Raw genomic sequence first — 72,089 nt, 5'->3', positions numbered from 1 at the left:
ACAAATCACCCCCCCACATTAGTACAGACCCCCCAGGACAAATCACCCCCCCTACATTAGTATAGACCCCCAGGACAAACCACCCCCCCTACATTAGTACAGACCCCCAGGACAAATCACCCCCCCACATTAGTACATAACCCCCGGGACAAACCACCCCCCCTACATTAGTACAGACCCCCAGGACAAATCACCCCCCTACATTAGTACAGACCCCCCAGGACAAACCACCCCCCTACATTAGTATGGACCCCCCAAGACAAATCACCCCCCCTACATTAGTACAGACCCCCAGGACATATCACCCCCCCTTCATTAGTACAGACCCCCCAGGACAAATCACCCCCCCTACATTAGTACAGACCCCCAGGACATATCCCTCATGTGGCGCAGGGCAGTGGGGTTCTCTCTCTGGTGGTGTTCCCTCAGCACTGTCCTCTCCCTCTGGAGTCCTGGGTGCACTTCCCTAAAAGCTTTCCTGGGCTCCTTGCTCTCTCTCTCCCATTCAGCTGAGCATGCTGTGTGGGCTGCAGTTTCTGTGTTACAGTGGGGCTGCCAGTCCTTGGGACTACATGTCCCACAATCCTCTTCTTTGCTCCTTTTTTTTCTTCCCTGGCCGACAGAAAGGCGGGGGAAGAAACATAGTGTGCCACTCACTAGTACAGCAGCGCGTGCGAGAGGGGAAGCGAGCCTGCGGCTGCAGTGGCTTCGCTAGGGTTGGTGTCACCCGGTGCGGTAAAACATGGTATCACCCCCTCCACCAACTATAGTCGCCCCTCAGTACAGACCCCCCTCCACTAAGTATAGACCCCCCTCCGTCAGTGCAGACCCCCCACTAAGTATAAACACCTCCCTCAGTATAGACCCCCCCAGGACAAAACACCCCCCTTTATTATAATAGACCCCCCTCAGGACAAGCCATCCCCTCCATTAGTACAGAACCCCCCAGAACAAACCACCCCCTCCATTAGTACAGACTCCCCCAGGACAAACCACCCCCCTCCATTAGTACAGACCCCCCAGGACAAACCACCCCCCCTACATTAGTACAGACCCCCCTCAGGACAAACCACCCCCTCCATTAGTACACACCCCCCAGAACAAACCACCGCCCTACATTAGTACAGACCCCCCCAGGACAAACCACCCCCCTCCATTAGTACAGACCAACCCAGGACAAACCACCCCCCCTACATTAGTACAGACCCCCCCAGGACAAACCACCCCCCCCTACATTAGTACAGACCCCCCTCAGGACAAACCACCCCTTCCATTAGTACAGACCACCCCTCCTACAATAGTACAGACCCCCCAGAACAAACCACCCCCCTCCATTAGTGCAGACCCCCCAGGACAAACCATCCCCCTCCATTAGTACAGACCCCCATGACAAACCACCTGCCCCCTTCCATTAGTATAGACCCCCCCAGACAAACCACCCCCCTACATTAGTACAGACCCCCAGGCCAAATCACCTCCGCCCCTACATTAGTTTAGACCCCCCGGACAAATCACCCCCCCCTACATTAGTATAGACCACCCAGGACAAACCACCTCCTCTACATTAGTACAGACCCCCCAGGACAAATCACCCCTCTACATTAGTTTAGACCCCCCAAGGACAAATCACCTCCCCTACATTAGTACAGACCCCCCAGGACAAATCACCCCTCCACATTAGTTTAGACCCCCCAGGACAAATCACCCCCTACATTAGTATAGACCCCCCAGGACAAATCACCCCCCTGCATTAGTATAGACCCCCCAGGACAAACCACCCCCCTACATTAGTACAGACCCCCCAGGGCAAATCATCCCCCCTACATTAGCACAGACCCCCATGACAAATCACCCCCCCTACATTAGTACAGACGCCCCAGGACAAATCACCCCCCCTACATTAGTACAGAACCCCATGACAAATCACCCCCCCACATTAGTACAGACCCCCCCAGGACAAATCACCCCCCCACATTAGTATAGACCCCCCAGGACAAACCACCCCCCCCTACATTAGTACAGACCCCCAGGACAAATCACCCCCCCACATTAGTACATAACCCCCGGGACAAACCACCCCCCCTACATTAGTACAGACCCCCAGGACAAATCACCCCCCTTCATTAGTACAGACCCCCCAGGACAAATCACCCCCCCCTACATTAGTACAGACCCCCAGGACATATCACCCCCCTACATTAGTACAGACCCCCCTCCATTAGGCTAATTAAAAACACCCAGGCGGCAGCTGGAGAGGAGAGGACGGTGTGCAGCTGTGCCGCCCGGGTGGATAACAGAGCTCAGGCTTGGGCAGCAGGCGGGACTCGGAGTTACACACAGGAGAAGTGGAACATGTCGGGCTCGGGCCGCCCCGCCCCCCCCCACCGTGACGTCACTGCATGGCCGCGGCTGGTCTCTCTCTGAACACAGAGACAGCTGCTCCAGTCTCTGGCTGTCTCGCTCTCCTCCTCTGACAGGAGGAGGGAGGGAGGATGGTGGGCACAGCAGCGGCAGTGGCGGTGACCGGCGGAGAGAGCCGCCTATGGACAAGGAGAGGAGGAGGGAGAGGAGCACTCTGGCGCTTCAGCGGACAGCGCCCCCACCTCTGTGGCGCCTGGGTGCACTGCACCCCGGCCAGGATCGACCCTGAGCGCGGAGTGCTGGATGAGTTTAGGGCCAGGAATCAGGTGACAGCTGGGTTTGAGTCTCTTCTCTGGTGGGTGACTATAGATAAAGATGTTGACTGGATTAACTATATATACTATAACCAACAACGATTTGTAAAATATACTAGAGATGCTGTGAAGGGCCTAGCAGAACAGTTGGCCACCACATCTCTAATGGCATGGCAGAACCGAATGGCCTTAGATATGGTCCTAGTTGAAAGAGGAGGGGTATGCAAAATGCTTGGTAGCATGTGTTGCACCTTTATCTCTAACAATACAGCTCCTGGAGGGACCGCGACCAGAGCCTTGGAAGGACTGACTGCTCTATTGAATGAATTAGCGGAAAACTCAGGTATTAATGATCCATTTACAAACTGGCTTGAAGGATGGTTCAGTAAGTGGACTGGATTTATCTCATCATGTTTGATCTCAATTGCTGTGGCTTTGGCTGTTTTGGTCACTTGCGGATGCTGCTGCATTCCCTGTATTCGAGGACTTTCACAAAAACCAATTGAAACCGTAGTCTCAAGAACGATGTATCAAGCCCTTCCTACCTCTGAGGAGACCTACGTGGACATTGAAGCTTAACTTAATGACATACAGAACGAAAGTGTATAACACAGGGACTATCATCGAAATGTGTTGAGATAAAATAGTCACACAAGAGGAGGGAATGTTAGAAAAGAGACTTTTCTTAAGATGACTTCTGAGCACATTGTTGTATTAACTTGCTATATCGTTTGCTTTAACTAACTCCATAGTAAGTTGTAGGATGATTAGGCTTAACCATATATGGTAGAACAAGACTGTACAGGAAACGCTAATTAGCCAAATAAAGTACCATTTTGTACCAGGCACGCTATCTGTGTTTCCTCAGCCAATAGAAGCGTTATGGCTATATTATTGTAGATATTAGGAGGGGGAAGTACATCTCTTTGTGTGATTCTTACTGCATCTTTTGGCTTGTAAGCATCATCCTTTTGTGTGACTCATCTGAAATAAATTGTCTGCTTTTCAATACATCTGGAGTTCGACTGATCACAAGAGAAGAGTAATCCTAACACAGCTGCATAGATGTTAACCTAGACTTAGGGAGTATCTAGCTGGCCCTCCCTTCTCTACTATTTTTTTCCCCTTTTCTTCATTCACTCTTTTCTCAGTTTCCCTTTATTTTTCTTTGGTTGGTAATGTTCATTTAAAAAATCAGGATACTTTTTCCTTGGACAATCTTGCCTTGTACCTTGTTTCTGGTGAACCTCTAACTCTTTAAACCTCACAAGAACCTCCTTCTTAGAACAATGTACAATGTGGAAATTCAGCAATGCTGAACCAACGTCATTCCTGCCCAGCCAATGAAAGCGCCCGGCGTTCAAAGCCTTGAAAACGGATGCTCGAAATGTCAGCGGCCGGGGGGAGCTCCAAAAAGTCACATTTCTGGAGCCAAGGTGGGTATAGTTCCACTTGAAGCTATGCATTTGCATTACCTGTTTGCCAGATTATTCTGAGAATACCAAACATTATTGGGCGTTCGTGGCTTCTAGGGTCATCCATTATTCTTCAGCTAGGGGCGGAATGCCAGACCCAGTCAAGTATGCCTGAATGCTTGACATTCTAGAGGCCTGAGCCTCAGGGGTAACCTTTGCATCTAAAGAGTAAACTTGAGCGTAACAGTCGCAGAACAGGTAATTTTAGAAGAATGAGAGACTGCTTCCCCAGAGGGAGATTGAATGGACATTTTATGGACATGTATCTAAGCATCGCACCAAAAACCCAAAGATTTGTATTTATGATGCGATTTTTGATGTATTTTGCATTTTTATTTTTCTGTTTAAAACACTGTATATAGTTGGTTGCTAGGGAGGGGGCCGGGAAGCCAGCCGCCGCGTCCTTAACAACTGATGAGTCATCAGCTGTCAGCTGGCTTCCCCGCTGAAAGTTGAATGTAAAAAGAAAAAAGCGGCATTGGGGTCCCCCCATAGTCCATACCAGACCCTTATCTGAGCATACTTCCCTGTAGTTCAGGAAAGGGAGGGGATGAGCAAGCGCCCCCCCCCCGAAACATACCAGGCCGCATGCCCTCAACATGGGGGGGTGGGTGCTCTGTGCCCCCCCACCTCAAAGCACCTTGCCCCCATGTTGATGAGGACAAGGGCCTTTTCCCGACAACCCTGGTCAGTGGTTGTCGGGGTCTGCAGGCAAGGGGTTTATCAGAATCTGGAAGCCCCCATTAACAAAGGAACCCCCATACCCATTCACCAAAAAAACTGTAATGTTAATAAAATACAAGAGCCTGGTTTTGACAAGTCCTTTATTAAATAAGACGCCCGGAGCCACCTTCTCCCGGAGGCCGTCGTCTTCTTCTGCTGTGTTCTCCCGCTGAGCTGTCTTTTTCCTCGCCGCCGGTGTCTACTTCATCACTGCTGGTTACCTGCTAGAAAGACAGTTTCAGGACAAGACAGTTTTTTTTATAGCGGGTAACTTGTGGTGATGAAAAAGACAGTGGTGGCGAGGAAGTAGACACCGGCGGCGAGGAAGAAGACAGCTCCGCAGGAGAAGACAGCACAAGAAGAAGACGACTCCGGGAGATGACTGTTCCGAAACAAGCACCCACCCCCCTATGTTGAAGGCATGCGGCCTGGTATGGCTCAGGAAGGGGGGCAGCTTGCTCGTCCCCTCCCATTCCTGACCTACCAAGTGGTATGCTCGGATAAGGGTCTGGTATGGAATTTGGGGGGGGGGGGGGGGCCACACCATTTTTTTTTAAATCGCATGGGTGGGTCCCTCCAAATCCATACTGACCCAAAGGGCCTGGTATGGACCTTGGGGGGGACCCCACGCCGTTCTTTTTCGCAAATTTTTTGGCCATTTTTTTTTTTTTTTTACATCCAGCTTTCAGTGTGGAAGCCCGCTGACAGCTGATGACCCATTGGTTGTTAAGGACATGGCGGCCGGCTTCCCGCCCCCCTCCTTTGGAACCAGCTATATACAGTGTGTTTACAGAGCATTTAAAGAGAAAAAAATACAAAATGCATGAAAACTGCATGCAAAAACATGGGTTTAAAAATGCAAAATGCACAACAAAACGTGCCTGAAAAACGCATTAAGAGCAGCCTGTTAGAAAAGACTACATTTAGCAACTATTCCTTTTCCTCTAGATCACAATACAGATCCAGAAGGTTTAAAATGTATGTTGTGATTGTATAATAAGAGCTATAAACCTGAAACAAATTCTACCTGTCACACGTTGAGTTTGTTGTTTCCCCCAGTACAGAGACCTCAGATACCTCCAGTGGTTACCGCTTATCCGGGCAACTTTACTTGTTTTGCACTCCCAGGGAACCGTAGCGGGGTGGATCTTGAGTCACTACCCGATGACTACTGTGTGGAGAGGATTAACATGGGCAATGGTGACTTGGTTGAACATGACATTCAGAGAGCTAATGTCTGGTGGATGTGTGGGGATAAGAAACTGTGAGCTAGGATACTGGCCAATGCCCGAAGGAATTGCGCTATGGTCCAGCTGGCTATACCCCTGAGGATCCTGTCAGAACACCCGTGGACTAAGTCACCGACGGTATCGGAGGGACACCTCTCCCATAGGGTCATTTGACTCTCGGTTCTACATAGATGAGCACGGGGGGTGCTGGATGAGTTTAGGGCCAGGAATCAGGTGACAGCTGGGTTTGAGTCTCTTCTCTGGTGGGTGACTATAGATAAAGATGTTGACTGGATTAACTATATACAGTATACTATAACCAACAACGATTTGTAAAATATACTAGAGATGCTGTGAAGAGCCTAGCAGAACAGTTGGCCACCACATCTCTAATGGCATGGCCGAACCGAATGGCCTTAGATATGGTCCTAGTTGAAAGAGGAGGGGTATGCAAAATGCTTGGTAGCATGTATTGCACCTTTATCTCTAACAATACAGCTCCTGGAGGGACCGCGACCAGAGTCTTGGAAGGACTGACTGCTCTATCGAATGAATTAGCGGAAAACTCAGGTATTAATGATCCAAAAAATCAGGATACTTTTTCCTTGGACAATCTTGCCTTGTACCTTGTTTCTGGTGAACCTCTAACTCTTTAAACCTCACAAGAACCTCCTTCTTAGAACAATGTACAATGGGGAAATTCAGCAATGCTGAACCGACGTCATTCCTGCCCAATGAAAGCGCCCGGCGTTCAAAGCCTTGAAAATGGCTGCTCGAAATGTCAGCGGCCGGGGGGGAACTCCAGAAAGTCACATTTCTGGAGCCAAGGTGGGTATAGTTCCACTTGAAGCTATGCATTTGCATTACCTGTTTGCCAGATTATTCTGCGAATACCGAACATTATGGGGCGTTCGCGGCTAATTTGAGCGCCGGGGTACGCCCCATAATGCACTGCGAGACTTGAATGGAATAGAAACCCATATGATCCTCTGCCACAGGATGTAATGGTTTACGATGAACAGCAAACACAGCACTAGAACCTTTAAGCCGACCTGGCAGTACTATGCGGTAGGAGTACTTTAGGATACGTCCTCCAACTGAGTCACCAGGCCCCTCTCCAGACCAGCGCTCTGCATGATCCTTCCATGACGGGTCCTCCCCTGGGATCTTCTCAGCTGTCCAGCTTCTTCACATAGGATAGACAGGCCAGGACCATTCCCTTGCCGCTGCGGTAGGCCCCAGACAGGCTTCTGGGCCCACCCACACGCTGCAGCAACGTGGTCCTTCCGATCGGAGGACCACGAGGTAGTACTCCTAGCACATACCTGTCGGCCAGGAGGGCCAGCAGGTGGAACGAAAGACCCTAAACATGGCGTCTGTTCCATAAATACCCTCTCCCAGAATGCAACTCGGAGGACCACCTCCAACGAGTTATCTCCAGGACAAAGGAGCACTCATGCGCTTCAACGTGTTGCTTTTCCAACACCGACCCATGGTGACAACGACACCCACAGGCACAGTGTGAAACTACATGCAACACAGCCAAACTGGAACAGAGGCAAATCTGACTATGTATGAACAGATGACCCACTAAATTTACCTATAAGCGGCAGATTGAAAATCTACCAGCGCTACATTTCTAATTGCCTTTATGGTATTAAAAGAGCTGTCACCAGTCTATCATCATACTGCAGGGGCTGTTTTTCGTATTCATCTAATAATGCTTTCTATCTAATGTCTATCTGTTTCATTCATGCAGATCATCCCTGCAGGTCTTTGCACACTAGATGAGGGCTCTATTTGCCGTACTGGCCAGTTCTATGTGTACTGCAGTACGTGCGATGTGTGACTTTTGACCGATCTTTCTTTTCTTCGCTGTCTGTGACTGTTTTTGTTTTTGCATCTGGATGTCTGGTGCGTGTGCGCGCCTCGCTTGCTACGTTGCCTGGGCGGACGCTCTTATGTGTTCCCCTCGGGTTCGTTGTGCTATTTGCACATGCTCACAAACGCACAAGGCCTCATCTTCTGCCTACATTGCCCATAAGTCTTTGCTGTGATTGCGTCACATGATTTTTATGACACTCAGCTGCTATACCCTTCACCATATAAACAGCCCTCAGACTTAGTTGAGCTCCGAGTGCAGGATTTGTCTGTCTCCTAGGGGCATGCTTTTTACATGAACTGCTGACGTAAGTACTTCACTACCCATATTGAGACACATACTTTTCTCTATCCTATTATTTTGTTCGATAACTTTATATTTATATATTCGATTGTTATATTTATAGACACAGCGACCGGCTGTCAAGCTTAGCTTACTTAGCTACTAGCATTGCTGAAGCTTAATTCAGCACATAAGTCTCATGTATTGCGGACGCCACTCTAACCTTGTTGGCCTCTTCCTGACCAGGAATACAAGCTTTCTCTGCCCCTGCGCACAGACATAGCCAAATAAACTGTTTTTTTAGTAAGTTCTTTTACCCTTACAGAGTATATAACCCTGCCATATTATATTGGAAATGGTTATTTATTGGTTATATTTGTTTTTCTTTAATTCGTACTTTCAAAAACTCATCGCCCATCTAATTCTGGGTATATTTAGAATGTAATCCAAACCAAGGTACCTATCTATTTGTTCGTCCATGTCTTTAATATCTGCAAGTGCTCAACACATGTTCTTTTTAATACAAATCTGTCTTTGTATCAGCTGTGATTTTAATGGCATTGTATCTCATTTCAGATAGAGAGATATTTCTCTTATCTGTTTCGTGTTTGAACCTTGGCCGTGTCCTGAAGAAGCCTAACGGCGAAACGCGCAGACATACAAGGGCTCACTGCACTTAAACACAGATGCATATATATGCGATGATTATTATCTCCTTTTGATTATTCTATGTTATGTAAATTTCAATAAACTTATTCATTGATATTTTTTTTTTTTTTTTTTTTCTCTGCCACATCAGCGAAATTTGATTTAAGAGACATTATTTCAACTTCAAAAATCAAAATCTATCCCATCTCTTTTGTTCACATCATTGTGGCAGTCCTTAATGTTACTTTATTTATTCAGGAGTGACTATTGATTTGAGAAAAAAAAAAAAAAAAAAAAAAACTAAAAGCAACAATTCCTTCAATCGGACAGATTTTCTAAACAATAGTTATACAAATTACCGTGACAATTCTAAACCTTCCCCTCTCTCCCTCCATTCCCTCATCCCCCCCTCCCCCCCAGCGCCCCGTCCACCCCCATCTCCTCCTTCTCCCAAATACACACCACCCAAACTCCTTAGTCTCTTAAACTCTATCTATCCCATTTATACTCCAGCCATAACTTCCATACACTCCTATGTTTTTTTATGCTACCTCTCCTTCTATGCCAGAATTCCTCCTTGATGATCGTATCCTGGACCTCTCTTCTCCATTCTCCTATCGTTGGGGGATCTTTTTTCTGCCACCCCCGTGCTATAATTTTCCTGCCCTGAAACAGGCATCTTATAATTGCAGTCTGGGTGCCTTTCAACATATCGTTCATCTCAAATAGACTCAGAAGGCAAGTTCAAGCCTCCATTGCCAATGAGGATCCAAATATTGTGTTGATTTCCTCCACCAGTTTTTCCCAATATCTATATAACTTGGGGCAACGCCAGAACATGTGTAGCAGGTCCCCTCTCTCATCCCCACAACGCTGACATTTCGCATCCTGCCTCTTCCCAAACCTGAATAGTTTTACTGGTGTATAATAAAGTCTGTAGATCAAATATAAATGAGAAACCCCTTGTGATGGTGAGAGAGATACTCTTGGTCCCAATGCTAGATTGAACTTCCATTGTTCTACCGTTATTGTGCCAACCTCTTCCTCCCATTTAATTCTCCTCCTAGGCTCTACCTCTCCTTCCTGCCCCTCCTTGGTTAAACTCTTATACATTTCTGAGATCAACCCTCTGGATTCCATGCTGTTTACCAATTTCTTTAGCACGGGCATTTCACACCACTCTATCTCCTTGCCCTTAAATTGTGCCTCCAGGGCGTGCCTCAATTGCAAATAGCCAAAAAACAGTCTATTGGGCAGTTCAAACTCTTCCCTTATCTCTTGAAATGATTTCAACCTACCTGCCCTGTACAATTGCATCAAGCGATGGATACCCTTCCTATCCCATTCTTCTATTTTCCCCATCCCTCTAAGCTCCTTTAGATTTTTGTTGTTCCACAGCGGAGAGAACTCAGAGAACCCCACATATCCCAATATCTTTTTTACCGTCTTCCAGCATCTGATCATTAACTGGACTGTGGGACAACTATGTCCAAAGGATTCAGCTTCTACTGCCTCCACCTCTGTATCCTGGCTATTACTACTAGTCCATAAACTATTTCTTCCTGCCCTTTCTTCAGACGGGTTGCTGCCTCTCATAAACTGCATTTGGGCTGCTAAAAAGTAGCACCAGGGGTCCGGTAGTGCCAGGCCCCCCACCTCTCTCGGCCGCCGCAACACCCTCAAACCCATCCTGGCCACTCCATTCTTCCAAATTAATTCCCTGAATAAACTATCCAGCTTCCTAAACCAATGCTTTGGAATCCAGACAGGGGAGTTATGTAAAATAAATAAGATTTGTGGCATCCATATCATTTTGATAAGGTTGCATCTACCGGCGACCGAGAGAGGAAGACCGCCCCACACCCGGCTCTTCTGCTTCAATTTTACCATTAATGGTACTACATTATTTGTTATATACTGCCCTGGATCTCTAGTTATGTTTACCCCCAGGTATCTCATTTGATTCACAATTTTTATCGAGTTCACCTGACTTGGGAGCGGATTTACCAGGGGGTCTATCGGCAATAAGGCTGATTTATCCCAGTTGATCTTTAAACCTGAGAAGTGCCCGAATTCCTTGATTAGTTTCATGGCTGCTAACAGGGAGGTTTGTGTGTCTTTCAGAAATAACAGGATATCATCCGCATACATTGCGATTTTCTCCTCTATACCTCCATTTCTGAAACCCTGGATTTCCTGTGATTTTCTCAGAGCGACTGCCAGGGGCTCCAGTGCGAGGGCGAAGAGCAGGGGCGACAACGGGCACCCCTGTCTCGTCCCCCTCCCCAACCGGAACCACTCGGAGCACTCCCCATTCACCCTGACTCTGGCTTTCGGTTTGTCATATAAAAGCCTCAGCCAATTCACAAAGTTTGGGCCGAATTTAAACTCTGCCAATACCTTCCACAGATAGTGCCACTCAAGGCTATCAAATGCCTTAACCGCATCTAATGATAGGATCGCCTTATTGCCTCCTCTCTCCGTAGGTACTTGTATGTTACCATACATTCTCCTGATATTCATGCTCACCGATCTCTCCGGTATAAAACCGGTTTGATCCGTGTGTATTACTGTAGAGATGATTTTTTTTAACCTGTTTGCTAGGGCTTTGGCCAGAATCTTAACATCCGTGCATAATAGTGAGATTGGTCTATATGAGGCGGGATCTAATGGGTTCTTCCCCTCTTTCAAAAGAATCACAATCGTGGCCTCTGTCATGGACATAGGTAATCTACCTTCCACTACGGCTCCGTTCAGAACTTCTAATAATTTCGGGAGCAGAACCTCCCCATATTTCTTATACAGCTCTGCCGGTAATCCATCAGGTCCTGGCGCTTTTTGATTCGCCATTTCCTTTACCACTCCTTGTAACTCTACCAGTGTCAGCGGGGCTTCCAAGGTATCTCTCTCCTCCCTTGATAGCGGAACTATTCTTAGTTCCTCAAAGAACTCCCACATCTCCCCTTCTACATCTACCTGTGGGGCTTTATACAAACCTTCATAGTATTCTTTGAACACTTTCACCACACCAGGAGTATGTCTTATAATGTTCCCGTCCCCATCCCACACTGCTGGTATGGTAGATGAAGAGCCATTAGCCCTAGCTATTAGTGCCAAGGTTCTGCCCACTAATTCCCCTTCACAAAAAAATTTTTGTTTCTGAAACATTTTACTCTTTTCCTCTTTTTCCAGGGCTAATTTTCTGAATTCCTCCTGACCCTCGACCCAGGCCTCATATCTAGCTGAGGTTGGCTCCTCCCGATATCTATCTTCCACCTCCCTCACCCTTTCCCTGATTCTATGTTCCTTAATTTGTGCTTTCCTTCTAACATAAGAGATTTTCTGAATAAGTACTCCTCTAAGGTAAGCCTTCAGGGCATCCCAGGTTATACCTAACGGGGCAGATCCTTGATTCAAATTTATGAACTCTTTCAAATTGCTAACCAAACCCCCATCGTCCTCGATCACCTCAAGCCAGAAGGGGTTCAGTTTCCACTCCCCCCGACCAACACACCACCCCGTTTTAACTGAGAAAATCACTGGCGAATGGTCTGAGAGCCCCCTAGGTTCATAATCCATCCCATTCATCACTTTCAGAGCTTCTTCATTACAAAGCACCAAATCTATCCTGGATAGAGTGGCATGCGCCCTTGAGTGGCATGAATACTGCCTCCCCCCTGGATGCCACCTCCTCCAAATGTCCACCCACCCCACTTCCTTACAAAATTGGAGGAGCGGACTCCTGGATGCCCCTCCAGGAGGTGACCCTGTCGGGAGTCTGTCCAAACAGTTGTTCATGGTCATATTAAAATCCCCCATCACTATGACTGGCACCCCAGGTTTATCTGCTATAAAACTTATCAATTGATTAAGTACCTCGGTTTTAAATGGTGGAGGTATGTATACACCTGCAAGAATACAGTCCCACCCTTCAATATTGCAATAGAGAAAGACATACCGACCATACTCATCCATTCTACTCTGCCTGCAGGAGAAAACCAATCCGGTATTTATTAATATACTCACTCCCCTCGAATACGATGAATAAGTTGAGTGGTGCTGCTCTTGATAACTCCTATTCCTTAGAGTATCAACTGAGCCTTTATCTAAATGGGTCTCCTGAAGGCAGAGTATCCTAATACCCCTTGTTCTGGCCATAGAGAAGATAGCTTGTTTCTTGCAGACATCTTTCACCCCTCTTACATTCCATGAACACACCCTTATACACTTAAATTTATCTATTTTTGTGCCTACCATTTCTTGTGTCTATAGCTTAACTCAAAATAATTCTTCATTCTCAAAACTGTTGTGGTTACTTTTTGGTAATCTGGTGCCTTTACTTTTTGTGTAACTTCCATACCATCCCATCCATCCCACTCTACCCCCCTACCCCCCTCCCCCCCCCCCATATCCCCATCCACACAACCTCACCCCCAACCCTTCCCAACCCTCCCCCTCCCATCCCCCCCTCCCCCACCTGCCCCAACCTGGGCCCATTCCACCGAGCTTCTAAAGTGACCGTGATTAACCCTTAAACCTGGGTATACCTCCTTCCTCCTTGTGCGTTGCAACCTGAACCCATTTATCAGAGGGGAATTACCCCCAACATGCTTAATTTGTGTACAATTTTTATGACTGCTACCCCCCTACACCCACACCTCTAAAAAATGTATCCCTAGGAGAGGGGTGGAAAAGACAATACGTGAGGGAGAAGGGAGAGGGAGAGAAGAGGGGAGAGAAAAAAAAAAAAGCCAAAATAAATATAAATAAAGAGAACAAATAATCAATCTCCTCTCAAAGTGTACATCTGCCCATCAGACAGATAAAAAAGTGAAAAAATTCCCTAAATTCTAACCCCCTACTCCCCTCCCCTCTCCCTCTGGGGCTCTTCAACTGGCCGTAGCCCTCCCTCATTTTTTTCCAACCATGAAAACACCTCTGCAGGAGTGGTGAAAACTTTCACCTCCCCGTTTACTGTTACCCGTAAACGGGCTGGATACAACAGCGCATAACTGAGTCTGCGCTGCTGCAAACTTCGCTTGCACTCTATGAACTTTGCTCTCTGTCTCTGCAGTTCAGGGGAGAAATCTGGATATAAAGATATTCTTGCACCATTATATATAATATTTTTCATCTCTCTTGCTCTCTGGAGGATCGTAACCTTATCTCTGAAAAACAGCAATTTAATTATAAGGGGCCTTGACTGACCCCCTGAACGTGGGACCCTCGCGGCGACTCTGTGTGCTCGTTCAATGGCGAACATGTTGGAGAGTGCGTCCTTGCCAAACATGTCTCTGAGCCACCCCTCCATTAACTCTACAGGGTTATTGCCCTCACTCTTTTCAGGGAGGCCCAGGACCCTCACATTCTTCCTGCGTGCCCTGTTCTCAAAATCGTCCATTTTCTGAAGGCATGCATTTAGTTGTTCCTTCATCCTCTTAACCTCCTGTCTCAGTGGATTCACATCATCTTCCACCTGGCTGAGTCTCTCCTCTAAGACAGTGGTTCGGGCGCATACCTCCTGCATGTCCCTCTTCAACATGGCCAAGTCAGTTCTGATACCTTTAAGTTGATCTGCTAAATCCGCCAGTGTGATTTTACAAACATTTACTGCTAGGAGAATGTCCTTTAAGGATGGATCCTGCTCTTGTATCTCCTTATCTTTTAGTCCCACATTGCTAGGGCCACTCAGGTCCCTCTCCTTTTCCAGATGAGTCTGTGATGCTGAATCAGTTACTGTGGGCACATGAATTTCAGCTGGACCTTGACTTTTCCTCCCCCCAGGGTTACTACCGTGTGCCCCTTGAGCTTGTGCGCCCCCCACTTGGTTACCTTTTTTTGGTGTACAATTTGGCGTATGGGCGAAGCGCTCAAGCTTTGCGGCAGCACCTTGAGCCACTTTATCCTTGGGGCCTCGCAAATTATGCGCCCCAACTCCCTCCTGTGCTGTGGCCTCTTCTGATCCTTTCTTCCTGGTCATCTTCTCTCCCCTCACCCCTTGGGGCTTCCGAGAGAAAAGGTTATACCTGTTGTTTTAGTCACTGCCAAAAAAAAAAAAAAAAAAAAAAGATTTTTTTCCCTCTCTCAAACGGTATATGAATTTACTGTCTCAAAAACAGAAAAGCCTCCTCCAAAAAGAGCACCACAACCCCTGGGATGGGAGTACTGAGGGCAGTATCACAACGTCCACTCCAGCTTTAAATATGCCCCCTCCTGTACATCATAGCAGGAGCTCACCAAAAGATGTCGCTATGGGGGGGTTCCCCAGGTTTCCACTTTGCAGAAATGACACAGATGGATTTACCTTGAGGTACACAGTGCGGAGTGTACCTGGGTGATTCCTCCTTCCCTCCTTCTCCTTCTCCGGTCTGCTGCTTTGATCAGCAGCTTCCACCTGTCTGCAGACTCGTCCCCTTGTTAGCCAATATGAGCGCCCTGCTAGGGGATACGATACTGTGTGGTGCGGACTCCCGTCTCCGGGACAACCACGGCGGCGTCCGCTCGAACCTTGAGGCGGCTACTTGTCCCTTAAGTCCCCTGCCCTCCGACCGTCCTAGGTAGTGGACAAGCCTGCTATGGCGTCCTAGGCATCCAGCATGGATGACGAGCGGCGGGTGTCGGGAAGCGCAGCTGGGTCCAGGTTCTCAACGCCCTCCCCTTCCCCTCAACCTCCGGTCACGCCCATCCCCCCCCTATTCATTGATATTATTCTTCCTCTCCATTGTTTTCATAGCCTATAAAGTCCACCTTTTTGGTAATACTTAGTATTACCCCTGTTTTTGTCTCCATGTATCAATGCAAAAATTATTTTTTTTAAACGGCCGTTATTTCAGGAGCAGTGATTTTAATAATGCTTAAAGTGAAACAATAAAAATTAAATATTCCTTTAAATATCATGCCTATGGGGTGTCTATAGTATGTCTGTAAAGTAGCGCATCTTTCCCATGTGTATAACAATACTGCAGCAAAATTACATTTCTAAAGGAAAAAATCAAATTTAAAATTGCTCTCAGCTGTACTGTATTGCCAGATCCCGGCAATATACATAAAAAAATCATTGAAAAAAACGGCGTGCCCCCCCCCCCCCCCCCACCAGGCCCTTCAGGGCTGGTATGGATATTACGGGGAACTCCACGCCAACATTTTTTTTTTAAATGGCGTGGGGGTCCCCCCAAAATCTATACCAGGCCCTTCAGGTCTGTTATGGATTTTAAGGGGAACCCTGCGCCAACATAAAAAAAAAATCCATACCAGACCCTTATCCGAGTATGCAACCTGGCAGGCCGCAAGAAAAGGGGGGACGAGAGAGCGCCCCTCTCCTGAACCATAAAGATAAAAACACAGAAAAACTCATATGACATCTGAGGGGGCAGAGTCACCTATTTAGATCACCGGGTGGCCCCGCTCTTGCTTATATAACAGCTGTCAAAGCAAAAAGACGGCAGTCGCGATGACGCCTCCCATCGAGGTGGAGTTTTTGTGTTTTTCTTTCTATTTTTGGGGACCGTCGGCACCGTGATTAAAAATGGATTTACATCGCAGGACACTTTTTTTTCTTTTTAAATAAAGGAATTGTCAAAAACTGTCTCCTGTCATTTTTATCTTTTTGACACTTTTTTTGGTGTATGGGTAGGGGTACAATGTAAGATGCCAATACACTGCAATCTCGCAGTGCATTATGGGAGCGTACCCCGGCGCTCAAATTAGCCCATAATGTTTGGTATTCGCAAAATAATCTGGCAAACAGGTAATGCAAATGCAAAGCTTCAAGTGGAACTATACCCACCTTGGCTCCAGAAATGTGACTTTGTGGAGTTCCCGCCGGCCACTGACATTTCGAGCAGCCGTTTTCAAGGCATTGAACGCCGGCGCTTTCATTGGCTGGGCAGGAATGACGTCGGTTCAGCATTGCTGAATTTCCACATTGTACATTGTTCTAAGAAGGAGGTTCTTGTGAGGTTTAAAGAGTTAGAGGTTCACAAGGTACAAGGCAAGATTGTCCAAGGAAAAAGTATCCTGATTTTAAACTGAGAAAAAAGTGAATGAAGAAAAGGGAAAAAATAGAAGAGAAGGGAGGGCCAGCTAGATACTCCCTAAGTCTAGGTTAACATCTATGCGGCTGTGTTAGGATTACTCTTCTCCTGTGATCAGTCGAACTCCAGATGTATTGAAAAGCAGACAATTTATTTCAGATGAGTCACACAAAAGGACGATGCTTACAAGCCAAAAGATGCAGTAAGAATCACACAAAGAGATGTACATCCCCCCTCCTAATATCTACAATAATATAGCCATAACGCTTCTATTGGCTGAGGAAACACAGATAGCGTGCCTGGTACAAAATGGTACTTTATTTGGCTAATTAGTGTTTCCTGTACAGTCTTGTTCTACCATATATGGTTAAGCCTAATCATCCTACAACTTACTATGGAGTTAGTTAAACAAACTATATAGCAAGTTAATACAACAATGTGCTCAGAAGTCATCTTAAGAAAAGTCTCAGGGTTATTGTTTTTCGAATAGCCCGCTGAAAGCTGGATGTGAAAAAGAAAAACGGCTAAAAAATTTGCAAAAAAAAAAAACGGTGTGGGGTCCCCCCCCAGGTCCATACCAGGCCCTTTGGGTCTAGTATGGATTTGGAGGGACCCCCCATGCCATTTAAAAAAAAATGGTGTGGGGCCCCCCCAAAGTCCATACCAGACCCTTATCTGAGCATACCGCCCAGTAGGTCAGGAATGGGAGGGGACGAGCAAGCTGCCCCCCCTTCCTGAACCATACCAGGCCGCATGCCTTCAACATGGGGGGGTGGGTGCTTGTTTCGGAACAGTCATCTCCCGGAGTCGTCATCTTCTTGTGCTGTCTTCTCCTGCGGAGCTGTCTTCTTCCTCGCCACCGCTGTCTTCTTCATCACCACCAGTTACCCGCTATAAAAAAACTGTCTTGTCCTGAAACTGTCTTTCTAGCAGGTAACCAGCAGTGATGAAGTAGACACCGGCGGCGAGGAAAAAGACAGCTCAGCGGGAGAACACAGCAGAAGAAGATGACGGCTCCGGGAGAAGGTGGCTCCGGGCGTCTTATTTAATAAAGGACGTGTCAAAACCAGGCTCTTGTATTTTATTGACATTACAGTTTTTTTGGTGAATGGGTAGGGGTACGATGTACCCGATACCCATTCACATGGGGTGGCTGGGATATGGGGGTCCCCTTGTTAATGGGGGGCTTCCAGATTCTGATAAACCCCTTGCCTGCAGACCCCGACAACCACCGACCAGGGTTGTCAGGAAAAGGCCCTTGTCCTCATCAACATGGGGGCAAGGTGCTTTGGGGTGGGGGGGCGCAGAGCACCCACCCCCCCATGTTGAGGGCATGTGGCCTGGTATGTTTCGGGGGGGGGCGCTTGCTCATCCCCTCTCTTTCCTGAACTACAGGGCAGCATGCTCAGATAAGGGTCTGGTATGGACTATGGGGGGACCCCATGCCGCTTTTTCCTTTTTACATTCAACTTTCAGTGGGGAAGCCCGCTGACAGCTGTTGACTCATCGGTTGTTAAGGACGTGGCGGCTGACTTCCCGGCCCCCTCCTTAGCAACCAACTATATATACAGTGTTTTAAACACAAAAATAAAAATGCACAACACATCAAAAATCGCATAACAAATAAAAAACTTGTTGTTTTGGTGTGATTCCATCGAAGTCTAAAAAAAAAGAAAAAAGTCCCTGACCCTTTCCAAAAACGCACCAGCCGCAAAACGCATAGCTGTGAATGTGTACCATAGGAAACCATGTTAAATGGACTGTAGTGCATTTATGCAAAACGCACTAAAAAATGCATAGGTGTTAACCTAGGGTAGGGCACAGAGATAGAGATCATATCCATGGCTCCTGTGTCAAATTTCTTGGTCTCCGCCACCTTTACCTTGCTGCGGGGCACTCACTGAGCCTGGTTTTGGCGGTCAAACGAAAATCTCCTGGGTGATGCTGTAGTGGTCGCAGAAGTTTCTGATACTCGCATGTATTACTTTGGGGGGAACTCTACCGATGATGTGAGGGGATGGTCTGGGAGGGACACAAGGCAGTGGTGCGAGGCATACTGATTTAAAAGGGATCTAGAAGCAAGGAAGAACATCAGGCAGACTTTCAGAGGGTCCTGGGCAACCTTCAGCTGGCTGAACTTCGGCATAAGCATCACGGAGACCCCCAGGCAGTAAAACAGTTGACTGAGCTTAGGGACATTTTTTCACGCCTGCTGGACCATAAAGTTAGCAGGTAATGCTGTTATCTTTCTCACAAATATTATAAACACAGTAACAAATGCGGCAGAATGCTGGCCAGAGCTCTTCATAAATGACGTGCTCAGATACATGTCCATAAACGTCAATCTCCCTCTGGGGAAGCAGTCTCTCATTCTTCTAAAATTACCTGTTCTGCGACTGTTACGCTCAAGTTTACTCTTTAGATGCAAAGGTTACCCCTGAGGCTCAGGCCTCTAGATTGTCAAGCATTCAGGCATACTTGACTGGGTCTGGCATTCCGCCCCTAGCTGAAGGACAATGGATGACCCTGGAATCTCTTATCAGCCCAGACGGTTATACTAAGGCATGCTATGTTACTCATACTCATTCTATGTCTCCTCCCCCCGTTACTCGGCCCTATGTGTAGTTACTTTATTTTTATAGCCAAGGGTAGCCAAATTCCCCCAGAAGCCCTGTTGGCACACATTAGGGTGCTCCCGAAAGATGGCAAAGAACCTACCTTAGCGCAGAATTATCGCCCAATATCTCTGCTGAACGCAGACATTAAAATTCTGGCAAAGATACTAGTGAATCGCACCTCATGCCCCAGGTCATACATTCGGATTAAACAGGATTTATTGTAGGAGATGAAGCGCAAGATAACTATCCCAGATCCATTCATCTTATCAACTGGGCCTGTACCCAGGCCCTAGACCTTATCTCACTTTGTCTACAAAAAGCCTTTGACCGCGTAGATTGGTCATTCATTAGGGCAGTGTTGATGACTGGGGTTAAAAAAAGGTGTAAAAATAAAAAGTAAAAAAAAATTAAAGCGCCCCCATCCCTCTGTGCTCGCGCGCAAAAGTGAATGCATAAGCAAGTCCGTGCTCGCGCGCAAAAGTGAATGCATAAGCAAGTCACGCACACATATGTAAACAATATTCGAACCACATATGTGAGGTATCGCGTTAGAGCGGGAACAATAATTCTAGTGCTCTAACCAGGGAACCTGCTAAGCCGTTTAAAGCGTCACCTATGGAGATTTTTAGGTACCATAGTACGAGCGTGCACGATTTTAAAGCATGACATGTTAGGTATCAATTTACTCGATGTAACATCTTCTTTCACATTAAAGAAAAATTGGGGTAACTATTGTGTATTTTTTTTTTTTTTTTAATAATTTAAAAATAAGTGTATTTCTTTAAAAAAAAAAAAATTGTGTTTGCAAAACCGCTGCGCAAATACCGTGGGACATAAATTGCAACGATCACCATTTAATTCCCTAGGTTCTCTGCTAAAAAAAAAAAAAAATGTATAATTTTTGGGGGTTATAAGTAAACTTCTAGCAAAAAATACTGATTTAAACTTGTAACCAAAAAGTGAGAAAAAAAGGCTTCAAGTGGTTAAATGTGTGAAGCAATCAATTTCCTTCCTTTCTCCCTCAGGGCTAGTCAGTGTTAATCCTTCATTGGTCCCATGTATTCTCTCTCCACCCCCTTTTTCACATTTCTGCACCTTTTTCTTCTATTTAAACCCCCAACATGAGAACATCACTCACCTTTGCAGCATTCACTTACACAGGTGTGCATCTGTCCTCCTGAAACTTTCCAAGCAGTAAATCCCAGGTATGATGTCTTCTAATGTTCTACTTCAGGCATTTTCTTATCTGCTGATAGATCCTTTCCACTCTGAGCTACTTTGCCACTAATATGTTTTATTTTAGGTTTCCTTTTACTGCAACTTTATTTGGTTTCTGTTCAGCTGAGTCCATCTCAATTCTTAAGGAATGCTTTTGAGATACAAAAAATGACTTTTAAATCCTGCAAGGTTATTTAAAACACCTGGACATCTTCAAAAATATGGGGATTTGGTCCCACCATATGGTCATGTAGTGCTAAGCCCACTACTGCGTCACAGTACCCCATTATCAGTGGGTCCTACACTATCCATAGAATGAAAGGTCCTGCATGTCAACCATGGGAGACAAACTCCTCTTTATGGGAGAACTATAACGACTCCTCTTATAACACTGGTGGACACTAATAAGAGGTAATGAAAGGGGGGATCTGGTTAGGACCCTTACAATATACAACCAACAGACTTGGGGGACACACCCTAAAACTGCGCTAACATTCAAGATGGTGTTGCTAAAAGACCACAATTACAGCACACACATACAAAAATTGTATGGATAGTGTAGAACCCACTGATAATGGGGTATTGTGACGCAGTAGTGGGTTTAGCACTATATGGTGGGACCAAATCCCCATGTTTTTGAATATGTTCAGGTGTTTGCAGGATTTATGTGTGCGCTGTTGTCTATTTTGTACTGTTTACGGTCTTATAACAGCACCATCTTGAATGTGAATGCATTTTTAGGGTGTGCACACCCCCCCCCCCCCCCCCCCCCCCCAAGTGTGTTGTTTGCTTCATGTACTGTATGTCTATGCTGGAGTGAAAAAAATATATACATTTTTTTTTATGTCCCAGAACAGTCTTTTTTCAACCAGGGTGCTATGAGGTTTCTCCAGGGGTGCCCTGGCAAAATTCCTAAAAGCTTCCCAAAAATTGAATACAAGCCGGCAGGTGGATAAAGCCTTCTGAAAGCCACAGGTTTTCATTGTGCCCCATTACAACCTTCTAGCTGCAGGTGTCCTAACAGCCAATGGCATCAGTTAATAAGAAGCATGCCGGTCGTATATATAGTATCCTTGTTTTATGATTCCCCCCTTTTTTCACTGTCAAAAAAAAAAAAATTAGGACAGTGACACTATAATGTCTATTACAAAGAGAATCTCGAATCGCACGTAATTCAATTAGTCACCATCAACAGTATAACAATAAATCACCTTTGTTTAACCTTGAGAGAAGGTTGCTAGAAGTTACGAGGAATAAGGAAAGGGGAAGAGGTTTCCCGAAACATTGAGATAAGTAGATCGGAGATGTAGATATATTAGGAGCGGAGGAGCTCGGAGTCCGCATAGCACCTGGAGTGAAGGACAGGGGTATGTGTGTGCGACACCCAGGGTCCCCAAGTTCATTAAAACGAAGCACCTCGGTCATTGATGATAACTAGCAATTTTTTTCATGTATCATAATCTTATAGCATTCCTTAACCACTTCAATACCGGGCACTCACCCCCTTTCCTGCCCAAGCCAATTTTTAGCTTTCAGCGCTGTCTAAATGATTGCGCGGTCATGCTACATTGTACCCAAACAAAATTTTTATCATATTGTTCCCACAAATAGAGCTTTCTTTTGGTGGTAATTGATCACCTCTGCTGTTTTTATTTGTTGCTAAACAAATTAAAGACTGAAAATTTTGAGTATTTATTTTTTCCATTTCTGTTATAAAACTTTGTAAATTAGTACATTTTCTCCTTCACTGATGGGCACTGATAAGGTGTTACTGATTGCCATCTCCCTGGTGGTCCAGGGTGGCATACCTTTTGGGGTACCTTTGTGGGCATCCCTGGTGGTCCTGGGCGGGCATCTGCAGCCTCCTTCAGAGGCTCTTTGCCGAGATCGGTGTAGAGGTGTGTCAGACTGACACGCCGAACCACCGCCAGACCATCATTCTGCTATAGGCCGGGCGGGAAGTTGTTAACCCTCCCTTGCCTCTCCAACTTTGGGGTCACATTAGCTTAGTGACGGAGAGAACCTGAGGGAGAGGGGAAACATTGGAATACTAGTCGGTACCAGTGTGCAAAAGTGTATTTGCTTTGGAAGAATAAATCACCTCTAACATTGGGTGTCCTATGTGTGGATGGTGCTGCATTATGTAAACCTATTAGAAATGTTTTTACAGTTTGGAATGGCGTGCCCCAAGACTGTCTATAATTTTGGAGGGTGCCTTGACTGAAAAAAGGTTGAGAAGCGCTGTCCTAGACACAGCAATTCATTTAATTCCATTGGCAAGCTGTACTTCAAGTGGTTCTAAAGCCTAAACCTTTTTTTACCCTAATGCATTCCTTGCATTAAGGTAAAGTGTTTAAGCATCAGTATGTCCCCCACCCTCTTTTACTTGAGCTCTTTATTCTATCCAGCGCTGTCCACATCTTCTCTCCCCTCACTTCAATGTCTCTCTGGCTTTGCTGGGGCCCCATTGTCTCCTGCTGTTGTCGATCAAAGTCAGTGATAAAGGAGCGGGGGGGTGGGGCCCGGTAAATGGACACAGCAGCTGGGCTCGGGAGCGAGTACACACGTGCCCCCATGAGAAGCTTCCAGTGGGGGCACTGGACAAAGGAGGGGCCAGGAAGACAGTGGGGGACCCTGGAAGAGGCAATTGCAGAGCAGGTAAGTATAGAGATGTTTGTTTAAAAAAAAAATATTACTTTTACAAACACTTTAATATATATTAACTAATATTATCCTGCTTTTGTTAAGATATGGCATATCATTCTATTTAATTAGCTTTTACTGTTAGCTAATTGTTGTGACCTTCTGTATGTAAGATACTGTTATCTTAGAATTTGCCATTTACTGTAATACATACGTGTATATGCTCTTTGACATTTATATTCATTTAATTTATTTGCGTTATTTTTATATTTAAGTCCTTTCTTTTGCATTTTAGATGTATGAGTTTTGTATTTGTACTTGTTTTGTAGCTGTGATGAAAGGAGTGTGTATGGCCCCCAGAACACATTGGCTCTATTCTACTATGAATCAATTGTTTGTATTAAATTAACTTGGGCTCCATTCACACCCAAGTGTATTAATTTACTGGTATTTTTTTTTAAGCTTTTTTTTGGCAGCATCTTACAAGCTTTTTTAAAGCGTTTTAGAATTGGATTACAAATGTGTTACACAGCTTCAGGCTCCTTTCACGCTTGTACGACATGACAGTCGGATGACTGGATCTGACTTGAAGTCTGACATGTGTCCGACTTCAATTAACAGGGATCTGACTTTGATCTTGGACAATACCAGGCACTCTTTGGTATGAATCTTTAGGGGGAACTCCACGCACAATGTAAAAAAACTGCATGGGTTCCCCCTCCAAGAGCATACCAGGCTCTTCGGTCTAGTATGGATTTTAAGGGGAACCTGCAAGTCAAAAAACCGGCGTGGGGTTCCCCCCGAAATCCATACCAGACCCTTAGCCGAGCACATAGCCCAGCAGGTCAGGAAAGGGGGGGGGGGGGGACGAGCAAGCCCCCCTCCTGAACCGTACCAGGCCACATATCCTCAACATAGGGGGGTGGGTGCTTTGGGGCAGGGGGGCCCTGTGCCCCTCCAAAGTACCTTGTCCACATATTGAGAGCATGGGTCTCTTCCCAACAACCCTGGCCGTTGGTTGTCGGGGTCTGCAGGCGGGGAGCTTATCAGAATCTGGAAGCCCCCTTTAACAAGGGGGGGCCCCCAGATCCCAGCCGCCACGTGAATGAGTATGGGGTACATTGTACTCCTACCCATTCACTCAAAGTGTCAACATAAAACACAGTACACAGGTTTTTAAAGTAATCCATTAGGCAGCTCTGGGTTTTCTCTTCTGGTGATGTCTTCTGCCTCTGCCGGTTCTCCCCTCTCTGGGTCTTCTCAGCTGATGTTTTCTAGGCCTCTCCAGTTCTTCTCCCTCTGTCTTCTGCCGGTTCTTCTTCCGATGTTGACTTGATGCTCTCTCCCGCTCTAATGCTGGGTGTAAGGTGTGCCACTACTTATATTGGCATGAGGCGGCGTCACTGGGTGACGTCGTCCAGAGGCCTGCCCCTTATGATGTCACTGACCGGGCATGATGGGTGGTGATGTCATAAGGGGTGGGCCTCTGGTGACCCCGCCCCATGCCAACATAATTAGTGGCACACCACGCACCCAGCATTAGAGTGGGAGAGAGTATTGAGTCAACAACAGAACAGAGGGAGAAGACTCTTCTTCTGTATGTATGGACCCTGCACAGTAACACTTCCCTTTGTTGCATGCTGATTGTAATTCTCTTATGTTTTATTTCATTTACATAGTGGACGTGAGATCCTTTTCAGACTGTGACTGCAAATATGTGGGCAACAAATAGGTGAGATTACCATTGACCTGATCACACACGATGTATGGGGTCTATTCTCTGTGCACACTCCATGCAGGATAGGGAGAAGTAGATAACATTGTTGAACAGTAATTCTCAGCCAGAACCAGATTTGGAATATCTAGAGCTCAAGGCTACAAAGATTAACAGGAAATTATCAGATGAAAATATTGCAGTAACTTTACAAGCCTGCATGAATACATTTCTGATAAGTCATATATTATATTCGGCAATAATGTTTCAGAAACACCACCTTTTCTTAAAAAGCCATCCTTGGACTCAAGTCAGTGACTTTGCCTAGGATAAGTTGATGTCGTCAGTGTGCTGCAGGCAGGAGGAAGCATTTCCTCCATCTTCTCTCCTTCAGTAATCAGAATGCAATATTGTAAGTCACAAGGTGAGAGGTAAAGCAATAGGGGCTGATCTGTGTCTAACCTTTGCAAACAGCCTAAACTGCACTGGTAACTGGATTGGTCCAGTTTAGCTGAATAACTAGATATGTAGTGTGTTTGTAATTGATGGTATACTTATTGGTTTTGTAATGTAAGCATACTACAGTGTTTATAATAATCTCAAAAATTTTGTGTGGAGGAGCACCTGGCACCCCAACCGGATGCCTCCTGCCCTCCAAACCCTCCCAGCAGACCAGTAGCTAATACCAGCCTGTTACCCCAAGCATTGTATGCAGACAAGATATTGAAGTAGAACCAAAAGTAGTAGTTTTTTTTTTAACAGAAATAAGGGTTTTTTTTACACTTCATAAATGGGGGCAGTCATCACATGAACAGTGAAAAGACATATTACACATTGGGGTAAATATTCCACAGTGGTTAAGTAATGAGGTAAAGTCCACACAAGACTAATCACATCTTAGGAATCTCCAGGAGGATTAGCAAACAGAAACAATAGGTGACTCAATTAACAAGGGGAATGCACAGATAGGAGGCACACAATGGGAGAAAGACCTTTCACACCTAGACAGGATAGGCAAACATGATTACGCATAACAAGCAGGAGACCCCGGCATCAGGTTGTTTTGAGCCGATTGTAATCTTCTGTATTGAGTTTCTGAGTCTAGGAGGGGGTTGAAGCAGCCAAAGCTGTTTTGGGCTGTTGGTTCTTTACCCCCCCAACAAAACACAGAGGCCCCAAATCTGTATTTGGGTCCTCCAGTTCTCAGTCTGTGTGTCTCAGGGAGACATGGACTTGAATCCAAAGTAAAACTACTCTAAAGGTCCTCCAGGCACACACCTCCCAAAGAATAGAGCCCCCTCAAACGCCAGGGCCCATAGTCAGTAAGTAAAGGGCCACCCTGCAGTCCCCTGTCCCTGTTGGGTCTGTCACATGTTGACAAACTTATTTTGACGAGAAATAGTCTTATTTCCCTTTGGCCAAAAATTGGGGTAATTGCTCTTCAATTCATTAATGCAATTAGAAGCTACCTAGAATAAGAGTGATCCTTTTAAAATAAACATGATTGCTCCCAGTTGCTTTAAAGTTATTCTAAAGGCTGAAGATTTTTTTACCTTTTATGTATTCCATGTATGAAGGTAAGAAAACCTTCAGTATGCAGCTCCCCCCCACTACTTACCTGAGCCTCATCTCGATCAAGTGATGTGCATGAGAGCAGCTGTTCTCCAGGCTCTCTCCCTCCTCGTTAGCTCAGACACAGCAGTGGGAGACATTGGCTCCTGCTGTTAATCGCAGCCATTGATGAGGAAGTGGGGGGAACAGGGCTGAACCCCGCACTGTGTATTATGGACACACAGAGCAGGGCTCGGGAGCGAGCACACACATGTGCCCCCCCATAGCAAGTGGCTTCCTGTGGGGACACTCTGCAGTGGGGAGGAGCCAGGAGCTCCAAAAAGGATTAACCATGTGATCGGCTGTCCAATCACAGCCGGTCACATGTAAACACAGATGCCGGTAATCGGCTCTCCTCGCCTCACACTGACAGTGGTGAGTAGAGCCGATCAGCGGCATCTCCACGCTGGAGGAAATCTAGGCATGTAATCAGGGCGCTGATCATCAGTGCCCCGATTACAATATAGATCCAACAGTGCCACCCATCAGTGCCCATTAGCGATGCCAGTCAGTGTCGGCTATCAGTGCTGCCCATCAGTACCGCCTAGCCGTGCCCATAAGTGTGGCATATTAGTGCGTCATCAGTGACACCTAATCAGTGCCCATAAGTGCCACCTCATCAACGCACATCAGTGAAGCAAAAATATTACTTAGTTACAAAATGTACTGACAGAAACAAAGTAAAAAAAACTTTTTTCAAAATTTTTGGTAATTTTTTTTTTAATTTTTTTTTAGTAAACAATAAACAGCAGTGATTTAATACCACCAAAATAAAGCTGTGTGAAGAAAATGATAAATGTTTGTGTACAGTGTAGCATGACCACGCAATTGTCATTCAAAGTGACAGCGCTGAAATCTGGCAAATGGCCTGGGCAGGAAGGGGGTTAAGTGCCCGGTATTGAAGTGGTTAAATGGTAATCTTTCACCAATTTTTCTTCTATCTAGCCTGAAGAACAACTTGATCAAAAATTCACGCGCTCTAGGTGAGATTGTTATTCCTATTTGAGTGTATGAAAGAAAATGTGATTAGTTACATGAAGAGCTCAATGTTTGATATATAGGTTCTTACTGTACTTGTAAGGATACAAAATAAGCACTTTGTACGATTGTGTTGAGGTTCCTCTCCATTGAGGTTTGTTTCCCTGTACATACAATACACAATAATCCTGAGATCTCTGCAGACCCATCACTTTTGGTTTTTGTTTTGCGTGCTTTGTGTTTATGTAGAGATTTACAAAAAAGCCATGTTTACATTCTTCCCCACACACCCTCCCCCTCCTCCTGTATTCCAATAGGTGGGGTTTTCATCTTTAACCCCTATATTGTGTTTTTGCTTGGGGGTCTATACCTCAACCTGGAAAATATGACATCATTGCCTCTAGATGGAGCTGATGAGCACAGGAAATAAACATAGCAAATTACCATGATTATATATCACACGGTGCAATTTCAGATGCAACTTGAGTTGCACAGAATTGCATGACAAAGACGTTGTTTTCAATGGTGCCCGTTCACCCCAATGCAACTCAGCATGGCGTACTTTGGAAGAGGTTCCTGTACTACATCGGTGTGATTCCAGCACCATTTTGGCCCTTAAGAATATGCAAACATCCAAGTTGCACAACATAATCACACTGAAAATCGGATTGTGAATGTTGCCTTAAAGTGTTGCTAAACCCAGGACTCTGCATTCACTATATCTGGTCCCCCACAGTACACAGAACATGGAAATGCAATTATTTTAGTAAATATAAACTGCTAAATACCTTTTCTTATATAGCAGTCTTGTGACTTCTATCAGGTTAAAGCTTTTCATTCTCCCCTGATTGTCCTATGAGGTTGCAGGACCCCTGACCCTCTGTCTGGACAGTGCTGATCACATGCACTCTCCCAAGAGAAAAAAACCTCTAGCAATACACACCAAACTGAGCATGTGCAGAGCGCCCACACGGCTCTGTGCTCTCAGGAGATGGATTAGAGACCGGGGAGGATCAGAGGACAGGCTCAAACTGCCTTTTTACACAATGCAGGAGGATTAACCCATTAGGTTCCACATTGAGTATAACAAGCCTGCTTTACTGCATATACAGAGATTTTACTGTTGTGGGTTTAGTAACACTTTAAAGTAGTTCTGAAGGCAGAAGGACCCATCTTGATACAGCAATGTTGCACAAGAGGCTCGGCTGTCCGGGACTCTCTCTCCTCATTGGCTGAGACAACAGCAGGTACCATTGGCTCCCACTACTGTCAAGTCAGTGAGCCAATGAGGAAATAGGGGGCAGGGCTAAGACATGGCTCTGTCTGGACGCACGGAGCAGTGGCTTGGGTGCCCCCTATAGCTTGCTGTGGGGGCACCTGGCAGGAGGGAGGAGCCATAAACACCGGTGAGGGCCCCAGAGAAGAGGGGAGGGGGATGCAGGCTGTTCTGTGCAAAACCAACTGCACAGAGGAGGCAAGTATAACATGTTTGTAATTTTTAAACAAGAACTTAATGTTGTAGTGTATGAAGGTTGAAGCCCAAATCCAACATTCTGGGTTGTACATAATTCCATTCACCTGGAGGGGAGACAGAGATTGACTTTCACTGTCCAGTCACAGGCTGGGGATAGATCCGGGATGACTTGGGCTCAGAGGAAGTGGGAGGAATGATGATGGCCATCAGACTGAGGAGGATATCTAGCAGCAGAAAGGCACGGAGGGGGATATATCTGTATTGATGCTGAATATTACAGCCAACACTGGTTTTATTTATATATTTTATTGGACTAGTCAATATGGGGTTTATGGCTAGAGTTCTGCTTTAATTCCAGACATGGAAGTTATTAAAGCGGACTTCATGTGTGCCTAACAACAATCAATTTTATATCATAACATTTATATTGGTAGAAACATGACTTTTGCTGTTGTCTAAACTACATGTGTTTTCCCATTCTGTGTTCCCCGCTGTAGAGGATTTAAAATACTGGACCATAGATGAAAATGGTGGTGATAAATGGAAGGTTGAAGATTTGCCTGGAGGTGAAGGAGAGCTTTTTCCAAATCCATCTGTCACAAAATACTTTGTAACCTCTAACCAGTAAGGCCAATTTTCCTTCATTAATGTCATTAACACAAATGCTGTAAACTGTTTTTTAGATTTTCATTTTATACTTCTAATGGCACATGGGATGGTTGAACTCGGGGGGGGGTGGGGGGGATCCATTGAATACATCTCTGCGCTCGGCTCCTAATGGCCTGTTTGAGTTGGCAACTGTGTCTACTACACAAATTCCAACAAGTGTCAGCCCTGCCCAGTTATCCTTTGCTGGACTGCATAAAGCCTCCCCCTCATCTCCAGCACATAAGGGGGAGCTTTTACTTTCTAAATCATAAACGCCAGTATTCTCTTCCGAATAGCTCCAAAAGAAACATCAACCTACTCAGTCTCCCGCAGTTTAGAAAGTCACATATTCTAGGTAGTGGATTGGATTCTAGAGACGCTTATATAATATACTATATTACCGAAAGTATTGGGACACCTGCCTTTACACGAGCATGAACTTTAAGAGCGTCTTAGTCCATAGGGTTCAATATTGAGTTGGTCCACCCTTTGCTGCTATAACGGTTCAACTCTTCTGGGAAGGCTGTCCACAAGGTTTAGGAGTGTCTATGGGAATGTTTGACCATTCTTCCAGAAGCACATTTGTGAAGTCAGGCACTGATGTTGGGCTAGAAGTCCTGGCTCGCAGTTGCTCTAATCCCAAAGGTGTTCTTTTGGGTTCCTCCACCTCAAACTCCCTCATCCATGTCTCTATGGACCTTGCTTTATGCACTGGTGCACAGTTATGGTGGAACAGGAAGGGGCCATCCCCAAACTGTTCACACAAAGTTGGGAGCATTAAATTGTCCAAAATGTCTTAGACAAATGATTTGGACCAGTGCACAAAGCCAGGTCCATAAAGACATAGATGAGCGAGTTTGGGGTGGAGAAACTTGACTGGCCTGCATTGCTTCCAAAATGAAGAAAAGGTAACTCCTTTAGTCCACCTTTCTGACCACGTTTTATGTTCACCCAAAATTTTGGGTGTACTATGAATTGGTCACATTCCGAAGCCTCAATCATGGGGTACTTCTGCCCATAGCATCCTGTATTTTTATTTAAATTGCATGGATCACCCACACAGCTACCTTATCCACTCAGATAAGGCACACAAACATGTGAATGGAGAACCACCAGTCCCATCTGCTGCCATGAAAAAGGACTTGGAGTTCCTAATGGAGCACATGTCCAGCATTTACTTCTCCAGACCCGTAAATGAAGGTACATAATTCCTGGGGGAGTAGTGTGCATGAGGACCTGAGGCTGGGAAATAATCTGCTGAGACTTGAGCATGGCACCCACAATCCACTGATTGCAGTTGCAGTGCTTTGCTAATGAAAACAATAATGCACTTTTTTTTATTTAATGCACTTTTTTTTATTTATTTATTTTTTACATAAGGTGGGGGTATGCATTTAAATATTTTGATCTACCAAACAGCACAAGTCCGATATGGAGAATTTTTTTTTTAAGTCTACAACTAGGTAATTTCCTCTGTATTTGGGGGAGTGCAACCAGGTGTGAAAAGGAGATGTTTTTGGTAGAAGGTTTTGCAATGTATATAGATCATGTTGTATATGATTTTCTTGCGGTCCTAAATATGGAATAAAAAAATTAAAAATCTTTGCAGACCCTGCAAGAAGTCCCAGACTATTGACCTACTGAAAGAGGGGTTCACTGCTGATATTTTGGACAAAGCTCAACCGGCCATTATCGTCACAGACTGGTAAGTGTAATTTATAAGCTGATCCCAATCTACGGAATATCTCACATGTGATTGGTGGAGGGAGAGTTGTAGGATGAATCTTGTATCTGTGCAGAGCAAATGGGAATTGTGATTCAGCTGCTTCATAGATACTGTGGGGGAGATGGAGCGTTCAGAATCTGGTGCAGCTGTGCATTGTATCCAATCAGCTTCTAAACTTCAGCTTGTTCAGTTAAGCTTTAACAATAAAACCTGGAATCTGATTGGTTTCTATGTAGAGCTGCACCAGATTTTGCACTCTCCAGTTTTGGTAAATCTCCTCTCCTGTGTCCTGATTAAGGTTCTCCCTTTTTTCTCTCCAACATAAGAGGTAGATATTTTAGAGGTCAGATAGCTGGGTAAGAGTCAGTATATTTAACAGACCAAAGAGCAAAAAAGAAGTTGTTAGTTTACATACACTTTATGGTGATTGTAAAGGTTTCTTTGTTTAAAAAAAAAAAAAAAAAAAAAAAAAATGTTATACTTGCCTCCTCTGTGCAAGGGTTTTGCACAGATCAGCCCGATCGTCCACTTCTGGGGTGCCCCGGGGGCGCTCCTGGCCCCTCTTTATCTAGTGCCCCCATAGAGAGCCACTTTCCATGGGGACACTCCTGAGTCCTGCTGCGTCCATTGACAGACAGCAGGACTCAGCCCCGCCGCCCCGTCACTGGATTTGATTGATGGCAGCGGGGGCCAATGGCTCCTGCTGCAATCAATCTGTGAGGACCCAAGACAGCGGCTGGAGCCGCTGGGCTCATGCTCACTGGCTCAGGTAAGAAAAGGGGGGGCTGCTGTAGCACAAACTGTGACACTTTACAACTCCTTCAATAATAAAGAATCTATTTTATAAAAAAAACTGCGATGCAAATGTTTCTTCATTTCCTAAAACAGAACAAAATACCTGTAGTGTTTGGAGTATGCAATTTTTAGTTTGTTGCCTTTTGCCAGGTGAAAGTAAAATTCAATGCTAAGAGAAAAATAGCCACAAGAACATTAACCACTTCAGCCCCAGAAGGATTTGCCCCCTTAATCACCAGGCCAATTTTTGCGATACGGCACTGCGTTGCTTTAAATGACTATTGTGCGGTTTTGAGACGCTGTACCCAAACATTGATGTCCTGTGTTCCCCACAAATAGAGCTTTCTTTTGGTGATATTTGGTGGTTTATTTTTTGTGCTATTAGCAAAAAACAACAATTTTGAAAACACTATTTTGTACTTTTTTGCTATAAATATTCCCCCCCCCCTCAAGAAAAAAATGTAAATCTAATTTCTTCATCAGTTTAGGCCGATACGTATTCATGTTTGGTTAAAAAAATCAGGGTTTTTTTTTTTTGGACCATTGACATACAGCGATCAGAGCTAAAAATAGCCACTGATTTACTTATAAATGTCACTGGCAGGGAAAGGGTTAACACTAGGGGGCAATCAAGGGGTTAAGTGAGTTCCCTAGGTGTGTTTCTAACTGTAGGGGGATGTGACTGACTGGGGGAGGAGACATATATCGTTCCTACTTGCACACACAGATTCCCGTTCTGTCAGGAGCGATCGTGGGTGCCTGGGGGACATCGTGCCCGCTGGGCACGTGCATCGGCTCCAGGGACACGCTGCGTGCCTGCATAGTGTCTTGAAGAGCCAACGTAGAGCTATGGCGATTTGTGCCAACCTGCCACAGTATAACTGCGGTGGCTGGTCGGCTAGCGGTTAAACCATGAGGCCCCTTTCACACCAGCAGAGCGATTGGGTCCGCCTGTCTATTTTTTCAGGTGGACCCAATCGGACCACCCATTGATCTCTATGGGGTGGTGGATGTCAGCAGACATGTGTCCACTGGCATCTGATCCGATGCGGGCCGCTAAAGAAAACAGACGGATGGCGGATCGGAGGGAAACTGACATGCAGTCCGCTTCCATCCGACCGCCCCATAGAGGAGAGGGGGCCGTGTCTGCTCTTCATAGCGGAGCAGACACAGACCTGTCATCCACTTGCTCAGCAGACAGGCCCTCCACTGAGCAGGTGGATCCGCTAGAAAGGGGCCCAAGAGTTAAAGTGGTTGTAAAGGCATTCTATACATTAAGATAAAAAAACCTGTGTGCAGCAGCCCACCAAATACTTGCCTGAGCCCCATCTTGATCCATAGATGTTGCGAGAGACCCGGCTGTTCGGTTCTCTCTCTCTCCTGAATAACTGACGCACAGCAAGGTGCCATTGGCTCCCGCTGCTGTCAGTCAGTGAGCCAATGAGGGGAGAGGGCGGGGCCTCGGGTGCCCCCATAGCAAGCTGCTTGGACCCGAGAAGAGGATCCGGACTGCTCTGTGCAAAACCACTGCAACAGAGCAGGTAAGTAGAACATGTTTTACTTTAACCACTTACGGACCGCCGCACACCGATGTACTTCCTAAGTTTGAAGAAGACTATTGTTATGGCAGCAGCTAGCTGCCATAACCCTAGTATCCTCCTCTATAGCCAGCGGTCCGCTTTCCAATGTTCTCTGCGGCGGATTTGCCGCGAGATCCCTTTTATCGGCGGTGGGAGAGGGGACTCTCTTCCTTGCTGGGTATGGAGACGAGTGAGGGGAAGATGGCCCCCACCCGTCTCCATACCGTCGCTTCTGCCCATAGCTTTTTTTTTTTTTTTTTTTTTTTTTTTTTTTTTTGCTATGTTGCATTTTGGCTTGTTCTCTGGTGGTAAAATATGGTAGTAGCAAGAAACCTGCAGTTAGCTTAAGTGTTGTGTTTTTTTTTGTTTTTTTTTTTTGTTTCTTTTTACTATTTTGGGCTAGTTTTCTACAAAAACAAGAGCAATCCATTACCATTTACCACCACATGAAAGTCCAATTTGTCCTGAAAAGAAAAAATGCAGTATAATCCACCTGGATGCACAAGTTTAGTTTTACTAACACATATCAAAGTTGTAAAACTGTGCTTAGGCATTTAGATTTGATTTACCTTTAGATGGGAAGGAAGGGGTTAAAAGTTTGATAAAATATCATAGCTAAGCTGTAGTCTCCTTATATAAAGTTGTGGTAATGCCCTATGAAACTTTCTTCCCCTCAGGTATGCGGCTAGGAAGGACTGTGGCTGCCAGTATGAGTTGTTGGTCCGACTGCTTTCTGCAGACAAGAAAATCTTACAGGAGTTTCACCCACAGCCCGTGACCCTACCGCAACATTCTGATGGCCAATGGCATTATGTAATGTTCCAATTCCTCACAGATCCTTCCATAACGTTGCTTTATGTAAAGAGTTGCTGATGACATTTGACACATCAATATGTGTAAAATCTCATGTTTGAACAAATTCTGATATTTTGACCACTCGTAGCAACCCTTTCCTCCATTGCAGCTCTGTCTCTTTGGTGTCAACACTTTTGGGAAGGCTGGATGCCTGTGATCACACACACACACACACACACACACACACACACACACACTTTCCCGTGGTACGATATTTTGACCCCTGACACTCACTGACGGGGTTACTCTGACATAATGTTCTAGATGAGCTGCAATCTTCCACACAAAGTTCTGACAATTTTGTATCATTAGGGAGCAGCAGAAGGCAGAGGTATTTATTACCTGAAAGAGAACACTCACAGGAACCAGTAGGTAGAAAGGCTCATCTGTGTAATAGAAGTCACTGAGTCCCAGTGGTGTCCAAGAGACATCCAACGAGTGTCCGACAGGTTCTGTCCATGTATGGTAGTCTGTGTCAGACGACAGCGCTATTGGAAGATCTGGGGCCAGCCAGCAAGGGAGAATTGTGGGACCCAGAAGTGACATCGGCAGTGGGTGGGATGTGTTTCGGAGCGGCTTATTGCCCAGCATGAAGGAGCAGCCAATAGGCTGCTCTGAAACACATTCCGCCCCCACTTCTGGGTCCCGCATTCCACGCTGGTTCTCACAGCGGCGACTGCTCTTCCAGCTTCCATGGTTCTTCCTTACTGGCTGGCTCCAGATCCTCAGTGCCGCCACCTGACAGATATTATACATGGACAGAACCTGCCGGACACCCGTTGGATGTCTCTTGGACACCACTGGGACTCAGGCTCATCTGTGTAATAGAAGTAACTTTCTACCTATTGGTTCCTGTGAGTTTGATCTCCTTGAGGCAATAAATACTTGTTTATACTGCTCTTCCCTTTCGTTTCTACCAGAGAGCTGCTTCCCTCTCCTTGAAGTGCTGCTGAACTGTACATCTTGGGACCACCAGCCTCTTGTTTTTACCCCCCCCCCCCCCCCCCCGTCTGAAGCAGTGCTTTAGTTTATTCCCCCAGAGCGCCTTGTTTCTTTCTTTTCTAACTTTCTATAATTTCCTATTGTAACCCTTTTCTACATAAATTGTATGTGTAGCAACCTTTAATTCAATTTTATGTTAAGACTCTTCTCTACTTTCTCTTCCCATTTTTAGGTAACACACACATTCCTTAACTATGGACCAGGAGTGCGCTATATATCTTTTCAGCATGGTGGGAAGGACACTTTGAACTGGGCCGGCTGGTATGGAGTGCGAGTCACCAACAGCAGCGTCTCTATAGACATTTAGGGTCCAACTGCGTGAATGTGACATGTTTTCATTTCCTCTTCTAGTGTCGAAGGGCACTGCTAACCTGATTTTTCTATTTTTATAATACGATTCAGTCTAAGAATTGTAATTCAAAGCAGCGGAAATATGAAACATTACTGTCATTGTTCTGGTACTAGAGTGTCAATAAAGCATGACTCTCATCCTCAGACTTTTATTTATTCTACAAATAAATCTAATGGGCAATATATTATGCTTCAACAACCAGTTGACATGAAGGTCTCAGTGAAAACTGTAGTACCTACAGTCACTAAGCCCACTCTATGTTGAGGAGCATGTAAACATGCATCCATTTATTATAAAAGGGCTGCCAATGCATGACAACCCAAAAAACGCTCTGATCCCTTTTTAATTGCAACACAGTACTACAAATGAATGGCACAGTAATACACTACAGCACGGTACCTGCATTGTCATACATTGCTGGAACACTTGATAAAATGATTTATAGTACACCATTCTGATTGGGCAGCTGCTGAGTTGCTTTATCAATGTAAATTGTGAATTCTTGCTTTGTACTACTATACTTTGAGCTTCACATTATTGAATAGGCCCATAAAGGTTTCTAAGAATCAATATGATGTTCTGGTAGCCTAACCACCTTCCCCATATACTGAATGTTATTGGGTAATCTGGGAGGGATAAGGGTTGCAAGACAAAACCAGAGAACGTTCCCAGCTCAACTGACCAACCAGTCTGCTTACCAACAGAATTAACCTGTTCAACAGTATGCGTTAAAAACAGGGGTTTAGTTAGCACACATTTGCACACGCATGTGTAAGCTGCAAGGCCTCTTCATGGCACCTTGTATCACCTGCAGTCCTAACCTTCTAAATTTTTGAGGGTCTCCACAATGGAAGCACATGCATTCTAATGGATAAATAAGGGGCAGGTGGGCCTGGAGGTAGCCCAATCCTCAAAAGGCATATTGGACACATAGCACAATGGCAGCAAAGGTGCCAAGTGTGTCCCCCTCACCAAATTTACACCAGTAACAAAGAGATGGCCCCTGCCCCCACCTATAACTGACCTTCACAGCAAGGAGCACATGCAAGGAAAAACGCATGAAAGACAGAGGAAATTCCCAGCTCAACTCACCAACCGAATTAACCTGTCCAACAGTATGCGTTTAAAAAACAGGGTTTAGTTAACTTTGAGGTTCAAAAAACCTATTTCCAGCACTAATAGGTCTTCCATGGTGTGGAGTAACAGATGTCGCGCCTTTCATTTCTGTTTTTCTTTTAGTTAACTTTGGTCCGACTTTAGTGCAACTTGGAGGGAAATAGACTTCACTGTTAACCCTCAAAAGTGGCATTAAAGTTGTACCTGAATGGTATACAATCCAATAGTTGTGCAACAGTTGTCCATTATCATTGGTCAAAGTCATATACAAGTTGCACCCATCCAAAGTTGCATAAAAGTCCTCACAACTTTGGAGTCGTACAAGTGTGAATGGAGCCTAAGTTTATGTAGTGCAAAGAAAGGTTGCATAACCCACCCTTTCCCCAGCAACATATAGGGCTAATTCACACAAGTGTGTTTTAAGCGCACTTGTAAAATGCAGATCAGTGCATAGACACAAATCTAACTATTTATGTGGTGCAAATTGAGACACACCATGTTTGATGTGGCACCACATCCAAAATTACATGTAAAGAGCAAAAGAAAAAAGTTGAGAAATTGGGAAAAGAAATGGGAAAGGGACAAGTAGTTTAAATGGAGGACCAAACCATGGTATTCATATGCCATATATACTTTTATTAAAGCAAAAAATATCTAAAGTTAGAAAAAAAATACCCTCTAAGCACCATAAAATAATGTTTAAAAATATGTTAGACCACGTCGTCACTCTAAAATATTGGACAACCAAGACATAGCTGTAAACATGTAGAAACCACATAATACATGAATCGTGTATATTTCCACATATCAGATCCACGATGGTCTATAGGTGGATTTTTATCCTGAACACAGAGCCATACTTGTCCCTTTCGAGCTGGTTGTATGCTACATGTCTCAAAGATTTCCACAGATGATGACCAATTGAAGGACTGCTTGTCCAGGGCTTCCTGAGGAAATAGTACACCACTGAGATCAGTAGCATGGGACTGCAGCTGAATACCAATTAGTTATATAAAGGTTATTAAAAGAAGTCCTTTGCATTTTAGTGCAAATAGCTCTGCAGCTGTATAACATGAAATGGGGATCCTGTTTAGAAAAATCCAGTTAAATGAAGTGTCATTGCTGTGATTTCAAATTGAGAAAAATGTCCTCCTAAAAATTGTGTTGAAAGAGCCAATAGACACATTCATGGATGAAATTAGTCCCAGTGTCCCAGATTGGGTGGATCCATTTAGCTCTAGAAAGTCTATCCAGTATAAATCAGGATCCAGTGTATGTCAGATTTCTAACAGAGTAACAGATTTAGATTGAGTCATAGATGGATAATATACCAGAGGAGCCCACATCCACAGAGCCTCGTGTAGGAGATATGGACAGATCAAAAGTAATTCAGGGACATCCCCTGTACATACAATTTCCAGATATCCCGGGTAGATAGATCACCATGTGAAAGGCTGGTCAGTTTAAACACATTCCACTGCAGAGATTGAACCTTAGTAGATTACCTCCGTGCAGCTGTTTAATTTTTCCAGCATATACACAGGCTTCCGGGTATCCTGGATAGGTAATCCTCAGTGCGGGGGGCGTCTCAATGTACACATTCCCTGAGAACCTTACAGTCAGACTGACTGTTCTCCTGAGGCTGTTTGGAGACTCCAGTGTCCACAAACTGACATAAGGGTAACAGTCCTTTGGAACTCAGACGGGATTCCCCTTGAAAGAAATCAGCGGCGTCACGTCTTCAGCAAAAAGAGCTGCGCTCTGTGTTGCCTCCATTCAGAGGTGTATGACATACAGCTGGGCGTCCTGGTGTGTTGATGCATTTCACGAACTTTTACGTTTGTTTCATCAGGACGTTGAAGGACTGACCAGACGTTCATTCTAAAGCCTGGGGAATCCCCAATTAAATTGAATCACTTCCTTAAGTGCCGCAGCAGAGACATCTAGCGGCCATTTAAAGAATAGCAAACATAGTAAAGCTGAAATAAACATTTCCTAAACACTATTTTCTCCAAGCGTCTTCCAGGACAGCCCATGAGACCTTGGGCTCCTCCTACCAGGACAGGAAACACATCACCCCCACCAGATAAAAGGGCGGTCCTCCAGGCCCATGTCAGTTATTTGTGTTTCCTCCGGACGGGGGGTAACATGTTCATGGAACCTGCTCCCATAGGCCTTATAAGCAGGGGCTTTGTATGGCTTTTTTCTGGGGCATATCACTTACCTCTTCCTCTGCCAGAAGCAGCACACCGCTGGGGAGGTTGGCTATGTTGCTGTTCTCTGTCCTCAGTGCCTGGAGAGGGCCAGGACCGGTGTGAGGTCGTGCCCCTACCGCAGTGCATTGCACTCTAGCTCAGCTGAGCTTCGGTTGTCCTTCCCTGCCGACAGCCTGGCTGATCTGAGCAAGGAATGGAGGAAGCCGCAGCGTTCGAGGGGGCAGAGCTATTGCGCTCCAAGCTGGCCCACAGGAAGTGCCTGGAGAGGGTTACTTCCGGGGCATATGACATCATCATCGGGCGCCGGAGACGAGGTTCCAGTCTTCATAAACGGCGCGAACAGAGAACACTGGCTGCTGGTGTTTCTTGGTGTTAAGCAGCCAGGCTGTGGATGACCAAGAGGGGCAGAATGGATCCTCCTGCAGTACCTGCACAGGCAGCGGATGCAGTTACCAGCACCTCACAGGTAAGCCTGGGGTGTTCTGTCACCACCTTGCTATCCCTGTGAGTGTTCCCTCCCCCTCCCCCCTCTGTAGTAGTGGGTGTAAGGGGACACATTTCCTCCCTCCTGCACGTGGTGTTACGGAGTGATTGTGTGGCTTTAATTACTTTGTGGGTCGTTTATTTTGTCTTGCAGACCAAGACTCAGGACAAGGCCCAAGCGCAGCCACTTAAAAGGAAATGTGCGGTTTGCGCAAACAAATTGAGCTCCTCATGGAGCAAAGCAGTTTGTCGCACCTGTATAGAAGGCCTTGTAAAGGATGACCCGGTTGCCTCTTGCCAGAAGATGCTTACTTCTGTTAGGGATGAGCTTGCGTCCACCTTCAGTTCCTTTAGAACGCTTATTGACAAGCTCCAGACTCCAGCAGAGAGTCCGTCTTCACCGAAGGCGTCAATAAGCACTCCGCAGCAGGCAGAGAGTGAAGACTCTGAGGCTGAGGTCAGATCTACCCGTTTTTCTCTGGAAGAATCAGGGTCAGATACAGAGCCCAGAGATAGAGAATCCACTCGAGGCTCAAGATTTAAGTTATCTGTTGAGGATGTAGATGACTTATTAAAGGCTATCTATACTACCCTTGAATTAAAAGAGGAAGAGGTTCAGTTATCCAAACACGATCTTATGTATAAAGGATTACATAAGAGAAAATCAAGAGTGTTTCCAGTTCATAGTTCTTTGGTTGATACTATTAAACTGGAATAGGATAATCCTGAGAGAAAACCATTCTTCTCTAGTAACCTAAAAAGGAGGTTTCCTTTTGATGAGGACACTGCGCAGCCATGGAATAAGAATCCCAAGTTAGACGCACCTCTTTCAAAAGTTTTAAAAACTCGGACCTGGCGTTTGATGATATGGGTACGCTTAAGGATCCGATGGACAAGAGGGGGGATATCCTTCTCCACAGAGCCTGGGACTCTGCAGTTGGAAACCTGAAACCAGCTTTGGCTTCCACTTGTGTGGCCAGAAATCTGGAGGTTTGGTTGACTCAGATTCAGTCACACCTGTCAGCAGGTACCTCCAGAGAGCAAATTTTGAAGTCTTTTCCTCTCCTATTTCAGGCAGTGGGTTTTTTGGCAGATTCTTCCGCTGAGTCGGTAAGAATGTCAGCCAGGACTTCGGCTCTAGTGAACTCGGCCAGGAGAAGCCTTTGGCTTAAGACCTGGTCAGGGGACTCGGCCTCCAAGTTGCGCCTTTGTGGCCTTCCTTTAACTGGCGATCATTTATTTGGCCCAGGTCTACAGGAGGCACTGGAACGCACGGCTGATAAGAAAAAGGCGTTTCCAGAGAAAAAGAGTTCAGACAGCCAGAACATTTTTTCGTGGCCAAAACAGGCAACAGAGTCCTAGAGAAAAGGACAGCAGGCCGAAAAAGCATTGGACTGGGCAGAGGCAAAGGGGGAGTGCTATTTAACCCTCCTCAACAGCCCGCCAAGCCGCAGTGACTTGTGTTCGGTGGGAGGGAGATTGAGGGCCTTCATCCCACAGTGGGCAGCAGTCACTCTGAGCCCCTTCGTCCTGGACCTAGTGACCAACGGGTACAGGCTGGAGTTTGTTCACCAACCACAAGAACGTTTGTTGGTCACATTTCCTCCACAAGATCGGGAGAAAGCGAGGGCTCTGGGTCTCCAGATCGGAGACTTATTAGATCAAAAAGTCCTGATTCCTGTTCCTCGATCGGAGCGGGCCAAGGGATTCTATTCCCATGTATTTGTGGTCAGAAAGCCGGCAGGAAAGTTTCGACTTATCCTGAATCTCCGGACCTTAAACAAGTCCATCAGTTACAAGCATTTCCGTATGGAGACGGTTTTTACAATCAAAAACCTACTATACCCAAACTGCTTTATGGCCACGTTGGACTTAAGGGATGCTTATCTTCACATCCCTATCCATCCAGCCTTCCAAAAGTTTTTGAGATTGGCAGTGAAGACGGGTATGGGGACCCGACATTTTCAATTTCAGGCCCTCCCCTTCGGTCTTTCCTCAGCCCCACGCATCTTTACGAAGGTGTTGGGGGAAGCGCTGGCTCCTCTAAGATTAAAGGCAATAACGGTTATCCCTTACTTAGACGACCTCCTAATAGTGGCAAAATCATGCCAAAGGCTGTTGGAGGATCTCCAGGCTGTACAGGACTTCTTACAGTCCCTAGGCTGGCTAATAAACAAAGAAAAATCGCCCTTGATTCCGGCCCAGAAAGTAACTTATCTGGGTTACGATTTTTGCTCCGTGAACCAAAAAGTTTTTCTTCCTCAGGAGAAGATTACCAAAGTGTTCCAGACTATGTCAACATTGCAGACCAACCAGTCGGTATCTCTGAGACAGGTGTCGAGGGCAGTGGGTCTTATGACCTCATGTTTTCCCGCAGTACCATGGGCGAGACTCCGTCAGCGTCTGTTACAAGGGTTTCTTTTAAGAAACTGGGACGGGGACGTAAGGTCCCTGGAGTCAAGGATCTGGCTTCCCGACAGGATAAAAAGAAGCCTGTGGTGGTGGAGAGCTGGTCAGCACCTAGCAGGAGGTCTCCCATGGTCCTTTCCCATTTCCCGAAGGATTACCACGGATGCGAGTTCCTGGGGATGGGGGGCCCACCTCAGCAATGCAGTAGCACAAGGAGAGTGGTCCCCAGAGGAGGCAAGGGCCCCATCCAATCAAAGAGAGCTGCTTGCAGTCCAGAGAGCCCTCCAGTCTTTTCAGATGGAGATCAGGGGTCACAACCTCCAAATCCTGTCAGACAATATAGCGACAGTCGCGTATATCAACAAGCAGGGAGGCATGAGAAGCCGGAGGCTTCAGTCCATTGCCCAGGAGATCCTTTCATGGGCAGAGGGGAAGAGACAGATCTGATTCTAATTGCCCCGTTTTGGCCCAAGAGGCCATGGTTTTCCCTGCTACAGTCTCTGGTTTCAGAGCCTCCGTGGAGTCTTCCGAAAAGGGAAGACCTATTATTGCAGGGTCCAGTATCACACCCTCAGGTGGTTTCCTTAAACTTGACGGCCTGGTATCTGAAGAAAAGATACTGAGCGCCCAAGGGTTCTCTGACAAAGTAGTCAGGACTCTCGTTAATTGCAGGAAGCCGGTTACTAGAGCCATATATTCCAAAGTTTGGAGAAGGTTTAACTCATGATTATCTGAAAATGATAGATTAACTCATGATATTCCGTCTATTTTGGAATTTTTCCAAGAGGGTGTCGACAGAGGTCTTTCTCTTAGTACCTTAAAGGTACAGGCGGCAGCTATTAGTGTGTTCCTCCAGTTTTCTCTCCTGGAAAATCCCACTATAGCCAGATTTTTCAAATCTATCTCTAGGGCCAGACCAGTAGTAGTGAGAAGTTGTCCAACGTGGGATCTGTCCCTAGTACTTCAAACTCTGGTAGAATTTCCGTTTGAACCTCTGGAAAGTATGTCAGTTAAGTTACTTACATTAAAAACTGTGTTCCTTATAGCTGTTACCTCAGCTCGTAGGGTAAGTGAGTTGCAGGCCCTATCAGTTAGGGAGCCCTTCCTCACGATTTTTGAGGATCGAGTTGTGTTACGAACCGATCCAGGTTTTTTGCCCAAGGTGGCAAGTACATTCCACCGATCTCAGAACATTGTATTGCCAACCTTTTGTAGTTCGCCACAGGGCGACTTAGAAAGAAAATTTAGTTTTTCTAGATGTAAGAAGGATTCTCTTGGTCTATCTTGAGGTCACGAAGACTTTTAGGAAAACGGATGCCTTGTTTGTCCTCTTTTCTGGAGTTCACAAGGGGAATAGTGCATCTAAAGCCACATTGGCTAGATGGATAAAGCAAGCCATCTTGGAAGCTTACAAAATTAGGGAGGTCCCTACACCTTTTGTTACTGCGCACTCAACTAGAGCCTTGTCTACGTCTTGGGCTGAGAGGGCTGGTGCCTCACTGGAACAAATTTTGCAGGGCTGCCACTTGGTCCAGTTACTCGACCTTCATTAAACATTATCGCCTGGATCTCCTATCAGCTCAGGAGCAGGCGTTTGGTCGTAAGGTCCTCCAGGCAGTTGTCCCTCCCTAGACTGGTAATTTCTGGCTCATCGTCTCATGGGCTGTCCTGGAAGACGCTTGGAGAAAAGCTGAGTTAGACTTACCGGTAACTCCTTTTCTGAGAGTCTTCCAGGACAGCCGGATTCCCACCCGGTATTGTCTGAAGTTATGTGTATTATGCATATGTTTTGCAGGGTCCTACGGTTCTTGAGAATACTGACATGGGCCTGGAGGACCGCCCTTTTATCTGGTGGGGGTGATGTGTTTCCTGTCCTGGTAGGAGGAGCCCAAGGTCTCATGGGCTGTCCTGGAAGACTCTCAGAAAAGGAGTTACCGGTAAGTCTAACTCAGCTTTTCGTGTATTGAGACTTATCAGATTCTATTAAGAACAGTTAAAAACCAAAAGACCGCCACAGAGGGTCAAGAGCGGAACCAAGGTCGATTGGCAAAAATAGTTCTTAATTTTATTGTGTTATCATTGAATGAGGAGAGGGGAATATGACAGAGCGAACCAGAGTACCTATGGAGGGGAGAGAACCCTGAACCAAAATTTAAAAAAAAAAATGGCGTGGGGGGGGGGGTCCCCCCTAAATTCCATACCAGGTCCTTCAGGTCTGGTATAGTTTTTAAAGGGAATCCTGGCCAAAATAAAAAAAAAGGCGTGGGGTCCCTCTCAAAATGTATACCAGACCCTTCAGGTCTGGTATGGGTTTTAAGGGGAACCCCGCGCCAAAATTTTAAAAAAATGGCGTGGAGTCACCCCAAAAATCCATACCAGACCCTTTTCTGAGCACACAACCTGGCAGGCTTGGCAGGAAAAGAGGGGGGGACGAGAGAGCGCCCCCCCCCCTCCTGAACCGTACCAGGCCACATGCCTTCAACATTGGGAGGGTGCTTTGGGGTAGCCCTCAAACACCTTGTCCCCATGTTGATGGGGACAAGGGCCTCATCCCCACAACCCTGGCCCGGTGGTTGTGGGGGTCTGCTGGCGGGGGGCTTATCGGAATCTGGAAGCCCCTTTAACATGGGGACCCCCAGATCCCAGCCCTGCCCCCTGTGTGAAATGGTAAGATGGTACAAAAGTACCCCTACCATTTCACTAAAAAAGTGACAAAAATGTTAAAAATGACAAGAGACAGTTTTTGACAATTCCTTTATTTAAATGCTTCTTTCTTATATCTTCCTTTGGTTTCTTCCTCCATCTTCTTAGTCTTCTGGTTCTTCCTCCGGTGTTCTCGTCCAGCATCTTCCTCCACGGTGTCTTTCCTTCTTCTCGGGCCGCTCCGCATTCCACCATGATGGGAGGCTCCCTCTGTGTGATGCTTCTCGTCTTCTGACAGTTCCTAAATAACGGAGGGCGAGGCCACCCGGTGACCCCGCCCCTCTCTGATGCACAGGGACTTCCCTGTGACGTCAGAGGGGAGTGGGGTTACCTGTTATGGAACATCATTTTTTTTCTTTTGGCACTGGGTTCCCCTTAAAATCCATACCAGACCTTTTTATCAATGAACATGTGTATTGTCGGACCAGCAATTCATTAATAGCCGCGAGTAGTTTTAAATGACTTTTTTTTTCTTTGAAATGTCATTTTGCTGTCAGACTGTTCTAAACACAGGAAACATGCGCCCCTTTACAGGCATACTATAGACACCCCCCAGGTATGAAATTTAAAGGAATATTACACTTTTGTTTCACTTTGAGCATTATTAAAAATCACTGCTCCCGAAAAAAACAGCCATTTTTAAAACTTTTTTTTTGCATTGATCCATGTTCCCTTGGGCAGGACCCAGGTCCCCAAACACTTTTTATGACAATACCATGCATATAAGCCTTTAAAATTAGCACTTTTGATTTCTCCCACAGACTGTTAAAGGGTGTTCCGCAGCTTTCGAATTTGCCACGAACACCCCAAATTGTTCGCTGTTCAGCGAACTGCCGATGTTTGAGTCGAACATGAGTCCGACTCGAACCTCATTCCTAATCAGAGCCTAGCTTACTTAATAAAGGGATTGACTTTGATGCAGTGATTCAGGGGACATAGATATTAGTTTATTATTTTTCCCCAAGAACACTTTGAGGCTCAATTCCTTATTCAACCCCTTAGGGGTCATGCTTCCTAGCCTGAATATCCAGGCCTTCTCTTCTCAGGATTGTATACAAATCCCCTCTTCTGGTCGATAGATTCAGGGCAAAAAAGGCCTTCACCTTAAGGCCTTTCGTGCACGCACCATGATGTATTGCAAAGTGTTGTCCGATAGGATTGTCCTCCCTTCGGTTAATGCTCTTGACGTGTTCAGCGATCCTAACGCACAATTGGATTTTTGTCTTACCCACAGGGACATTGCAAGATATAGAGCACTCTAGTGGTGACGCAGTTAATAAATTGTTTAATCTTGTATTTATTAACACCATCAGAGTCAGTGAAGACATCTAAGCACTCCACATATCTGCAGATACCACAATGTCCACATCTAAACATCCCTCTAAGTCAGGGGTCTCAAAGTGGCGGCCCTCCAGCTGTTGCAAAACTACAAGTCCCATCATACCTCTGCCTATGGTAGTCATGCTTGTAACTGTCAGCCTTGTAATGCCTCATGGGACTTGTAGTTTCACAACAGCTGGAGGACCGCCAGTTTGAGGCTCCTGCTCTAAGTTGTGGTAGATTTGTTAGCCAGTTCCTATTTGTGGTTTTGGTAAATTCTGATTTAACCAGAGTATCATTGAGATTACTCGCACGTTTAGCCACAAGATAGGGTCATGATCTGACATAGATAGATATATATCTATCCATCTATCTCTCTAATGTCCTTAGATCGTGTTAGAACATGCCAGTGTTCATTATCTTGCTCAGGTGTTTCCACTGTGTACCAAATTTCGTGATAATTCTAACAGGACCCTCCGTTGCTGCTTCTTGTGTACTATGGGGCTTGCTTAGTTCTCTACATTTAATACTGGCTCTCTTTTTATCTCTTAGGTTACGATGTGAGTAGCCTCTCTCTCTGAATCTGATACATTTCTTTGGCCTTCTGTCTATAATCTAATTCGTTTGAACAATTGCGCCTAATTCTCTGAAACTGGCCCACTGGGATGCCACGTATCAGAGACTTGGGGTGATGGCTATCTGCATGAAGCAGAGTAGTAGCCACTGTGCTCTTCCTAAATTCAGAATGGTGCACTGTAAATCATTTTACCAAGCGTTCCAGCAATGCATGACAATGCAGGTACCGAGCCATTCATTTGTAGTACTGTGTTGCTATTAAAAAGAAGGGACAAGAGCTTTTTTGGGTTGTTGTCATGCATTGGCAGCCCCTTTATAATAAATGGATGCATGTTTACATGCCCCTCAACATAGAGTGGGCTTAGTGACTGTAGGTACTACAGTTTTCAGAGCTTCACATCAGCTGGTTGTTGAATAAGCATAATATATTGCCCATTAGATTTATTTGTAGAATAAATAAGTCTGAGGATGAGAGTCATGCTTTATTGACACTCTGGGACTGTAGTATCAGAACAATGACAGTAATGTTTCATATTTCCACTGCTTTGAATTACAATTCTTAGACTGCATCGTATTATAAAAATAGAAAAATCAGGTTAGCAGTGCCCTTCGACACTAGAAGAGGAAATGAAAACATGTCACATTCACGCAGTTGGACCCTAAATGTCTATAGAGACGCTGCTGTTGGTGACTCGCACTCCATACCAGCCGGCCCAGTTCAAAGTGTCCTTCCCACCATGCTGAAAAGAGATATAGCGCACTCCTGGTCCATAGTTACTGAATGTGTGTGTTACCTAAATGGGAAGAGAAAGTAGAGAAAAGTCTTAAATTGAATTAAGGGTTGCTACACAAACAATTGTAGAATGTAGAAAAGGGTTAAAATTAATAGGAAATTATATAAAGTTAGAAAAGTAAGAAACGGGGAACTAATTAAAGCACTGCTTCAGACTTTCAGACTGGGGGGGGTTGGAACAGCGGAAGGTGCTTCTAAAGTATTTATTGCCTCAAGGAGATAAAACTCACAGGAACCAATAGGTAGAAAGGCTCATCTGTGTAATAGAAGTCACCGAGTCCCAGCGGTGTCCAAGAGACATCCAACGAGTGTCCAGTAGGTTTTGTCCATGTACGATATCTGTGTCAGGTGGCAGTACTGAGGATTCAGAGCCAGCCAGCAAGGAAGAACCATGGAAACTGGAAGAGCAGTTGCCACTGTGAGAACCAGCGTGGAACATGGGACCCAGAAGTGGGGGCGGAACACCTTTCGGAGCAGCCTATTGGCTGCTCCTTCATGCCAGGCAATAGGCCGCTCCGAAACATGTCCCACCCACTGCTAATGTCACTTCTGGGTCCCGCGTTCCACGATTCTCCCTTGCTGGCTGGCCCCAGATCTTCCATCAGCACTGTTGTCTGACACAGAGAATACCATACATGGACAGAACCCACCGGACACTACTGGATGTCTCCTGGACACCACTGGGACTCAGTGACTTCTACTACACAGAAGAGCCTTTCTACCTACTGGTTCCTGTGAGTGTTTTATCTCCTTCAGGTAATAAATACCTCTGCTGTTCCCAAATGATACAAAGTTGTCAGGACTTGTGTGGAAGATTGCAGCTCATCTAGAACATTCTATGTCAGAGTTACCCCGTTTGAGTGTCAGGGGTCAAAATATAGTACTGTGGGGGGGGGGGGGGGGGGGGGACACAGGCATCCAGCCCTCCCAAAAGTGTTGACACCAAAGAGACTGAGTGCTGCAATGGAGGAAAGGGTTGCTATGAGTGGTGTCAAAATATCAGAATCTGTTCAAACGTCAGATTTTACACATATTGATGTGTCAAATGTCATCAGCAACTCTTTACGTAAAGCAACATTATGGAAGGATCTGTGAGGAATTGCAATTGGAACATTACATAATGCCATTGGCCATCAGAATGTTGTGGTAGGGTCACGGGCTGTGGGTGAAACTCCTGTAAGGTTTTCTTGTCTGCAGAAAGCAGTCGGACCAACAACTCATACTGGCAGCCACAGTCCTTCCTAGCCGCATACCTGAGGGGAAGAAAGTTTCATAGGGCGTTACCACAACTTTGAGTTATATAAGGAGACTACAGCTTAGCTATGATATTTTATCAAACTTTTAACCCCTTCCTTCCCACCTAAGGGTAAAACAAATCTAAATGCCTAAGCACAATTTTACAACTTTGATATGTGTTAGTAAAACTGTAAATATCACAACTTTGTGCATCCAGGTGGATTATACTGCATTTTTTGTTTCAGGACATATTGGACTTTTATTTGGTGGTAAATGGTAATGATTTCTCTTGATTTTTTTTCTCAAAAAAGACAACTAGCCCAAAATAGTAATTTTTTTTTTTTATAAATTTAGCTGCATATTTCTTGCTACTACCATATTATCTCCATACCATTGCCCTGCAATGTTATGGAGATGGGTGGGGGCCATCTTCCCCTCACTCGTCTCCATACCCAGCAAAGGAGAAGATCCAATCGCCGTGGCGGAGGGAGGGCCGATAAAAGTGATCTTGCGGCGAATCCGAAGCAGAGACCACTATTATCTGAAAGTGGACTGCCGGCCGAAGAAAAGGATACCAGGGTTATGGCAGCTAGCTGCTGCCATAAACAAAGATATTCCTCTTCAAACTTAGGAAGTATATCGGTGTGCGGTGGTCCGTAAGTGGTTAGGATAAAACATGTTCTACTTACCTGCTCTGTTGCAGTGGTTTTGCACAGAGCAGTCCGGATCCTCTTGTCCAAGCAGCTTGCTATGGGGGCACCCGAGACCCTGTCCTCTCTCTCCCCTCATTGGCTCACTGACTGACAGCAGCGGGAGCCAATGGCACTTTGCTGTGTGTCTCAGTTAATCAGGAAAGAGCACCGAACAGCCGGGTCTCTCACAACATCTCTGGACCGAGATGGGGCTCAGGTAAGTATTTGGGGGGCTGCTGCACACAGGTTTTTTATCAATATGTATTGAATGCCTTTACAACCACTTTAAATCTTAGGCCCCTTTCAGATGTAGCAGATTGTCTGCTGAGCAGGTGGATGACAGGTCTGTGTCTCCTCTATGGGACGGTCGAATGAAAACGGACTGCATGTCCGTTTCCCTCCGATCCGCCATCTGTTTATCGCCCCGCATCGGCTCAGATGCCAGTGGACACATGTCTGCTGACATCCGCCGCCCCATAGAGATCAATGGGTGGTCCAATCGGGTCCGCCTGAAAAACGGACAGGCGGACCCAATCGCTCTGTTGGTGTGAAAGGGGCCTAATGGTTTAACCGCTAGCCGACCAGCTGCCGCAGTTACTGTGGCAGGTTGGCATGACTGCGCAAATCGCCATAGCTCTAGGTCGGCAATTTAAGACACTATAGCAGTCACGCCACCCCCCCCCCCCCCCCCCCGTTTATTACCTGAGGCAGTTCATTCCAGCGACGAGCATGAGCCCAGTGGCTCCAGCCGCTGTCTTGGGTCCTCATTGGACAGATTGATTGCAGCAGGAGCCATTGGCTCCCGCTGCCATCAAATCCAGTGACGGGGCCGAGTTCTGCTGTCTGTCAATGGACGCAGCAGCAGGACTCAGGAGTGCCCCCATGGAAAGCGGCTCTCTGTGGGGGCATCAGATGAAGAGGGGCCAGGAGCACCGCCAGGGCACCCCACCCAGAAGAGGACGATCGGGCTGATCTGTGCAAAACCCTTGCACAGAGGCGGCAAGTGCAACATGTTTGTTATATAAAAAAAAAAAAAAAAAAAAAAAAAAAAAAAACTAACAAACCTTTACAATCACCATAAAAAGTGTATGTAAACTAAGAACTTCCTTTTTTGCCCTCTGGTCTGTTAAATATACTGACTCTTACCCAGCTATCTCTGTGACCTCTAAAACATCTACCTCTTATGTTGGAGAAAAAGGGAGAACCTTAATCAGGACATACAGGAGAGGAGATTTACTAAAACCGGAGAGTGCAAAATCTGGAGCAGCTCTACATACGAAGCAATCAGATTCCAGGTTTTATTGTCAAAGCTTAAACTGAACAAGCTGAATCGCAATTCACATTTGCTCTGCACAGATACAAGATTCATCCTACAACTCTCCCTCCACCAATCACATGTGAGATATTCCGTAGATTGGGATCAGCTTATAAATTACACTTACCAGTCTGTGACGATAATGGCTGGTTGAGCTTTGTCCAAAATCTCAACACTGAACCCCTCTTTCAGTAGGTCAATAATCTGGGACTTCTTGCAGGGTCTGCAAAGATCAAAAAAGACTTTTAATTTTTTTTATTCCATATTTAGGACCTCAAGAAAATTATACAACATGATCTATATACATTGCAAAACCTTCTACCAAAACCATATCCTTATCACACCTGGTTGCACTCCCCCAAATCCATCAGGGAAATGTCCTAGTTGTTGACTGATAACTTGGACTACCAGTAGATCAAAAGATTTAAATGCATACCCCCACTTTTTTTAACAAAAGCGCATTATTGTTTGCATTGGCAAAGCATTGCAACTGCGATCAGTGGATTGTGGGTGCCATGCTTAAGTCTCTGCAGATTATTTCCCAGCCTCAGGTCCTCATGCACACTACTCCCCCAGGAATTATGTACCTTCATTTACGGGTCTGGAGAAGTAAATGCTGGACATGTGCTCCATTAGGAACTCCAAGTCCTTTTTCATGGCAGCAGATGGGACTGGTGATCCTCCTTCACATGTTTGTGTGCCTTGTCTGAGTGGATAAGGTAGCTGTGTGGGTGATCCATGCAATTTAAATAAAAATACAGGATGCTATGGGCAGAAGTACCCCATGATTGAAGCTTCGGAATGTGACCAATTCATAGTACAATTTTTGGTGAACATAAAACGTGGTCAGAAAGGTGGACTAAAGGCATTAACACACCCCCACCCCCCCCCCCCTCATTTTGGAAGCAATGCAGGCCAGTCAAGTTTCTCCACCCCAAACTCGTTCATCCATGTCTTTGTGGACCTGGCTTTGTGCACTGGTCCAAATCATTTGGTGGTGGGGGGGGGCGCAGGGTTTGGGCTTGGTCCATTAGTTCCAGTGAAGGGAACTCTTATGGCGTCAGCATACCAAGAAATTTTGGACAATGTCATGCTTCCAACTTTGTGGGAACAGTTTGGGGATGGCCCCTTCCTGTTCCAACATGACTGTGCACAAGACAAGGTCCATAGAGACATGGATGAGTGAGTTTGAGGTGGAGGAACCCAATAGAACACCTTTGGGATGAATTAGAGCAGAGACTGCGAGCCAGGACTTCTAGCCCAACATCAGTGCCTGACCTCACAAATGTGCTTCTGGAAGAATGGTCAAACATTCCCATAGACACACTCCTAAACCTTGTGGACAGCCTTCCCAGAAGAGTTGAAGCTGTTATAGCAGCAAAGGGTGGGCCAACTCAATATTGAACCCTAAGGACCAAGATTGGGATGCCTCATGGTCGTGTAAAGGCAGGTGTCCCAATCATTTTGGTAATATAGTGTATCTTTATTATATAAGCATCTCTAGAATCCAATCCCACTACCTAGAATATGTGACTTTCAAAACTGCAGGAGACTTGGAGTAGGTTGATGTTTCTTTTGGGGCTATTCGGAAGAGAATACTGGTATTGTTTATGATTTAGCAAGTAAAATCTCCCCCTTATGTGCTGGAGATGGAGGGAGAGGCTTTATGTAGTCCAGCAAAGGATAACTGGGCAGGGTTGACACTTGTTGGAATTTCAGTGTAGTAGACAGTTGCCAACTCAAACAGGCCATTAGGAACCAAGCGCAGAGATGTATTCAATGGATTTTTTTCCCCCCCAGAGTTCAACCATCCCATGTGCCATTAGAAGTATAAAATGAAAATCTAAAAAAACAGTTTACAACATTTTTGTTAATGACATTAATGAAGGAAAACTGGCCTTACTGGTTAGAGGTTACAAAGTATTTTGTGACAGATGGATTTGGAAAAAGCTCTCCTTCACCTCCAGGCAAATCTTCAACCTTCCATTTATCACCGCCATTTTCATCTATGGTCCAGTATTTTAAATCCTCTACAGCGGGGGAACACAGGATCGGAAAAAACACATGTAGTTTAAACAAACAGCAAAAGTCATGTTTCTACCAATATAAATGTTGATAAAAAATTGATTGTTAGGCACACATGGTGAAGTCAGCTTTAATAACTTCCACGTCTGTAATTATTAAAGCAGAACTCTAGCCATAAACCTCATATTGACTAGTCCAATAAAATATACAAATAAAACCAGTGTTGGCTGTAATATTCAGCATCAATACAGATATTTCCCCCTTCGTGCCTTTCTGCTGCTAGATGTCCTCCTCAGTCTGATGGCCATCATCATTCCTCCCACTTCCTCTGAGCCCAAGTCATCCTGGATCTATCCCCAGCCTGTGACTGGACAGTGAAAGAAGTCAATCTCTGTCTCCCCTCCAGGTAAATGGAATTATGTACAACCCAGAATGTTGGATTTGGGCTTCAACCTTCATACACTACAACATTACGTTTGTTTTTTGTTTAAAAATTACAAACATGTTCTACTTACCTCCTCTGCAGTTGGTTTTGCAGAGAGCAGCCCAGGTCCCCCTCTTCTCTGGGGCCCTCACTGGCGTTTATGGCTCCTCCCTCCTGCAGGGTGCCCCCCAGAGCAAGCATTAGGGGGCACACAAGCCGAGCCACTGCTCTGTGCGTCCATTCAGACATGGAGCCATGGCTCAGCCCAGCCCACTCTTTCCTCATTGGCTCACTGACTTTGACAGCAGTGGGAGTCAATGATGCCTGCTTCTGTCTCAGCCAATGAGGAGAGAGAGTCCAGGACAGCTGAGCCTCTTGTGCAACATTGCTGTATCAAGATGGGCCCTTCTGCCTTCAGAACTACTTTAAAGTGTTACTAAACCCACACCAGTAAAATCAGTCTGTATATGCAGTAAAGCAGGCTTGTTATACTCACTGTGGAACCTAAGGGGTTAATCATCCTGCATTGTGAAAAAAAAACAAAAAAAAAAAACAAACAGTTTGAGCCGGTCCTCTGATCCTCCCTGTCTCTAATCCATCTCCTGAGAGCACAGAGCCGTGTGGGCGCTCTGCACATGCTCAGTTTTTTTGTGTATTGCTAGAGGTTTTCTCTTGGGAGAGTGCATGTGATCAGCACTGTCCAGACAGGGTCAGGGGTCCTGCAACCTCATAGGACAATCAGGGGAGAATGAAAAGCTTTAGCCAGACACTGATAGAAGTCACAAGGCTGCTATATACTTCTGATGAGAAAAGGTATTTAGCAGTTTATATTTACTAAAATAATTGCATTTCCATGTTCTGTGGGGGACCAGATATAGTGAATGCAGGTTCCTGGGTTTAGCAACACTTTAAGGCTACATTCACACTGCTGCAATCCAACAATTTCCAGTGTGATTATGTTGTACAACTTGGATGTTTGCATATTCTTTAAGGCTAAAAATGGTGCTGGAATCACACCAATGTAGTACAGGAATATTAAAGATATATATTTCGCGCAATATTAATAGTAGATGTGTGCCGAGGTGGGTGATGGTTGCTGCAGCTAATACTGGGATCTATGATCTCTACTTCTATTATGAAGCAATCGCTGCTATTAGCTGGTGAAATGACACTGATAAATTTAGACGTGAAAAATTACAAATCAATCAACAGTAGTAAACCATAATACTATACTATTGACGTGCCTGAACAACGTGAATAAAGTGCATGACTGTGGATAAAGATCTGAATAAAATTAATGATTTTAGGAGATTAATTTTAATTTGTTAATTAATTTGCAATTGATTATAAATACCATAAAATAATATTCATTCAATAGTGACCATATAAATTAATAATAGTCCTCTTCTGTGCTATAATAAAGTGCAAGTGCTCAAAACAAGGTATGGTATGTGAAGGGTTAATATAGCATATGGAGAGTCTATAAATAATTCTTCTAGTGAATCTTGATATAAGTGATGTGATGAATATGTTTCCTTCTGCTGCTGGTGTCTCCTAGTATGGTCTCACAGAACCCTCACCTTCAGTCTGTGATATTCAGTGGTGTGACTTTAAGATGTGGGAGTGATCTCTGGGAGCTTTTCCTTTGCTTATTTTTTTCTCCATCATTATCTTTATGTTGTTCCGCTCTGGTAAACTCAGCAAGGGGGAGATACACTAGTGGAGCCTCTTTTCTATTTTATTAAAGTTTTCAAATTGTAAAGGGGGATGTTTATTAAGTAGTGCTCTTACATTTAAAATGTTAAAAACAGGCAAAGTATTGCATAAAACGAACTGGTGTTCTCAGCGCCCTCTCACTTGTGCTTCAGATGTGTGTATCGCTCCAGCCAAGCGTTACGACACCGTCACGTGTCTTCATCTGGGGACTGTGACGGTGTCGTAACGTGTAGGGATTGGCTGGAGCGATACACACACACACACACACACAGCACAAGTGAGAGGGCGCTGAGAACGCCAGTTCGTTTTATGCAATACTTTGCCTGTTTTTAACATTTTAAATGTAAGAGCACTACTTAATAAACATCCCCCTTTACAATTTGAAAACTTTAATACACTAGTGGAGCCTCTTTTCTATTTTATCTCCCCCTTGCTGAGTTTACCAGAGCGGAACATAAAGATAATGATGGAGAAAAAATAAGCAAAGAAGGAAAAGCTCCCAGAGATCACTCCCACATCTTAAAGTCACACCACTGAATATCACAGACTGAAGGTGAGGGTTCTGTGAGACCATACTAGGAGACACCAGCAGCAGAAGGAAACATATTCATCACATCACTTATATCAAGATTCACTAGAAGAATTATTTATAGACTCTCCATATGCTATATTAACCCTTCACATACCATACCTTGTTTTGAGCACTTGCACTTTATTATAGCACAGAAGAGGACTATTATTGATTTATATGGTCACTATTGAATGAATATTATTTTATGGTATTATTTATAATCAATTGCAAATTAATTAACAAATTAAAATTAATCTCCTAAAATCATTAATTTTATTCACAGATATTTATCCACAGTCATGCACGTCAATAGTATAGTATTATGGTTTACTACTGTTGATTCATTTGTAAATTTTCACGTCTAAATTTATCAGTGTCATTTCACCAGCTAATAGCAGGGATTGCTTCATAATAGAAGTAGAGATCATAGATCCCAGTATTAATTAGCTGCAGCAACCATCACCCACCTCGGCACACATCTACTATTAATATTGCGCGAAATATATATCTTTAATATTACTATTAAGTGTTGGTGTGAACACCCTCATTTTGCAGCAATATTTATTCCTAATTTTTCTTATTTCTATTATATTATGGTTATTATATTCACATAGCACTTTATTATAGATATCCACCAGTGCGAAGGACACCTATAAATCTAATGTAGTACAGGAAGCTCTTCCAAAGTACGCCATGCTGAGTTGCATTGGGGTGAACGGGCACCATTGAAAACAACGCCTTTGTCATGCAATTCTGTGCAAGTCAAATTGCACTGTGCAATATATAATCATGGTAATGTGCTATGTTTATTTCCTGTGCTCATCGAGATGAGAGAATTCCTATGTAACCGATATTCTGTTTGAAAGAGGCATTTCTTCAAGTAGTCTATGTTTAGTCTGATTGCCCCTCTCCCACATTTTGTCTTATGAATATAAAAAAAAAAGTCTGTAAGATGAACCAGATGTTGAGAGCTCATATATCTACTCTTGCCCCCACCCTTGTAAAAGGGGAGGTAATATTGGGAGTGTGTATTCTTCCGGCGCAGAACACAGTATGGGAGTTTAAGGAAAAAGCTCCTTGAAGACGTTCTTTTCCATCTTGCCTGCTCTCAGAACATACATTCTACAGCACACAGCTAGTCTTCAGGACACATGAGGTTTATCGGTCATCTTAAAAAGCCAAGACAAAAAGGAAATCCACATGGCCTGTCTATCTTTGATCAAAAGAGATTTATACGAAACACTAATTATGAATATGAATGTACTATTTTTGTAAGTATGTTCCAAGTTTGTGTGTACAATAAAAACAGTTTGATATAAGCTGACTCAGATATAATTAACGAAATTCGTCTCAGTCATTATAAAAAGCTTTTTCTACAATATTAAACTTTTTATTACATTGGCGAGCCAGCCAGGAGGGAGGGAATACTACTCATTGAAAGCCTGCGTTCTCTGTGGGACTAGAAGACAAAAAAGGAACTTTTTAAACCAGCCTGAATAAGAAAAGGAGGGGGTTCGTTTGTTTTTTTGGGAGTAGAATGCTTGTAACAGTTTTTTGGGCAGCCATGCACTCCAGCAGATGCTGCAACAGACCTTCACTCCAGCATACACAAGACACATACAGTATGAGAACTGCTGTAACATCCACACACCCGATTCTTGTAACATTGTTATTTTATTATTAAAACCAAAATGATCTTTTGTACAAGATGAGCGATTAAGAACAGAAAGGTTTATTTAAACAAAAATTAGATGCTGTTAGCACAAGTCTAGACAGAAAGAAAAATGGTAATCAAATAGTTGCCACGTGTAAGGCCACACCCAGAGATGGTGAGATGCACATCACGGGCAGAACTAAAGTTTCAGGAGAAAGTGGCAAAGTAATTGACAAGGTCCATTTGACATCTTGGATGTTCAGGGGACAATGGTACTAGTTCAAAGACTTCTCAATTTAGTGATAAAAGCATGTAGAAATAAAAAAAGGTGGGTATAACAAATTTAATATTCTGAGATTAATGATGCTGCTTTTATTTTTTCAGGAATGAATTATAAAAATTTAACCTGGAGGAATCATGGATTCCAGAAAGAAGAAAAGAAGTCCAGTTCAACAAAAGAAAAGTGTTAAAGAGAAGATTTATCATCACAGGATTAATCTTTTCCCTAGTGACAATTTTATCTATGGTAAAGTATATCACAAATTGTTCCATCTATGCAGTGGTTAACCGGATTGAAGATTTACACAAAGTCATTACATTATTCAGAGACAAAAGAGATCTAGACACTGATATCAATATAGATGATAAAAGTGATAAAGACATTAATATTAATACAGAGGACAAGAGTGATAAAGATATTGATTTTAATACTAATGACAGAAATCATTCTAGATATGTTAATATCAATACAGCTGAAGAATTGTATGGCTATGTGTAGGACAGGGATATGATTGCTGTATGGCATTATATTTCATTCATAGTAATAATGTTGAGGTCAACGTTAAAATAGAATCCAAAACAAATTTTGTTAAAATGCAGGGATCTTATAGACTAAACAGAACCGGAATTTTTAATGTAATATATTGGGAAGGAGTTTCTGGTCAGTATTTGTAAAAGGTAATAATTCAACAATTTGGTCTGGAGAGGTTACTAATAACATAAGGTCTGGAAAATGACTTTATCAGAAAATGATTACCCATTACAAAAGTTTTGTGAAAATATTAGATCCAAAACATTTAAATATAATTGGAGATGAAAAAGGGAACGTTGTAAGAACATGGGATTTTAAAGTAACAAGAAAATTAGCTCAAATAAGGGTTAAAGTTAGTATTTCTGTGGTCAACATCATTATTCCAGAGATTTATATTTTCCTACAATCTTTAAAAATTATTGAAGATAAAGATGGTTTGCATGCGATATGTAAAACAGAAATTTACCTCAAGATTCTTGGATAAGGAACGGTGAATTTTTGGGAAGTTTTCTTCAGTTCTACTATTATAATTAATAAAAGGAATTTTTGGTAGTGTAAATTGGATCAATAATACATTTGTTCAACAAATTAGAGCATCTTTGAATGATACTGGTGTATATGAATGTTGCATATCAATAGGAAATTATCCAGGGAAATGTGCGAAGGCAAGTGTTGTAGTAATGTCTCTTGGGAAAACTCCATGTATTGGTAAGAAAAGCGTTTCTGCAAGTCCATTTCAGATTAACTATTTCCAATCCAGAACTAGAGAGGGAAAGTTTGTCATTATATTGTGGAACTTTAATGTTTCAGAATGGAAAATTTCTACAAAGGTTTCCACAATGTAAAGGACATTTGGTTAATATGGAATTGGGTATTGAAAGTTGGTTTGGAATAGTAGAAATCATAACAGAAATAAGTGTGGTATTGTTGAAGGTATTTTAGGAGGAATTGGGAGTATAACAAATAGTATGGATATTAATACTTTAGAGTCTGATCTTGAAACAGCTGGTTTAGTGGGTAGTAACGGGATTAAAATACAGAGAAATTTAAATGAAATTTTTAGAAAATATGGTTATTAAAATAGCTAATATAATGGGTCCATCTATTTTACATCTTCAAAATATTACTCTTCATTTAATGACAAGTGAACAGTATTCTCATATTGCCAGAGCATGTTTAGAGATCCAGACTGAATATTCCACTAAAATTTAAAATAATTACGCAAACATTTCAGAGTGGAATAACTCCTCTTGGCATTTTACAGAATTTACCCAGAGAATATGTATCTGCTATAAATCATACAGATTTATGGGTAAATAAATGGACAGGATGCAAACAGGATGTTTGTTATAGTTCTTTGATACCTATAGCAGGACGAGAACAAATTTTGGTTCCAATCACTGTCTTGGGATTAACTATCAGCAATACACAATTATACTATAAAATAACAGTATACAGATTTTGCATTTAACAATGAAAATTCTGAATTAGAACAATTAGATCTGTCATTGTGTTTACAATTTCAATCTAAAGTTATCTGTTTACCTAATCAAGACAAAAGTATTTTTCATTCTTGTTATAATCATACATTATGTTCAGCAAGAATAGAAGTTGAAACTATGAATTAATTACTCGTGTAGATAAAAAAGGAAGAAGGTTTGCTTTCAGATCATGTCAGATACAGAAAGGGTTAAAATTTCTCTTGTACAAATACAGAAAACCTAAATCAAGGCTTGTATTGTATAGAAGGAGACATTGTAGCAATAATTATTAATGGGTTTAGAACAAATTTGTCAAATATGCTTATGAAAAATATAAGTGCTCTTTCCACACAATATAATATATCTCAGATATATATCTCAGAATTTCCTTGGGAAGAATGGGCAAATGTAATTCATAAGGATAAAGGTTTATTGATAGCTTTAGCTAAGGAACTTCAGAATGCAGAAATATTGTTTAAACATGAACAAGGTAATTTGCAAGAGATCTCATCAATGGTAAGAATACAGCCGCAAAAACAGCGCTAAAAATAGCGCTGTTTTACCGCTGACGCCCCCACCGCCCCAGTGTGAAAGGGGCCTAATAGTGTATCAATTTGGGGAAAATCTTCAATAACCTCAGCAGCAGGAAATATTTTATCACATCTATAGTTATTCTTTTTATTATTATGTTATTTATTATATTCCAGTTATGTTTAATGTTTAGAATGAAACAATTATATTATCGAATCAGAAATTAAATCAGGAAAGGAGATGATTTATTGCAAAGTAAGCTTAGAAGAATGGTTTTAGTATTGCAAACGCAGTTAATGAAAATACATTTGGAGTTATTGGATCAAAGTCAGAGAATGTGATGAATGAATTAAAATTTTGAAAATATGATTATTATTCATATTTTAGAGGGGAATGTTATATTCTTAATATCTAAAGATTAATTGGCTTTATACATAGTATGTATACCTATAATGGTATGAATAGCAGACATTGAGTTAATAACATCCAGATGGTGACTTATTAGCCGAGACTTCAGATATCTAGAACCCGTCAGGATTTTGATGGAATATGAAATATATATATATATATATATATATATATATATATATATATATATATATATATATATATATATATATATATATATATATATATATATATATATATATATATATATATATATATATATATATATATATATATATATATATATATATATATATATATATATATATATATATACACACACACACATATATACACACACAGGGCTTTTTTTCTCAAACAGGTGCTGGAACTTAGAGTGTAGAGCTGTCACTTGTAAACAGAAACCAGACATCTGTTTACAAGTGATTGTGGTGAGCAGGCACCAAAGGGTCTGAGCCATAGGTGGTGGAACTGAGTTCCACCAAGTTCCCCCTGGGGAAAAAAAAAAAAGCTATATACATTTTTTTTTTTTAAATTATTCCTATGTAACCGATATTCTGTTTGAAAGAGGCATTTCTTTAAGTAGTCTATGTTTAGTCTGATTGTCCCTCTCCCACATTACATCTTATGAATAGAAAGTCTGTAAGATGAACCAGATGTTGAGAGCTCATATATCTACTCTTGCCCCCACCCTTGTAAAAGGGGAGGTAATATTGTGAGGGATTATGGGAGTGTGTATTCTTTTGGCACGGAATTCAGTATGGGAGTTTATAAAAGGAAAAAGCTCCTTGAAGACGTTCTTTTCCATCTTGCCTGCTCTCAGAACATCCATTCTACACCACACAGCTAGTCTTCAGGACACATGAGGTTTATTGGTCATCTTAAAAAGCCAAGACAAAGGAAATCCACATGGCCTGTATCTTTGAAACAAACGAACTATATTTGAATCTTTTTTTGATCATATATGAAACACCAATTATGAATATGAATGTACTATTTTTTAATTGACGAAATTCGTCTCACAATTAGTCAACATTATAAAAAGCTTTTTCTACAATATTAAGCTTTTTATTACAATTGTATGTACAGGTAAACAAACCTCAATGGAGAGGAGCCTCAACACAAAGTGCTTATTTTGTATCCTTACAAGTACAGTAAGAACCTGTATATCAAACATTGAGCTCTTCATGTAACCAATCACATTTTCATTCATACACTCAATCAGGAATAACAATCTCACCTAGAGCGCATGGATTTTTGATCAAGTTGTTCTTCAGGCTAGATAGAAGAAAAAAAAAAAAAAAAAAAAAAAGAAGAATTATTGGTGAAATATTACCATTTAACCACTTCAACACAGGGCACTTAACCCCCTTCCTGCCCAGGCCATTTTTCAGATTTCAGCGCTGTCACACTTTGAATGACAATTGCGGTCATGCTATACTGTACCCAAACATTTTTTTATTTTCTTCACACAAATAGAGCTTTATTTTGGTGGTATTAAATCACTGCTGTTTTTATTAAAACAAAAATTGTGAAAAAAGGTTTTTTTTTTACTTTGTTTGTCAGTAAATTTTGTAACCAAGTAATATTTCTCCTTCACTGATGTGCGCTCATAAGGCGGCACTGATAGGCTGAACTGGTGGGCATTAATGAGGTGGCACTGATGGACACACTAATATGCCGCACTTATGGGCACTGATATGCAGCACGGCTAGGCAGTACTGATGAGCATTGATTGGCAGCACTGATAGCCAGCACTGACTGGCATCGCTAATGGGCACTGATTGGTGGCACTTGTGACCACTGGTGGGTGACACTGTTGGATCTATATTGTAATCAGGGCACTGATGATCAGCGCCCCTTTTTTATGCCTAGATTTCCCCCTGCGTGGAGATGCCGCTGATCGGCTCTCCTCGCCACACTCAGTGTGAGGCAAGGAGAGCCGATTACCGGCATCTGTGTTTACATGTGACTGGCTGTGATTGGACACAGCCAATCGCCTGGTTAGAGCTGCGGACGCGTCCCAGAACGAGAGCCGCACTGCCTGCCATCATTTGATGGAGGGCGGGTGGCAGATAGTTAAACATCAGAAACATAATTTTCATGAACATACTTGCCTGCTTTGTATAATGGTTTTGCACAGAGGAGCCCCAATCCTCTTTTTGGAGCTCATGGCTCCCCCCCCACTGCAGTGTGTCCCCACAGGAAGCCACTTGCTATGGGGGCACGTGTGCTCGCTCCCGAGCCCTGCTCTGTGTGTCCATAAGACACTGCGGGATTCAGCCCTGTTCCCCCCCCCCCCCCCCCACTTCCTCATCAATGGCTGCGATTAACAGCGGGAGCCAATGTCTCCCACTGCTGTGTCTGAGCCAACGAGAAGGGAAAGAGCCTGGAGAACAGCTGCTCTCATGCACATCACTTGATCGAGATGAGGCTCAGATAAGTACTGGGGGGGGGGGGGGGTGGGGGGGGGGGGAGCTGCATACTGAAGGTTCTTACCTTCGTGCATGGAATGCATAAAGGTAAAAGTCTCCAGCCTTTAGAATAACTTTAAAGCAACTGGGAGCAATCATGTTTATTTTAAAAGGGTCACTCTTATTCTAGGTAGCTTCAAATTGCAGTGCCCCAAATTGCATTAATGAATTTAAGAGCAATTACCCCAATCTTTGGCCAAAGGGAAAACGACCATTTCTCGTCAAAATAAGTTTGTCAACATGTGACAGAACCAACAGGGACAGGGGACTGCAGGGTGGTTGGCCTTTTCCTTACTGACTATGGGCCCTGGCGTTTGAGGGGGCTCTATTCTTTGGGAGGTGTGTACCTGGAGGACCTTTAGAGTAGTTTTACTTTGGATTCAAGTCCATGTCTCCCTGAGACACAGATTCTGAGAACCGGAGGACCCAAATACAGATTTGGGGCCTCTGTTTTGTTGGGGGGTAAAGAACCAACAGCCCAAAACAGCTTTGGCTGCTTTAACCCCCTCCTAGACTCAGAAACTCAATACAGAAGATTACAATCGGCTCAAAACAACCTGATGCCGGGGTCTCCTGCTTGTTATGCGTAATCATGTTTGCCTATCCTGTCTAGGTGTGAAGGGTCTTTCTCCCATTGTGTGCCTCCTATCTGTGCATTCCCCTTGTTAAATGAGTCACCTAGTGTTTCTGTCTGCTGTCACCTTGTGACTTACAATATTGCATTCTGATTACTGGGGGAGAGAAGATGGAGGAAATGCTTCCTCCTGCAGCACACTGACGACATCAACTTATCCTAGGCAAAGTCACTGACTGGAGTTCAAGGATGGCTTTAAGAAAAGGTGGCGTTTCTGAAACATATTATTGCCGAATATAATATATGACTTATCAGAAATGTCTTCATGCAGGCTTGTAAAGTTACTGCAATATTTTCATCTGATAATTTCCTGTTAAGTCTTTGTAGCCTTGAGCTCTAGATTTTCCAAATCTGGTTCTGGCTGAGAATTACTGTTCAACAATGTTATCTACTTCTCCCTATCCTGCATGGTGTGTGCACAGAAAATAGACCCCATACATCGTGTGTGATCAGGTCAATGGTAATCTCACCTATTTGTTGCCCACATATTTGCAGTCACAGTTGCCGCAGCTGAGCAGGATTTCACATCCACTATATAAAAGAAGAACATAAGAGAATTACAATCAGCATGCAAAAAAATTAAAAAAATAAAGAGTGTCACTGTGCAAAGTCCATACATACAGAATAAGAATAGTCTTCTCGCTCCCTGGGTCTTCACCACTGTCTTCTCCCTCTGTTCTTCCGGTGTTGACTCAATGCTCTCTCCCACTCTAATGTTGGGTGTGCCACTACTTGTGTTGGCATGGGGCGGGGTCACTGGAGGCCCGTCCCTTATGACATCACCACCCATCATGCCCGGGCGGTGGCATCATAAGGGGCGAGCCTCCGGATGATGTAACCCAGTGACCCCGCCTCATGCCAATATAAGTAGTGGCACACCACGCACCCAGCATTATAGTGGGAGAGAACATCGAATCAACATCTGGAGAAGACAGCAGAGAAGACCACGCTCAAAAGAGTGAGAAGACAGTGGACAAGACCCGGCAGAGGCAGGAGAACTGGAGAGGCCTAGAAAACATCAGCGGAGAAGAACCGCAAGAGGCAGAAGGCGTCGCCAGTAGAGGGAGAAGAATTCAGAAGAGAAAAACCGAAGCTGCCTAATAAATTACTTTAAAAACCCTGTGTACTAGGTTTTATTTTTGACACTTTTTTGGGTGAATGGGTAGGGGTACAATGTAACCCATACTTATTCACATAGTGTGGGGGGGCCGGGATCTGGGCCCCCCCTTGTTAAAGGGGGCTTCCAGATTCCGATAAGCTCCCTGCTTGCAGACCCCGACAACCAACAGGCAGGGTTGTTGGGAAGAGGCCCTTGTTCTCATCAACATGGGGACAAGGTACTGTGGGGGGGCGCAGGGCCCCCCCTGCCCCAAAGCACCCACTCCCCCTATGTTGAGGGCATGTGGCCTGGTACGGCTCAGGAGAGGAGGGTGCTTGCTCATCCCCACCCCCCCCCTTTCCTGACCTGCCGGGCTATGTGCTTGGATAAGAGTCTGGTATGGCTCCTGGGGGGACTCCCACACCGTTTTTTTCAGCATGCGAGTTCCCCTTAAAATCCATACTAGACCGAAGGGCCTGGTATGCTCTTAAAGAGGGAACAAATACCTTTTTTTTCACATTGTGCGTGGTGTTCCCCCTAAAGATTCATACCAAACAGTGCCTGGTATTGTTCGGGATCAAAGTCGGATCCCTGTTCATCATGTCGTACAAGTGTGAAAGGGGCCTGAAGCTGTGTAACATTTGTAATCCACTTCTAAAATGCTTTAAAAAAAAAGCTTGTAAAATGCTGCAAAAAACAGCTTTAAAAAAATACCAGTAAATCAATACGCTCGGGTGTCAATGGAGCCTAAGTTAATTTAATAAAAACAATTGATTTAGTAGAATAGAGCCAATGTGTTTTGGCGGCCATACACACTCCCCTTTCATCACAGCTACAAAACAAGTACATCTAAATGCAAAAGAAAAGGACTGAAATATAAAAATGATAATGCAAATATCGAATAAGAGGAAATGAATATAAATGGCAAAGGATACATATACATATTTTTATTACAGTAAATGGCAAATTCTAAGATAACAGTATCTTACATACAGATACAAAAGGTCACAACAATTAGCCAACAGTAAAATAGAATGATATGCCATATCTTAATAAAAGCAGGATAATATTACCGTTAATATATATTAAAGTGGTTGAAAATGTATTTTTTTTTTAAAATAACAAACATCTCTATACTTACCAGCTCTATGCAATTGCCTCTTCCAGGGTCCCCCGCCGGCACTCCAGGCCCCTCCTTTGTCCAGTGCCCCCACCGAAAGCTTCTCATGGGAGAACTTGTGTGTGCCCGCTCCCAAGCCCAGTTGCTGTGTCCATTTACCGGGCCCCACCCCCCGCTCCTTTATCACTGACTTTGATCGACAACAGCAGGAGACAATGGTGCCTCCTGGTGCCCCAGCAAAGCCAGTGAGACATGGAGGGGAGAGAAGATGTGGACAGCACTGGATCAAATAAAGAGCTTAAGTAAAAGGGAGGGTGGGGGGCACAGATGTATAAACATTTTTTAGCTTAATGCAAGGAATGCATTAAGGTAAAAAAAAAAAAAAATGTTTAGGCTTTAGACCCACTTTAAGTACAGCTTGCCAATGGAGTTAAATGAATTGCTGTGTCTAGGACAGCGCTTCAAACTTTTTTCAGTCAAGGCACCCTTCAAAATTATAGACAGTCTTGGGGCACGCCATTCTAAACTGTAATTACATTTCTAATAGGTTTACATAATGCAGCGCCATCCACACACATAGGACACCAAATGTTAGAGGTCATTTATTCTTCCAAAGCAAATACACTTTTGCACACTGGTACCATCTAGTATTCCAATGGTTCCCCTCTCCCTCAGGTTTTCTCCATCACTTAGCTAATGTGACCCCAAAGTTGGAGAGAGAGACAAGGGAGGGTTAACCACTTCCCGACCGGCTAGCAGAATGACGGCCGGGCGGTAGTTCAGTTATCCTGACTGGGCGTCATATGACGTCCAGTAGGACATCAGCCGGCGCGCGCCCGTGGTGGCGCGCATTGCAGTGATGTGGCGTGTCAGTGTGACACACCGATCTTGGTAAAGAGCCTCACACTGAGGCTCTGTACCACGTGATCAGCCTTGTCCAATCATGGCTGATCACGATGTAAACAGGAAGAGCCGTTGATCGGAACTGACAGACGCGGAGTTGCTGCTATGCGGACTCCGAGCTCCTCCGCTCCTAATATATCTACATCTCCGATCTACTTATCTGCTTTGGGAAACCTCTTCCCTTTTCCTCTTTTCTTATTCCTCGAAACTTCTAGCAACCTTCTCTCGAGGTTAAACAAAGGTGATTTATTGTTATACTGTTGATGGTGACTAATTGAATTATGTGTGATTCGAGATTCTCTTGCTTTGAAATTGACATCATAGGGTCACTGTCCTAATCTTTACATATATAAAATAAAAAAAAAAATAAAAAAAATTAAAAAAAAGGGGGGGGGGGGGGGGAGAGAATCAGAAAACAAGGATGCTGTATAGACCGGCATGCTCCTTATTACCGGTGGCATTGGCTGTTAGGACACCTGCAGCTAGAAGGTTGTAATGGTGCACAATGAAAACCCATGGCTTTGTAGATCTAAAAAGGCTTCATCCACCCGCCAGCTTGTATTCAATTTTTGGGAAGCTTTTAGGAATTTTGCCAAGGCACCCTGGTTGAAAAAAGGCTGGTCTGGGACATAAAACAAATGTAATATATTTTTTTACTACAGCATAGCCATACAGTACATGAAGCAAACAACAGACTTGGGGGGGGGGGGGGGGGGGGGGACACACCCTAAAAACATGTTTACATTCAAGATGGTGCTGTTATAAGAAAACAGAGCAAAATAGATTACAGCGCACACATACAAAAAAATGACATTTAAAACACCTGAACATATTCAAAAATATGGTCCCACCATATGGGACCATACATTTTTGTATGTGTGTGCTGTAATTGTGGTCTCTTAGCAGCACCATCTTGAATGTAAGCGCATTTTTAGGGTGTGTCCCCCAAGTCTGTTGGTTGTATATTGTAAGGGTCCTGACCAGATCACCCTTCATTACCTCTTATTAGTGTCCACCAGTGTTATAAGAGGAGTCCTTAAAGTTCTCCCATAAAGAGGAGTTTGTCTCCCATGGTTGAGATGCAGGACCTTTCATTCTATGGATAGTGTAGGACCTACTGATAATGGGGTACTGTGACACAGTAGTGGGCTTAGCACTATATGACCATATGGTGGGACCAAATCCCCATATTTTTTAATATGTTCAGGTGTTTTAAATAGCCTTGCAGGATTTAAATGTCATTTTTTTGTATCTCAAAAGCATTCCTTAGGAATTGAGATGGACTCAGGTGAACAGAAACCAAATAAAGCTGCAGTAAAAGGAAACCTAAAATAAAACATATCAGTGGCAAAGTAGCTCAGAGTGGAAAGGCTCTATCAGCAGATAAGAAAATGTCTGAAGTAGAACATTAGAAGACATCATACCCGGGATTTACTGCTTGGCAAGTTTCAGGAGGACAGATACACACCTGTGTAAGTGAATGCTGCAAAGGTAAGTGATGTTCTCATGTTGGGGGTTTAAATAGAAGAAAAAGGTGCAGAAATGTGAAAAAGGGGGAGGAGAGCAGGTGCATGGGACCAATGAGGGATCATCACTGACTAGCCCTGAGGGAGAAAGGAAGGAAATTGATTGCTTCACACATTTAACCACTTGAAGCCTTTTTCTGGCACTTTTTGTTTACAAGTTTAAATCAGTATTTTTTGCTAGAAGTTTACTTATAACCCCAAACATTATACATTTTTTTTTTTTAGCAGATACTCTAGGGAATTAAATGGTGATCGTTGCAATTTATGTCGCACGGTATTTGCGCAGCGGTTTTGCAAAAACAATTTTTTTTTTAAAAGAAATACACTTATTTTTAAATTATTTTTTTTTAAAAAACAGCACACAATAGTTACCGCAATTTTTCTTTAATGTGAAAGAAGATGTTACATCGAGTAAATTGATACCTAACATGTCATGCTTTAAAATCGTGCACGCTCGTACTATGGTACCTAAAAATCTCCATAGGTGACGCTTTAAACGGCTTAGCAGGTTCCCTGGTTTAGAGCACTAGAATTATTGCTCCCACTCTAACGCGATACCTCACATGTGTGGTTCGAATATTGTTCACATATGCGTAAGCGACTTGCTTATGCGTTCACTTCTGCGCGCGAGCACGGAGGGATGGGGGCGCTTTAATTTTTTTTATTTAACTTTTTATTTTTACACCTTTATTTTAACCCCAGTCACCAACACTGCCCGAATGAATGACCAATCTACGCAGTCAAAGGCTTTTTCTGTGTCTGTAGACAAAGTGAGATAAGGTCTAGGGCCTGGGTACAAGCCCAGTAGATAAGATGAATGGTTCTGGGATAGTTATCTCGCGCTTCATCTCCTACAATAAATCCTGTTTAATCCGAATGTATGACCTGGGGCATGAGGTGCGATTCACTAGTATCTTTGCCAGAATTTTAATGTCTGCGTTCAGCAGAGATATTGGGCGATAATTTTGCGCTAAGGTAGGTTCTTTGCCCTCTTTCGGGAGTACCCTAATGTGTGCCAACAGGGCTTCTGGGGGAATTTGACTACCCTTGGCTATAAAAATTAAGTAACTACACATAGGGCCAAATAACAGGGGGAGGAAACATAGTATGAGTAACATAGCATGCCTTAGTATAACCGTCTGGGCTGATAAGAGATTCCAGGGTCATCCATTGTTCTTCAGCTAGGGGCGGAATGCCGGACCCAGTCAAGTATGCCTGAATGCTTGACAACCTAGAGGCCTGAGCCTCAGGGGTAACCTTTGCATCTAAAGAGTAAACTTGAGCGTAACAGTCGCAGAACAGGTAATTTTAGAAGAATGAGAGACTGCTTCCCAGAGGGAGATTGAAGTTTATGGACATGTATCTGAGCACGTCATTTATGAAGAGCTCTGGCCAGCATTCTGCCACATTTGTTACTGTGTTTATAATATTTGTGAGAAAGATAACAGCATTACCTGCTAACTTTATGGTCCAGCAGGCGTGAAAAAAGGTCCCTAAGCTCAGTCAACTGTTTTACTGCCTGGGGGCCTCCGTGATACTTATGCCGAAGTTCAACCAGCTGAAGGTTGCCCAGGACCCTCTGAAAGTCTGCCTGATGTTCTTCCTTGCTTCTAGATCCCTTTTAAATCAGTATGCCTCGCACCACTGACTTGTGTCCCTTCCAGACCATCCCCTCACTTACATCATCGGTAGAGTTCCCCCCAAAGTAATACATGAGAGTATCAGAAACTTCTGCGACCACTGCAGCATCATCCAAAAGATTTTCGTTTGACCGCCAAAACCAGGCTCGATGGGTGCCCCGCGGCAAGGTAAAGGTGGCGGAGACCAAGAAATTTGACACAGGAGCCATGGATATGATCTCTATCTCTGTGCCCTACCCTAGGTTAACACCTATGCGTTTTTTAGTGCGTTTTGCAGAAATGCACTACAGTCCATTTAACATGGTTTCCTATGGTACACATTCACAGCTATGCGTTTTTTGGCTGGTGCCTTTTTGGAAAGGGTCAGGGACTTTTTTTCCGCGTGTTGCATGTAATAGTTACATATAGTTACATAGTAGGTGAGGTTGAAAAAAGACACAAGTCCATCAAGTCCAACCTATGTGTGTGATTATGTGTCAGTATTACATTACATATCCCTGTATATTGCGGTCATTCAGGTGATTATCTAATAGTTTCTTGAAGCTATCAGATAATCACCTGAATGACCGCAATATACAGAGATATGTAATGTAATACTGACACATAATCACACACATAGGTTGGACTTGATGGACTTGTGTCTTTTTTCAACCTCACCTACTATGTAACTATATGTAACTATTACACGCAACACGCGGAAAAAAAGTCCCTGACCCTTTCCAAAAAGGCACCAGCCAAAAAACGCATAGCTGTGAATGTGTACCATAGGAAACCATGTTAAATGGACTGTAGTGCATTTCTGCAAAACGCACTAATAGACTTCGATGGAATCACACCAAAAACCCAAGTTTTGTATTTGTGATGTGATTTTTGATGTGTTTTGCATTTTTATTTTTCTGTTTAAAACACTGTATATAGTTGGTTGCTAAGGAGGGGGCCGGGAAGCCAGCCGCCGCGTCCTTAACAACCGTTGAGTCATCAGCTGTCAGCGGGCTTCCCCGCTGAAAGTTGAATGTAAAAAGAAAAAACGACGTGGGGTCCCCCCCGTAATCCATACCAGACCTTTATCTGAGCATGCCGCCCCGGTAGTTCAGGAAAGGGAGGGGATGAGCAAGCGCCCCTCCCTCCTGAAACATACATACCAGGCTGCATGCCCTCAACATGGGGGGGTGGGTGCTCTGCGCCCCCCCACAACAAAGCACCTTGCCCCCATGTTGATGAGGACAAAGGCCTTTTCCCGACAACCCTGGCCGGTGGTTGTCAGGGTCTGCGGGCAAGGGGTTTACTGGAATCTGGAAGCCCCCATTAACAGGGGGTCCCCCATATCCCAACCCCCCCTATGTGAATGGGTATCTGGTACATCGTACCCCTACCTATTCACCAAAAAAACTGTGAAATGTTAATAAAATACAAGAGCCTGGTTTTGACAAGTCCTTTATTAAATAAGAAGCCCGGAGCCACCTTCTCCCGGAGCCGTCATCTCCCTGTGTCATCTTCTGCTGTGTTCTCCCGCTGAGCTGTCTTTTTCCTCGCCGCCGGTGTATACTTCATCACTGCTGGTTACCTGTTAGAAAGACAGTTTCAGGACAAGATCGGCTTTTTTTTGTTTTTTTAGCGGGTAACTGGTGGTGACGAAGAAGACAGCGGTGGCGAGGAAGTAGACACCGGCGGCGAGGAAGAAGAAAGCTCCACGGGAGAAGACAGCACAAGAAGAAGATGACTCCAGGAGATGACTGTTCCGAAAGAAGCACCCCCCCCCATGTTGAAGGCATGCGGCCTGGTATGGCTCAGGAAGGGGGGACAGCTTGCTCGTCCCCTCCCTTTCCTGACCTACCGGGCGGTATGCTCGGATAAGGGTCTGGTATGAACTTTGGGGGGACCCCACTCCATTTTTTAAAAAAATGGCATGGGGGGTCCTTCCAAATCCATACTAGACCCAAAGGGCCTGGCGTGGACCTGGGGGGGGGACCCCACGCCATTTTTTTGCAAATTTTTTTACATCCAGCTTTCAGTGGGGAAGGCCGCTGACACCTGATGACTCATCGGTTGTCA

General features: G+C 44.2%; 2 protein-coding genes across 2 annotated transcripts; one reads left to right on the top strand and one right to left on the bottom strand.

Moving 5' to 3' along the window:
• The first annotated feature begins 25,105 nt into the window (after window positions 1-25,105).
• LOC141148349 (F-box only protein 6-like) lies at window positions 25,106-36,232 on the top strand. The gene is made up of 6 exons (XM_073635740.1): window positions 25,106-25,158; window positions 27,697-27,734; window positions 29,701-29,827; window positions 31,461-31,556; window positions 34,630-34,765; window positions 35,982-36,232. Exons 1-6 carry the CDS (start codon window positions 25,142-25,144, stop codon window positions 36,114-36,116), a joined length of 549 nt encoding a protein of 182 aa, XP_073491841.1. The 5' UTR covers window positions 25,106-25,141; the 3' UTR covers window positions 36,117-36,232.
• Window positions 36,233-47,491: 11,259 nt separating this feature from the next.
• LOC141148350 (F-box only protein 6-like) lies at window positions 47,492-64,477 on the bottom strand. The gene is made up of 7 exons (XM_073635741.1): window positions 64,371-64,477; window positions 64,220-64,280; window positions 61,882-61,919; window positions 52,924-53,050; window positions 51,148-51,243; window positions 48,895-49,030; window positions 47,492-47,778 (listed from the first exon to the last, which is right to left on the bottom strand). The coding sequence occupies exons 2-7, from the start codon at window positions 64,234-64,236 to the stop codon at window positions 47,644-47,646; spliced, it is 549 nt and encodes a 182-aa protein (XP_073491842.1). The 5' UTR covers window positions 64,237-64,280; window positions 64,371-64,477; the 3' UTR covers window positions 47,492-47,643.
• Window positions 64,478-72,089: the final 7,612 nt, after the last annotated feature.

The sequence above is a fragment of the Aquarana catesbeiana genome, linkage group LG06 (assembly GCF_042186555.1).
Source record: "Aquarana catesbeiana isolate 2022-GZ linkage group LG06, ASM4218655v1, whole genome shotgun sequence".
NCBI classification, from domain to species: Eukaryota; Metazoa; Chordata; class Amphibia; order Anura; family Ranidae; genus Aquarana; species Aquarana catesbeiana.
Note: the sequence above shows the minus strand (reverse complement) of the source record. Positions and strands in the feature narration are given on the sequence as shown.

Excerpts from the sequence above, each read along its gene's own strand:
- LOC141148349 (XM_073635740.1), top strand. Across the intron at positions 31,557-34,629 it reads GCCATTATCGTCACAGACTG|GTATGCGGCTAGGAAGGACT; the intron begins GTAAGTGTAATT and ends TCTTCCCCTCAG. Across the intron at positions 34,766-35,981 it reads CTGATGGCCAATGGCATTAT|GTAACACACACATTCCTTAA; the intron begins GTAATGTTCCAA and ends TCCCATTTTTAG.
- LOC141148350 (XM_073635741.1), bottom strand. Across the intron at positions 49,031-51,147 it reads GCCATTATCGTCACAGACTG|GTATGCGGCTAGGAAGGACT; the intron begins GTAAGTGTAATT and ends TCTTCCCCTCAG. Across the intron at positions 47,779-48,894 it reads CTGATGGCCAATGGCATTAT|GTAACACACACATTCAGTAA; the intron begins GTAATGTTCCAA and ends CTTCCCATTTAG.